The sequence below is a fragment of the Argentina silus genome (genome assembly GCF_951799395.1).
Source record: "Argentina silus genome assembly, chromosome: X".
Taxonomy (NCBI): domain Eukaryota; kingdom Metazoa; phylum Chordata; class Actinopteri; order Argentiniformes; family Argentinidae; genus Argentina; species Argentina silus.
This window is the reverse complement of record NC_139653.1, coordinates 6,803,532-6,875,620: the sequence shown is the minus strand read 5'-3', so window position 1 is coordinate 6,875,620 and position 72,089 is coordinate 6,803,532. Positions and strand designations below refer to the sequence as shown.

Sequence of the window (72,089 nt, the reverse complement as noted above, 5' to 3'; positions counted from 1 at the left end):
ATGTCCCTTCCTTTTTGATATGATTATGTTTTCTATTGATAAAGGCAGCTTTTCCAGGGATGTTAACACTGCCCTAATATCCTTGCCTTTAAAAAAAAGATAAGGACCCGACTGAATGCTCTTGTTACCGCCCTCTCAGTCGTTTTAATTTGGATTTAAAGATTTTTGCAAAGTTTCTTGCCCGTCGTATCAAGTCCCACATGCCAACCTTAGTCAATGCTGATCAGACAGGCTTCATTAAATCTAGGCTGGCTACTGATAATGTTAGACTGTGACAGACAGTAAAACGCCTATGTCCCTACTTCCCTTGATGCCATGAAAGCCTTTGACCATTTGGAGTGGTCATTTTTGTGGTCGGCTTTGGAGGCTATGGGCTTTGGTACCATTTTTATTGGGATGATCAAAGTCCTTTATTCTAACCCCTCGGCACGGGTATTAACTGGTCAAACCTTTTCCTCTCTCTTTTCAGTTTCAAGATCCTTACGCCAGGGCTGTCCGTTAAGTCCCACCAACAAGAACGGTAAAGATCTACCCCAACCAGAAACCCTGGGTCGACAGTTCCATCCACGCCGCTCTGAGAGCCCGCACTGCTGCTTACAACTCCAGCCTGGCATCCGGCAGCATGGAGGAGTATAAAGCGGAGTCCTACAAACTGCAGGGGCGGAGAAAGCCACCAAGAGGAGATATGCAGACAGAATGCAGGCGCAGATGGAGAACAACGACACCAGGGGCCTATGGCGAGGACTACGGTCTATTACGGACTACCGGAACCCCCCCCCCCCCCCAACCGGAAGTGCAGATGCCTCCCTAGCTGAAGAACTCTTTTTATGCACGGTTTGAGGCTGGCAACACCACCGCTAGCGCGCCGGCTAACAACAACAATGTCAGAGTGCTGGCTAGCGCGGCTGATGGGAGTTCACACACTGGGGCAGAGCAAGCACTCTCCGTGACGGAACAGAACGTGAGGAGGGCTCTGCTGAAGGTGAATACTAGGAAAGCTGCTGGCCCGGATGGCATACCTGGGAGAGTACTTAAGACCTGTGCTAACCAGCTAGCTCCTGTGTTCACTACCATATTTAACCTATCATTGGCTAATTCAGTAGTTCCCACCTGTTTTAAAAGATCCTCCATCGTCCCTGTGCCCAAGATTACCTCCCCAGCCTGCTTGAATGACTACAGACCCGTGGCTCTAACCTCAGTGGTCATGAAGTGCTTTGAGAGGCTGATTAAGGAATACATCTGCTCCTCCCTCCCTCCGACCTTGGACCCACTGCAGTTCGCATACAGACCAAACAGATCCACGGACAATGCAGTCTCCCAGGTCCTCCACACCACTCTCTCTCACCTTGACAGTCAGAAGGGGGGCTATGTGAGAATGCTGTTCAATACCATAGTCCCCACCAGACAGGCTGAAAAGATGATTGGTTTAGGACTGAACATTCCCCTGTGTGCCTGGATCCTGGACTTCCTGACGGCCAGGCCACAGGTGGTCAGGGTGGGTAGACACACCTGCAGCATACTCATCCTGAGCACAGGGTCCCCCCAGGGCTGCATCCTTAGCCCCCTCCTCTACTCCTTGTACACCCACGACTGTGTGGCTAAGTCTAGCGACATCTCCATCATCAAGTTTGCGGACGACACAGTCGTGGTGGGGCTGATCTCAGATAACAATGAGGAAGCCTACCTGGACGAGGTGGCGGACCTGTCACTCTGGTGTCAGCAGAATAGCCTCATCCTGAATGTCTCCAAGACAAAGGAGCTGATTGTGGACTTCAGGAGAGCACAACATCCAAGGACCTACACGCCGCTGGACATCGGTGGGACTGCTGTGGACAGGGTGAGCAGTTTTAAATACCTGGGAGTCCACAGAATCACAGAAGACCTGACCTGGACTACCCACATCAATACACTGGTGGGAAAGGCAAGGCAACGCCTGTTCCATCTCAGGCAGCTGAGGAAATTCAAAGTCTCCCGGAGGATCCTTCAGTCCTTCTACTCTGGAGCATCCTGGCTGGCAACATCACCGTCTGGTACGGTAACAGCACAGCCCAGGACAGGCAAGCTCTGCAAAGAGTGGTACGCCTGGCAGAAAAGACCATGGGAGCTCCAACCCCCCCTCTCCATGTCCTGTACACCAGGAGGTGTAGGACCAGAGCCTACAGGATAATGAAGGACCCTCATCACCCGAAAAACGGACTGTTCCAGCTGCTGCGGTCAGGCAAACGCCTTCGCTGTCATGCAGCAAGAACAGAGAGACTAAGACTGAGTTTCTTCCCCCATGCCATCAGGATCATCAACGATGACTGTTAGAAATTATTTTTATAAAAACAGTTTATTATTGCTATAAGAAAAATACATTACTGCAGTGTGCTAAATTTACTAATGTGATGGCCTGTTGATAAATGAGAGATGAATCAAGCATTAGTCTCGTGGTACGTTGGATTAATACATGGAGAGGTTGGGTCAGGTCATCAAGATGGATGTTGCAACACACGCAACACAAGAATGATGTAATGGAAAAATACTAGACTAGGAAAGGACAAATCAGAGTAGGTATATGTTTTCTTCAGCAGGGCAACATCCCTTGATGGAACGGATCGGCGATATCTCTACCTGGGACGGATCGGGTGTCAGGGGGGTGTGACCAGCCCGTGAATCAACAAGGGAAGAGCCAAGTCTAAACCACGGCTCCTCCCCAACCAAATAGCCAATTGCAATCACTTTGTTTACTGTAAATGCTTTGTGTGACTTTTTGAATGTATCCATTTTTGGAAGGTTGGTTACAGATTAACAGCTTGCTGACTGTGATTTTCTTCGCCAAAAGTGGTCCTTGTACAAGCCTGGAATTCTGACATATAAATAAATAGCTAAAAGTAAGAAGTAGTTTGTCTTCTCCTTCAAATAAAGAACACGTTTTCACATGACCCCACCAGTGCCCCCCTCAAGTCACTCACACACTCATTGACATCATAACACATATGCACACACATAATCATCCATTGCAGACTCATACTCCACTGTAATTATCTGTACTGTCAACCTGTCATTGCCATTGTATATTGCCATTCCATTGTGTACATTGCTTCACCGCTGTTTATACTGCTTATACTGTTTATACTGTTTATATTGTTTATACTGTTCATACTGTTTATATTTTTTTAGTACTTCTATTTTATTTTATTTTATTCTATTTTAAAACTTATTGTTGCACTACTCTGTGGCACTGTCACTTTTGCATTTCACTGTATACTTGTATGCACGTGACAAATAAAGAATCTTGAATCTTGAATCTCTATTTGTGCTTTCTCTAGAACCACTCACCCAATCTATATGCCAATCCAACTTGGTCTCACCTATTTGTATTCGTAATACGCATCATCAACTTGCCCATTTTGCAGATGATGTGCTGGTGTTCTTGGAAAACCTTTCCCAGTCTGTACCTCACCTTTTATCCATTTGTGAAGAATTTGGAAGTATGTCTGGTTTTAGAATTAATTGGTCTAAGTCTACTCTCCTACATTTAAACAACAGTGCTAAAGTATTAGTCCTACCTATCAGTATTCCTGTCGTCCAACACTTTAAATATTTAGGAATAAAAGTATTTCCCTCCTCAAACCAGATTGTTAAGCATAACTATTCAGCAGCGCTGACCAATGTATTGAAGGATATGGACAAATGGGTTAGTCTCCCCATGTCCATTCAAGCCCGTATTTCTATTATAAAGATGAATATTCTGCCCAGGATAAATTTCATTAGATCCATGGTTCCTCTCCCTCCTCCACCTGATTACTGGGGCAAGCTTCAATCTGCGGTTTCAAAATTCATTTGGAAAAGAAAGCAGCCTCGCCTGAAAATGTCCATCTTACAGAGGAAGGATGATGGTGGCCTCGCTGTTCCAAATTTTAAATTGTATTTTTGGTCATTTGTCCTGCGGCCCTTGCCCCCCTGGTTTGACCCACACTCATCTGTTTCCTGGTATACGTTAGACTAGAGAGTAGTATAATAGATCCCTGGACTCTCCAAGATATTCTTTTTGTCAACATCTCTAACAAACAATGTCAATTGCGCTTTGGTCCTATTATCTCTCACATTATATGGACGTGGAGACTAGTTGAATCACATTGTCATCTTTCCTGTACTTCCTGTATGCATACTTTCCCCCCAATATTCAATAATAGAGCTCTTCTTATTGGTGGGAGACCTATTTCGGCTCCTCAGTGGGAACAGAGAGGTGTTCACTATCTGAAAGATATCTTTAATGACCAAGGGCTACTATCTTTTACTGACATCAAAGATGCATTCAATCTACCGGGTTCCCCTTTTTTCTTTTACTTACAGTTGAGATCTGCACTCAAGGCGTATGGTGTTCCTTGACAAAGTCCGTTACCCACTCATCCAGTCCATAAATTACTACTTACTAAACAGATTAAAACTAAATGTTTGGTGTCCAGGCTCTACCAATTTTTGTTGGTGTCAGACCGTAGTGGACTTTCTGTGGAGGTGGGTTAAGCTATTAATAACACTTCTAAAAGTGTTGAATTTTGTCTGCACCAGGAAAAGCGAGTAAAGCTTGCACAAAAAAAATATTAGACTGTGGCCCAGCTAAGGATAGCGGGGAAGCTAATGCTAACGCGATGGCGGGAGAGACTGTTGAAACCACCCAAAAAGGGGAAAAATACAGAGCGATTCTCGAAGCTATCAAAGATCTGAAGGCTGGAGATTGGACGGAATATTGGTCGCAATTGAAAGGCTGAGAAAGGATATGGGAGAGTGTACGGAGCGTATCACATGCGCAGAGGTCCATATGTCCAATACCGAAGATGAGGTGATTAGCCTACAGGCTAAAGTCCAGTCTCTTGAAGGTAAAAATAAAGAACTAGTAGACAAAGTTATAGATCTCGAGGCAAGGTCTAGGCGTTCCAACGCCTAGGCCTTGAGTCTATTAAAACACTTAATTTTTAATACTTAAAAACAAGTGTATGGGACCAAGTGCTCCAACCTCAGTCTACCCTGAAGTCTTCCATGTCTGAGGCGCACAATAGCTAAAAGTTTTCCCCAATTCAGTAGACACCCGTGGGACATTAAAAAGTAACAAGCTCTGAGAGTGTCAAGGCTAGGTCGCCATAAAAGCAAACATGTGAGGGAAAATGGGAGTTTTAAAAGAACTGCTTTATATACAAATAATCCAATGATAAGCCCTCCTCAAATTCAAAGAATCCCAACCCACAGACTGACACAAAAGACAATAGTGGGTGCAGAAACTATCCTTAAAAATGAACCGCAGACCAGTGAAAAACTGAGTCTTGTGGTTTAAGAACGGAGGCTGCCGCATGTGTGTAAATTGTGTCACCATAGTCAAGGACAGGGAGAATGTGAATGTAAATGTAAATGGAGGAGCATTGCCTGGACAATGTTCTTCCTGTTTTCGAAGATGAAGCAGGACTTCACTCAAATTATTGATTGATTTGTCATCATGTGTTTTAATGGACAGTTTATCATCAATCCAAATGCCCAGGTACTTGCCCAGAGTGGGGGATTTGTTATGTGTAGGCTCCCTTTAATACATTAATATATAATATTAGGGTGAGGGATGGAAAGGATGGATGATTACAGAGTTGGACCGGGTCTGGCCAGAGCTAATTGGGAAATTGGACGAATGAACGGTGAGTCCATCATCCTTCACAGCTGCCCCTGAATTTCCATTGGAAATTTGTACTTGACGGATCATGAATTTGAGGGCTTAAAATATTTTCTGACTTTTTGGCAATACACAATATATATATCGTGATATTCCTTAATTTTGCTTGATAAAATAATAAAATGCACAAAAACGCTATACAGCACATAGCCATTTTGTGCATACCAATACAACAAGTATATTGTTGAAACTCGATATACAGTGTCTTTGGAAAGTATTCAGACCCCTTCACTTTTTCCACATTTTGTTGTGTTATAGACTTCATTTAAAATAGATTAAATTAAAAGAATTTGCCATCAATCCTCTCACAATACCCCAGAATGGCAAAGCGAAAACAGGCTTTTAGAAATTTCAGTAAATTTATTAAAATTGAAATACAGAAATACCTCATGTACCTCATGTCAGACCCTTTGCTATGAGACTCTAAAATGCAAAAATGTCATCAACAAATCACTCAATAAGTTGAATTGAGTCCATCTTAATGCAAGGATAATAGTTCATGTAATTTTGGAATTAATATCTTTGTTTTTATAGGGTCTCTGATTTGCATAGGAATCAATTACATACTGTGTAGATTAGGATGTCACTACCAACTCAGCAAATTTCATAGCTTCTCTTGATCCTAACAAACTCCCCAGTCCCTGCCGGTGACAAACATACCCATAACAGGATGCAGCTACCACTATTCTTCACACATTGCATGTGCTGGATTTGCTCCAAACTTAATGCTTTATAGTAAAACCAAATAAACACATTTCCAGCCACCTTCTTTGCTGTATCACTTGAATTCATTGTTGCAAACACAATTATTGGGTAGACATAATAATTACATTATTTGCCATTAAGGGATTCTTTTTGGCCACTTTTTGGCCACCTGGACTTTTTCAAACATCCTTTTGCTCTGTTTGTAAGCAAACAGGACAAGCAGTTCTATTGACTAAAAGGACTAAATGTTGTAAACACTATTAAACAGAACAAAGACCATAAAGGCACTAACCTATATTACCACAAAATATAACATAAATTACCAAATAGGTTTATCAAATCAAATCAAAGTTTATTTATCAGATACACAGAATGGAGAGTGACGAACAGTGAGTCCATAAATCCTTCACAACAAATGGAGTAAGACAAGCTTCTATTTTGGGTTCTGACTGGGTAAGACAGTTGAACTAGTTCAACTTAATTTAAAAGTAAAACAATGGATGTACCAATCCCAGATTGCCCCTTTAAACACATCACTAATTAATTTATAAATAAGTCATGCTGCCTATGTATTGAAATAACCTGCTCACTATTTTCAGCTCAGCTTCCAGGAAAGCTGTTGTTCCTGAGACCTGATCATTCTGTTTGTCTCTGCACAGTCAATGATGAAAGAGTGACAATGTCAGTGGCCTCAGATTTAGTGAATCAACAGGACCTCCACTCCAAAGAGACCCTGTTAATCATTAATATTGTTTGCAACAGAACCAAGAGAGCAAGCACTTTTTTCAGCACCTGAAAATGTGACAGCACTAACCAGACTTTGCCTCAAATAAACTTATTAGTTAATCTGTATCAATGTCAATATTTTACATAAAAACACCTTCAGCATGTGTACAATGACCAAATATAATGTGAATGGTTGCTGTCTATCACAAACAAAATCATATTTTAGTCAAAGAGTGAAAATATACTGTATAAAATGCATCCTTATTGGCCCTAGTGGCCCCTAGTGGACACTTTCACACTAAACACATTAGTACTGAACTTATGAGGAGGACTTGAGCTGTAAGGGCACTCCACAGTGACAGTGATGCTCGGCTCAGGAAGATACACTCACTGAACATTTTATTAGGAACACTATACTCATACTGGCTAGGGCCTCCGTTTGCTCTCAAAACAGCCTCAATTCTTTGTGGCATTGATTCCACAAGATGTTGGAAACATTCCTTTGAGATTCTGGTCCATGATGACATGATTGCATAACGCAATTCTTGCAGATTTTTCAGGTGCACTTTCTAGTTGTGAATCTCCTGTTCTACCACATTCCAAAGGTGTTCTATTGGATTCAGATCCGGTGACTGGGAAGGCCACTGAAGAACACTGAACTCATTGTCATGTTCATGAAACCAGTTTGAGATGACTTTTGCTTTGTGACATGGTGCATTATCATGCTGGAAGTAGCCATTAGAAGATGGGTAAATTGTGGCCATGAAGGGATGCACATAGTCAGCAACAATAGTCAAATAGGCTGTGGCATTCAAGCCATGATTGATTGGTATTAACAGGCCCAAAGTGTGCCAAGAAAACATTCCCCACACCATTACACCACCTCCACCATGAGAAGGCGTACAGGTGTTCCTAATAAAGTGTTCGGTGAGTGTATATGATGACTGGGGATAACATCCTATTCTTTTTTCAGTACATCTTGTCTGTTGACCGAGCCAGCCTTAACAAAGAGCTGCTAACAGGTAGGATAATAAAGAAACACTACTTCTATGTTGTCATCTGGGCAGCCAGACAGTATTACTATATTAGATGGTTGGTGTTCTAGTTAAGATACTGTATACGTATGCTTACCCATTCCTCTTGAATGGCCTGTACAATACATGTTTTACATTAACCATATCGATCTTATAGATCTATCTGCTATACAAATACATATCCACTTCTTATAAAACAGTACAGCTTTAACTTTGTTAATGTTAAGGTTACAATAGAGACATAGAGTGTCTCTATCCATTTGGCTAATTGGAGAGTTTAGCCGAGCCTTGGATCCAACAGATGATTTCCCCTGTGTTTTACAGATCTTGCTATAGTTCATGGCATTAGGGGATGTGGAAGGCTTTTTTGAGCTTAAAAGATTTTACCTATTATTTTATAAAGCACTATGGGTTAGAGATAATAGGTGAGAGCATGGTTCTGACTTTAATTAGACACAGGTGCTTCTGTTGTTTTCACACTTTCTCTAGTTTTGTGACTGTTTGTGGCAAAACAACAAAAATGTTTATGTCAACAGGCAGTTGACATGTCAGTTAACATGTCAACAGGCAGTCCAATAGCTAGAAGGTCTGTTATCAATGCTAGGGGGGAGACATGTGACACACGGGGCATTTACACATGTGACACTACTGTACTATCACCATATTGTGCAATGTTTTAATTAGTTACATATTTTTTCAGATGTACTTATCCTGAAGGTGTTTTTACATGTAATGTTTACCGTCAGACATTCTTTTTTTTCTTCATTATTTTTTATATATGTTTTTAGGGCATTTCTCCTTTATTGGGATAGAGGCAGTAGAGATTGACAGGAAGGATGGGAGAGAGGAGGGATGATATGCAAGATATGTCGAGGGTCGGAATCGATATGATATATTTGCAATGTCGTTTACAATTTGTTAATGATCTGGCATTGTTGTATCATGATATGAGATTCGTTTGTAATGCGCCATTTTTTTACGCCATTTATACTGTTCATATTGTTTATACTGTTTATACTGTTCATACTGTATATTTTTTAGTACTTCTATTTTATTTTATTGTATTCTATTTTAAAACTTATTGTATTGTTGCACTACTCTGTGGCACTGTCACTTTTGCATTTCACTGTATACTTGTATGCACGTGACAAATAAAGAATCTTGAATCTTTAAACACATCACTGATTAATTTATAAATAACCTTGAGACGGGCTGAAAAGCCAGAGATTTAATGACTGTGCTAATAAACGGGACCAAATCCCTCACTAAGATACTGCGTCTGCCTCTGTGTGAAAAGAACCTTGCTACAGTCATACACACTCAAAGACAAACAGGAAAGATTTCAAGGTATTTGGGGTCCATTCATAAATTATCTGAGGGACAAGGATATATCTCATTTGTTGGACGAATCTGGGGAAGATTAATCATAGCCTCTGTGGTGGGTCATTGAGGCTACTGCTGTAGATTAAGTAAGTTGAATATTAAAATATTGTAAATGCATCTGTTGTAATGTACCCTCTATGGTGTTTTTTATTTATTTATTTTATTATTATTATTTCATTTTTTAAATGTATTATTTCACCATTGCAGTATTGGGAGGTAAGTCAATTTACTTATTGTGAAACATTTCAATATTGTTTGCTCATTGATAGGCAAGTATCCATGTATATATCATTGTAACAATGTCCGTTCTTACACAGAGGCAGACGCAGTCTATCGTTAAGGGATGGTTCCCGTTTATTCATAAAGTTCAGGGTAATATTGTTTGTTTGGCTTTCCAGTCTCCTCCCAAGTCACTCTCCACGCTCTCTCGTGTTGCCGTTCCCAGCTCACCTACTGAAATGACAAAGGCACACACATCTTAAGCACTAGCCAACGAGACTTCATTCGCAACAGGTGTGCAACGAAGCCTCGCCGACACAACCCTGGCCACGGTCCTGTAGCTCCCTCTCCCTGCATGTCCCCCCACAATCATATATACTGTAGCGAACGGCGGGGCAGAGCAGCTTGCCTCAAGCAGGTATCGAACTCGCAACCTTCCGCTTACAAACCGGCCGCGCTAGCCACAACACCAAGAGAGTTAACTCACTTGGCGGAGCTGCTAACGGGCCTTACACAGGGTCGTTACACTATCCCCTCCGTTCGGGAGAGCGTGCCCTCACGCTTCACTATACGAGTCTCTCACGTGGACACGCCTCTCCGATGGCCTCACGGGCGCCATCCCACTTCTGACACCAATGTAGCGAACGGCGGGGCAGAGCAGCTTGCCTTAAGCGGGTATCGAACTCGCAACCTTCCGCTTACAAACCGGCCGCGCTAGCCACAACACCAAGAGAGTTAACTCACTTGGCGGAGCTGCTAACGGGCCTTACACAGGGTCGTTACACTATCCCCTCCGTTCGGGAGAGCGTGCCCTCACGCCTCACTATACAAGTCTCTCACGTGGACACGCCTCTCCGATGGCCTCACGGGCGCCATCCCACTTCTGACACCAATGTAGCGAACGGCGGGGCAGAGCAGCTTGCCTTAAGCGGGTATCGAACTCGCAACCTTCCGCTTACAAACCGGCCGCGCTAGCCACAACACCAAGAGAGTTAACTCCCTTGGCGGAGCTGCTAACAGTTAACTCTCTTGGTGTTGTGGCTAGCGCGGCCGGTTTGTACGGTTTATAATACTGGTGATTTGTAAATCTGCATACATTTTTGTATTTTAGGTGTGATTGTATTTTTTATATTAGTTTTGATAACTTTCCTAAAATGTAAAAACTCAATAAACATATTGTTGAAAGAACGGCGGGGCAGAGCAGCTTGCCTTAAGCGGGTATCGAACTCGCAACCTTCCGCTTACAAACCGGCCGCGCTAGCCACAACACCAAGAGAGTTAACTGTTAGCAGCTCCGCCAAGGGAGTTAACTCTCTTGGTGTTGTGGCTAGCGCGGCCGGTTTGTAAGCGGAAGGTTGCGAGTTCGATACCCGCTTAAGGCAAGCTGCTCTGCCCCGCCGTTCGCTACATTGGTGTCAGAAGTGGGATGGCGCCCGTGAGGCCATCGGAGAGGCGTGTCCACGTGAGAGACTTGTATAGTGAGGCGTGAGGGCACGCTCTCCCGAACGGAGGGGATAGTGTAACGACCCTGTGTAAGGCCCGTTAGCAGCTCCGCCAAGTGAGTTAACTCTCTTGGTGTTGTGGCTAGCGCGGCCGGTTTGTAAGCGGAAGGTTGCGAGTTCGATACCCGCTTAAGGCAAGCTGCTCTGCCCCGCCGTTCGCTACAATACATTCATATTATTATAATACTGGTGATTTGTAAATCTGCATACATTTTTGTATTTTAGGTGTGATTGTATTTTTTATATTAGTTTTGATAACTTTCCTAAAATGTAAAAACTCAATAAACATATTGTTGAAAGAAAAAAAAGCGTAACATTTTTGCCGGGCTGTATTTTGCCGCGCAATATTGCTGAATCTTTGAAAGACATGTTATAAGGTTAAGTGTTGCATCTAGCCCCATCACTGACGAGATGCTTAGTCCCTCCACTTGGTTGTTGTCTTTCTGTATGTTGTTATGTGTTTTATGTGTGCACAGGTATTATTGTTATTTTTATTTTATTTTTTGTATTTTACCTTTTTACTTTTATTTGTGTGTGTGTGTGTCCCTGCCCCATTCTTAATAACATAACCTTGTGTTCTTCTATAGCCTGGGACACGTTCTTATGTCTTAGGTGTGTTGTATGTATGTTTGAGGAAAGAATGCCAATGTTTTATATTTTGTATCATCATAGTGTATTCTATATTTTGTACGGCTTTCTTGTGTTACAATAAAAGAAACATTTGATCACAAAAAAAAGAAAAGAAAAGTATGCCTAAATTCATCTTCTTTAAGGCCTCTTTTGCTCAGGCCTTCTTGATAAATTATTCTGTCCTTTATCTCTCTGTTCTGTTTGCATTTGTGAGGAAGAGAACCAACCAATGAACTACAGTCACTCCACTGAGGTCGACCTTTATGACATACTTAAGACACACATGCTCCTCCCTCACAACTCTAACTGCAGGCACAGAAAAACTGTCTAGCAGTATATATGTATTAACAGTAACATGAGGTAGATGCAGAATAAATATAAATATGGAATGCCGTATAAACAGTATAAACAAGTATGTACAGTAGTATTAAAGAAAATATAGGATATGTGCATTATGTGCATTATGAACAGTATGGACAGGTATGTACAGAAGAGCAGTGGTATTGAGTAAGAGAAGGGGAGGGGAGTATAGTGCAATAGTGCAATTGTCCGGGTGGGGGGGGGGGGGGGGGGGGGGGGGTTGCGGGGGTAGTAGGTTGTCAGGTAGGTGTAGTGTTCGAGTTTAACCATTTGGACTCTGACTTTAGTGATATAAAGGCCTACTGTTGACACACCAAAATGGTACAACTCACTCAAGAGAGATGTCTTGCTTGGAAATTGCGTTGCATCGTTTCATGTTTTTTATTACTTGTTGTTTTGTATGCCACAGATTAATCCAAACCAGCAAGCTTTTAACATACTTCATTCAACCATCTAATAGGTTGGTGCTTTGAATGCCTGCTACTTTGCAAAAAGAGGTTTTGAAGTAGAGGTCTTTGAATCTCGAGAAGGTAAGTGTGTTTTCCCTTTTTATAACTACAAAGTAGCCTGCATATATGTCCTTAAGTAACCTATGCTCTTCTTATGTACTGTAACCCTAACTCTTAACCACAATGTCTCATGCCCTGAGAGCTATCAAAAGACGCCAAAAGCAAAATACATTTTGTAAAATAAATTTAAAAAACCATAAACATTATGCAGATAATTGATACGTTGTTTATGTGTATTATGACAGATATCCGTCAAGCCAAAATAGTGAAGGGACGAAGCATCAACCTTGCTTTGTCTCACAGGGGCCGTCAGGCTCTGAAGCATGTGGGGATGGAAGAGACGGTATGTTGACTTGTGTTATCTTCCCTTCCTACCACTTTGGGAAAATCAGTTCCCTAAAGGAAATGCACCCATTTTTAACATGCTCCATTTTCATCTGTAAATGTGGTAAGAGCATGTTGCATGTTGTGAATAAACTTAAAAAATCCAACACTCTTGCAATGAATTTGCAGTTAACTAAAGAATGACTGAAGTGTTTGAATTGTAACAGAATGCTAATACATCAAATGCATTTACAACACCATGTCAGCAAGTTAGCTATCTATGCAATGCTATTTTTTGCCAATGTGTTAATCTTGTGGGAAATTTCCAGTAGGGTTTAAATCCCAGTCTCAAGCATGTTAGAGCTCAAAAAGGATCCTACCAGGCAGCAGTTCTTGTTTTGTTTAGCTATATTTCTAATGATGAAATATTTAAAGTGTGCCATAGCCCCTTGAGTACATCCACGATGCCCTGCCTACCCACAGCTCTCTGAAAGGTTTTATTCTGGCATCTGAAGTCAGTAATTACTCTTTTTGTGGACACACATTTAGTGCACTGAGCACATTATGGATGCTTCGGCAGTCACTACGTCAGAACGTTGTTTTACACTTCCATGACTTTTCAGCTTGACAGAGCCAGTGAGAGAGGTGTGTACGTTGACATACAGTCCTCCAGAGAGGTTAAGACACATAGACACATACAGTGTGGTGGAAGTCTAGGATTTACCACTCTGTACTTTAGCTCTTCGGAGGTAAGAATCAAGAAACAAGTCCTGAGTAGCCACAATATGAGTCCGGTATTTATTGCTTGCAAACAAGAGACAATATCGTAACAGCAGCCCAGCATAGATCTGGGGTTTCGTTCAGCGCAAGTCTGAAGAGACAATGATCAGGGTTGTCTTTTATACAGTTTAAACACTTTAGAGGTGTGGCAAGAGAAAATATAATCACAGTAGTTACACAAGTTGTATCAGTCATATGAAAGTGTATAACCTGAAAATAGTTCTATGAATGTATTTTCCATAACAACAGTCCTCCAGGGAGGTTAAGGCACACAGACACATTTCCCAAATTTGCAGTTGTTCCCCTTTAAAGGGCAGCCATTATGAGAAACAAAATGAAATTAGCCAAAAAGATCCATTCCTGTGAACTCAACTCAGAATAAATGTTACGTGTGGTAACACAGATCATGTTTAAACATACATTGAAGTCTAACACATTGACTACAGTACCTTGTAGCACTCATGTTAAGATAATGTATCAATTTTGCAAATCTGACCAGCTGATAAAAGGCTTTGGATTTCTTCTCCAGGTTGTCTCCAAGGGAATACCCATGCATTCCAGAATGATACACTCTCTGAGTGGGAAACAATCTCCCATCCCTTATGGCAAGAAGGGCCAGGTAATTCTGCCGTGAATGCAGCAGCCTACACACATCTTATTTTAACTTCTATTACATTGAGCTCATGCCACAAACAAGACTAGGCATGGCCATCATACTGTAGCACAGTCTGACAGTTTTGTTTTCTGCTGCGATATACTTTTGCTTATAGGGGTAACTACTCGCAATTTCAAAGACAGAACTATGGATGCAAGGACTGACCATGCATGAGATCAACATTAGTGTTTGAACCATGTTTTGAAGCTATAGAGTGTTGGTTCACAATTGCATTGTTTACAAACATTGCATGAAAAGAAGATTGTCTGAGGGGGGGACAAAGAGAAACAGTTAATACACGGGACAAGGCAAATATGACAAGCAGTGCCATAAAAGGCCTGAATGTTGTAAACACAATCAAACAAAGAAAAGAACAAAGACCACAAAGGCACGAACTTATATTACTACAAAATACTGTGCAACATACATTTCCAATTAGGTCTCTAAAACAAAGGCACTTACTTGATACATCACACACAACACAAAGGAAAAGGGATTGCCACTCCATGCACATACAAACACACACTGGGAAAATGTGTGAAAATATTTGTTTTATTTAACCAGAGAGACACTGAGACCAAGGTCTCTTTTGTTACAATACAAAACATAAAACATAATAAAACTATCAAATACACACATTTATGAATCAAAACAAGAGCATGTCACTGTGAGTTGGTCCCTAACCAAGGACTTAAAAACAAGTGTATGGGACCAAGTGCTCCAACCTCAGTCTACCCTCAAGTCTTCCATGTCTGAGGCGCACAATAGCTAAAAGCAGTTTTCCCCAATTCAGTAGACACCCGTGGGACATTAAAAAGTAACAAGCTCTGAGAGTGTCAAGGCTAGGTCGCCATAAAAGCAAACATGTGAGGGAAAATGGGAGTTTTAAAAGAACTGCTTTATATACAAATAATCCAATGATAAGCCCTCCTCAAATTCAAAGAATCCCAACCCACAGACTGACACAAAAGACAATAGTGGGTGCAGAAACTATCCTTAAAAATGAACCGCAGACCAGTGAAAAACTGACAGTTGTGGTTTAAGAACGGAGGCTGCCGCATGTGTGTAAATTGTGTCACCATAGTCAAGGACAGGGAGAATGTGAATGTAAATGTAAATGGAGGAGCATTGTCTGGACAATGTTCTTCCTGTTTTCGAAGATGAAGCAGGACTTCACTCAAATTATTGATTGATTTGTCATCATGTGTTTTAATGGACAGTTTATCATCAATCCAAATGCCCAGGTACTTGCCCAGAGTGGGGGATTTGTTATGTGTAGGCTCCCTTTAATACATTAATATATAATATTAGGGTGAGGGATGGAAAGGATGGATGATTACAGAGTTGGACCGGGTCTGGCCAGAGCTAATTGGGAAATTGGACGAATGAACGGTGAGTCCATCATCCTTCACAGCTGCCCCTGAATTTCCATTGGAAATTTGTACTTGACGGATCATGAATTTGAGGGCTTAAAATATTTTCTGACTTTTTGGCAATACACAATATATATATCGTGATATTCCTTAATTTTGCTTGATAAAATAATAAAATGCACAAAAACGCTATACAGCACATAGCCATTTTGTGCATACCAATACAACAAGTATATTGTTGAAACTCGATATACAGTGTCTTTGGAAAGTATTCAGACCCCTTCACTTTTTCCACATTTTGTTGTGTTATAGACTTCATTTAAAATAGATTAAATTAAAAGAATTTGCCATCAATCCTCTCACAATACCCCAGAATGGCAAAGCGAAAACAGGCTTTTAGAAATTTCAGTAAATTTATTAAAATTGAAATACAGAAATACCTCATGTACCTCATGTCAGACCCTTTGCTATGAGACTCTAAAATGCAAAAATGTCATCAACAAATCACTCAATAAGTTGAATTGAGTCCATCTTAATGCAAGGATAATAGTTCATGTAATTTTGGAATTAATATCTTTGTTTTTATAGGGTCTCTGATTTGCATAGGAATCAATTACATACTGTGTAGATTAGGATGTCACTACCAACTCAGCAAATTTCATAGCTTCTCTTGATCCTAACAAACTCCCCAGTCCCTGCCGGTGACAAACATACCCATAACAGGATGCAGCTACCACTATTCTTCACACATTGCATGTGCTGGATTTGCTCCAAACTTAATGCTTTATAGTAAAACCAAATAAACACATTTCCAGCCACCTTCTTTGCTGTATCACTTGAATTCATTGTTGCAAACACAATTATTGGGTAGACATAATAATTACATTATTTGCCATTAAGGGATTCTTTTTGGCCACTTTTTGGCCACCTGGACTTTTTCAAACATCCTTTTGCTCTGTTTGTAAGCAAACAGGACAAGCAGTTCTATTGACTAAAAGGACTAAATGTTGTAAACACTATTAAACAGAACAAAGACCATAAAGGCACTAACCTATATTACCACAAAATATAACATAAATTACCAAATAGGTTTATCAAATCAAATCAAAGTTTATTTATCAGATACACAGAATGGAGAGTGACGAACAGTGAGTCCATAAATCCTTCACAACAAATGGAGTAAGACAAGCTTCTATTTTGGGTTCTGACTGGGTAAGACAGTTGAACTAGTTCAACTTAATTTAAAAGTAAAACAATGGATGTACCAATCCCAGATTGCCCCTTTAAACACATCACTAATTAATTTATAAATAAGTCATGCTGCCTATGTATTGAAATAACCTGCTCACTATTTTCAGCTCAGCTTCCAGGAAAGCTGTTGTTCCTGAGACCTGATCATTCTGTTTGTCTCTGCACAGTCAATGATGAAAGAGTGACAATGTCAGTGGCCTCAGATTTAGTGAATCAACAGGACCTCCACTCCAAAGAGACCCTGTTAATCATTAATATTGTTTGCAACAGAACCAAGAGAGCAAGCACTTTTTTCAGCACCTGAAAATGTGACAGCACTAACCAGACTTTGCCTCAAATAAACTTATTAGTTAATCTGTATCAATGTCAATATTTTACATAAAAACACCTTCAGCATGTGTACAATGACCAAATATAATGTGAATGGTTGCTGTCTATCACAAACAAAATCATATTTTAGTCAAAGAGTGAAAATATACTGTATAAAATGCATCCTTATTGGCCCTAGTGGCCCCTAGTGGACACTTTCACACTAAACACATTAGTACTGAACTTATGAGGAGGACTTGAGCTGTAAGGGCACTCCACAGTGACAGTGATGCTCGGCTCAGGAAGATACACTCACTGAACATTTTATTAGGAACACTATACTCATACTGGCTAGGGCCTCCGTTTGCTCTCAAAACAGCCTCAATTCTTTGTGGCATTGATTCCACAAGATGTTGGAAACATTCCTTTGAGATTCTGGTCCATGATGACATGATTGCATAACGCAATTCTTGCAGATTTTTCAGGTGCACTTTCTAGTTGTGAATCTCCTGTTCTACCACATTCCAAAGGTGTTCTATTGGATTCAGATCCGGTGACTGGGAAGGCCACTGAAGAACACTGAACTCATTGTCATGTTCATGAAACCAGTTTGAGATGACTTTTGCTTTGTGACATGGTGCATTATCATGCTGGAAGTAGCCATTAGAAGATGGGTAAATTGTGGCCATGAAGGGATGCACATAGTCAGCAACAATAGTCAAATAGGCTGTGGCATTCAAGCCATGATTGATTGGTATTAACAGGCCCAAAGTGTGCCAAGAAAACATTCCCCACACCATTACACCACCTCCACCATGAGAAGGCGTACAGGTGTTCCTAATAAAGTGTTCGGTGAGTGTATATGATGACTGGGGATAACATCCTATTCTTTTTTCAGTACATCTTGTCTGTTGACCGAGCCAGCCTTAACAAAGAGCTGCTAACAGGTAGGATAATAAAGAAACACTACTTCTATGTTGTCATCTGGGCAGCCAGACAGTATTACTATATTAGATGGTTGGTGTTCTAGTTAAGATACTGTATACGTATGCTTACCCATTCCTCTTGAATGGCCTGTACAATACATGTTTTACATTAACCATATCGATCTTATAGATCTATCTGCTATACAAATACATATCCACTTCTTATAAAACAGTACAGCTTTAACTTTGTTAATGTTAAGGTTACAATAGAGACATAGAGTGTCTCTATCCATTTGGCTAATTGGAGAGTTTAGCCGAGCCTTGGATCCAACAGATGATTTCCCCTGTGTTTTACAGATCTTGCTATAGTTCATGGCATTAGGGGATGTGGAAGGCTTTTTTGAGCTTAAAAGATTTTACCTATTATTTTATAAAGCACTATGGGTTAGAGATAATAGGTGAGAGCATGGTTCTGACTTTAATTAGACACAGGTGCTTCTGTTGTTTTCACACTTTCTCTAGTTTTGTGACTGTTTGTGGCAAAACAACAAAAATGTTTATGTCAACAGGCAGTTGACATGTCAGTTAACATGTCAACAGGCAGTCCAATAGCTAGAAGGTCTGTTATCAATGCTAGGGGGGAGACATGTGACACACGGGGCATTTACACATGTGACACTACTGTACTATCACCATATTGTGCAATGTTTTAATTAGTTACATATTTTTTCAGATGTACTTATCCTGAAGGTGTTTTTACATGTAATGTTTACCGTCAGACATTCTTTTTTTTCTTCATTATTTTTTATATATGTTTTTAGGGCATTTCTCCTTTATTGGGATAGAGGCAGTAGAGATTGACAGGAAGGATGGGAGAGAGGAGGGATGATATGCAAGATATGTCGAGGGTCGGAATCGATATGATATATTTGCAATGTCGTTTACAATTTGTTAATGATCTGGCATTGTTGTATCATGATATGAGATTCGTTTGTAATGCGCCATTTTTTTACGCCATTTATACTGTTCATATTGTTTATACTGTTTATACTGTTCATACTGTATATTTTTTAGTACTTCTATTTTATTTTATTGTATTCTATTTTAAAACTTATTGTATTGTTGCACTACTCTGTGGCACTGTCACTTTTGCATTTCACTGTATACTTGTATGCACGTGACAAATAAAGAATCTTGAATCTTTAAACACATCACTGATTAATTTATAAATAACCTTGAGACGGGCTGAAAAGCCAGAGATTTAATGACTGTGCTAATAAACGGGACCAAATCCCTCACTAAGATACTGCGTCTGCCTCTGTGTGAAAAGAACCTTGCTACAGTCATACACACTCAAAGACAAACAGGAAAGATTTCAAGGTATTTGGGGTCCATTCATAAATTATCTGAGGGACAAGGATATATCTCATTTGTTGGACGAATCTGGGGAAGATTAATCATAGCCTCTGTGGTGGGTCATTGAGGCTACTGCTGTAGATTAAGTAAGTTGAATATTAAAATATTGTAAATGCATCTGTTGTAATGTACCCTCTATGGTGTTTTTTATTTATTTATTTTATTATTATTATTTCATTTTTTAAATGTATTATTTCACCATTGCAGTATTGGGAGGTAAGTCAATTTACTTATTGTGAAACATTTCAATATTGTTTGCTCATTGATAGGCAAGTATCCATGTATATATCATTGTAACAATGTCCGTTCTTACACAGAGGCAGACGCAGTCTATCGTTAAGGGATGGTTCCCGTTTATTCATAAAGTTCAGGGTAATATTGTTTGTTTGGCTTTCCAGTCTCCTCCCAAGTCACTCTCCACGCTCTCTCGTGTTGCCGTTCCCAGCTCACCTACTGAAATGACAAAGGCACACACATCTTAAGCACTAGCCAACGAGACTTCATTCGCAACAGGTGTGCAACGAAGCCTCGCCGACACAACCCTGGCCACGGTCCTGTAGCTCCCTCTCCCTGCATGTCCCCCCACAATCATATATACTGTAGCGAACGGCGGGGCAGAGCAGCTTGCCTCAAGCAGGTATCGAACTCGCAACCTTCCGCTTACAAACCGGCCGCGCTAGCCACAACACCAAGAGAGTTAACTCACTTGGCGGAGCTGCTAACGGGCCTTACACAGGGTCGTTACACTATCCCCTCCGTTCGGGAGAGCGTGCCCTCACGCTTCACTATACGAGTCTCTCACGTGGACACGCCTCTCCGATGGCCTCACGGGCGCCATCCCACTTCTGACACCAATGTAGCGAACGGCGGGGCAGAGCAGCTTGCCTTAAGCGGGTATCGAACTCGCAACCTTCCGCTTACAAACCGGCCGCGCTAGCCACAACACCAAGAGAGTTAACTCACTTGGCGGAGCTGCTAACGGGCCTTACACAGGGTCGTTACACTATCCCCTCCGTTCGGGAGAGCGTGCCCTCACGCCTCACTATACAAGTCTCTCACGTGGACACGCCTCTCCGATGGCCTCACGGGCGCCATCCCACTTCTGACACCAATGTAGCGAACGGCGGGGCAGAGCAGCTTGCCTTAAGCGGGTATCGAACTCGCAACCTTCCGCTTACAAACCGGCCGCGCTAGCCACAACACCAAGAGAGTTAACTCCCTTGGCGGAGCTGCTAACAGTTAACTCTCTTGGTGTTGTGGCTAGCGCGGCCGGTTTGTACGGTTTATAATACTGGTGATTTGTAAATCTGCATACATTTTTGTATTTTAGGTGTGATTGTATTTTTTATATTAGTTTTGATAACTTTCCTAAAATGTAAAAACTCAATAAACATATTGTTGAAAGAACGGCGGGGCAGAGCAGCTTGCCTTAAGCGGGTATCGAACTCGCAACCTTCCGCTTACAAACCGGCCGCGCTAGCCACAACACCAAGAGAGTTAACTGTTAGCAGCTCCGCCAAGGGAGTTAACTCTCTTGGTGTTGTGGCTAGCGCGGCCGGTTTGTAAGCGGAAGGTTGCGAGTTCGATACCCGCTTAAGGCAAGCTGCTCTGCCCCGCCGTTCGCTACATTGGTGTCAGAAGTGGGATGGCGCCCGTGAGGCCATCGGAGAGGCGTGTCCACGTGAGAGACTTGTATAGTGAGGCGTGAGGGCACGCTCTCCCGAACGGAGGGGATAGTGTAACGACCCTGTGTAAGGCCCGTTAGCAGCTCCGCCAAGTGAGTTAACTCTCTTGGTGTTGTGGCTAGCGCGGCCGGTTTGTAAGCGGAAGGTTGCGAGTTCGATACCCGCTTAAGGCAAGCTGCTCTGCCCCGCCGTTCGCTACAATACATTCATATTATTATAATACTGGTGATTTGTAAATCTGCATACATTTTTGTATTTTAGGTGTGATTGTATTTTTTATATTAGTTTTGATAACTTTCCTAAAATGTAAAAACTCAATAAACATATTGTTGAAAGAAAAAAAAGCGTAACATTTTTGCCGGGCTGTATTTTGCCGCGCAATATTGCTGAATCTTTGAAAGACATGTTATAAGGTTAAGTGTTGCATCTAGCCCCATCACTGACGAGATGCTTAGTCCCTCCACTTGGTTGTTGTCTTTCTGTATGTTGTTATGTGTTTTATGTGTGCACAGGTATTATTGTTATTTTTATTTTATTTTTTGTATTTTACCTTTTTACTTTTATTTGTGTGTGTGTGTGTCCCTGCCCCATTCTTAATAACATAACCTTGTGTTCTTCTATAGCCTGGGACACGTTCTTATGTCTTAGGTGTGTTGTATGTATGTTTGAGGAAAGAATGCCAATGTTTTATATTTTGTATCATCATAGTGTATTCTATATTTTGTACGGCTTTCTTGTGTTACAATAAAAGAAACATTTGATCACAAAAAAAAGAAAAGAAAAGTATGCCTAAATTCATCTTCTTTAAGGCCTCTTTTGCTCAGGCCTTCTTGATAAATTATTCTGTCCTTTATCTCTCTGTTCTGTTTGCATTTGTGAGGAAGAGAACCAACCAATGAACTACAGTCACTCCACTGAGGTCGACCTTTATGACATACTTAAGACACACATGCTCCTCCCTCACAACTCTAACTGCAGGCACAGAAAAACACTGAATTCAACTGCTCTACCGGATTGATTCTAGTGTTCCAAAGCACTCATGGACTGTGGACAGGATAGTAGCTCCGGTGCAACGACAAAAACGACAATGGAATATCTGACCAATGACAGAAAATCAACCAACAGGAAGGTGGTGGCTGTAGTAGGAGGTGGTTTGGTAAGAAGGAAAACCAATAACTCTTTACCTTTGCTACTCTTATCCATACATTACAGGTAGATTGATTTAGCTTTCTGTGCTCTAGTATGGTACTGAGGGCTATTGCAACTGGTCCCATTGACTGATAGTTTGGTTTATAGGGGGTGACCCTACATGATAGCCAGATAGAGGTAGTGGTAAAAAAAAACATGGGTAAACCCCGAACACCATGGACTGAATAGGTCCAACACAAATAACATTGACCTAGCAGAGAAGGTGGGTAAACCCTATTCACCAAAAGGTGTGTAAACGGAGTTTACTTGGGTTTACCCTCCACTACATCACCGGTGATAGCCACTGCAACAAAGTTAGACTTTTAAATAGATTAGATTAGATTAGATTAGATTCAACTTTATTGTCATTGTGCAGAGTACAAGTACAGAGACAACGAAATGCAGTTAGCGTCTAACCAGAAGTGCAAAATAGCAGAAAGTGCAATGAACAGTATTTACAGGTAGTGCAATAAATGATCAGTAGTAGTGCAGTATAATATAGTAATATAAGCAGTATAATATAGCAGTGCAGTATAGCAGTATGTGAGTAGCAGTAGCATTATAGCAGAATAAATAGTTACAGTATGAGCAGTGTAGCAGCATATGAGCTGTATGGGTAATGCAGTCTAGCAGTATATATGTATTAACAGTAACATGAGGTAGATGCAGAATAAATATAAATATGGAATGCCGTATAAACAGTATAAACAAGTATGTACAGTAGTATTAAAGAAAATATAGGATATGTGCATTATGTGCATTATGAACAGTATGGACAGGTATGTACAGAAGAGCAGTGGTATTGAGTAAGAGAAGGGGAGGGGAGTATAGTGCAATAGTGCAATTGTCCGGGTGGGGGGGGGGGGGGGGGGGGGGGTTGCGGGGGTAGTAGGTTGTCAGGTAGGTGTAGTGTTCGAGTTTAACCATTTGGACTCTGACTTTAGTGATATAAAGGCCTACTGTTGACACACCAAAATGGTACAACTCACTCAAGAGAGATGTCTTGCTTGGAAATTGCGTTGCATCGTTTCATGTTTTTTATTACTTGTTGTTTTGTATGCCACAGATTAATCCAAACCAGCAAGCTTTTAACATACTTCATTCAACCATCTAATAGGTTGGTGCTTTGAATGCCTGCTACTTTGCAAAAAGAGGTTTTGAAGTAGAGGTCTTTGAATCTCGAGAAGGTAAGTGTGTTTTCCCTTTTTATAACTACAAAGTAGCCTGCATATATGTCCTTAAGTAACCTATGCTCTTCTTATGTACTGTAACCCTAACTCTTAACCACAATGTCTCATGCCCTGAGAGCTATCAAAAGACGCCAAAAGCAAAATACATTTTGTAAAATAAATTTAAAAAACCATAAACATTATGCAGATAATTGATACGTTGTTTATGTGTATTATGACAGATATCCGTCAAGCCAAAATAGTGAAGGGACGAAGCATCAACCTTGCTTTGTCTCACAGGGGCCGTCAGGCTCTGAAGCATGTGGGGATGGAAGAGACGGTATGTTGACTTGTGTTATCTTCCCTTCCTACCACTTTGGGAAAATCAGTTCCCTAAAGGAAATGCACCCATTTTTAACATGCTCCATTTTCATCTGTAAATGTGGTAAGAGCATGTTGCATGTTGTGAATAAACTTAAAAAATCCAACACTCTTGCAATGAATTTGCAGTTAACTAAAGAATGACTGAAGTGTTTGAATTGTAACAGAATGCTAATACATCAAATGCATTTACAACACCATGTCAGCAAGTTAGCTATCTATGCAATGCTATTTTTTGCCAATGTGTTAATCTTGTGGGAAATTTCCAGTAGGGTTTAAATCCCAGTCTCAAGCATGTTAGAGCTCAAAAAGGATCCTACCAGGCAGCAGTTCTTGTTTTGTTTAGCTATATTTCTAATGATGAAATATTTAAAGTGTGCCATAGCCCCTTGAGTACATCCACGATGCCCTGCCTACCCACAGCTCTCTGAAAGGTTTTATTCTGGCATCTGAAGTCAGTAATTACTCTTTTTGTGGACACACATTTAGTGCACTGAGCACATTATGGATGCTTCGGCAGTCACTACGTCAGAACGTTGTTTTACACTTCCATGACTTTTCAGCTTGACAGAGCCAGTGAGAGAGGTGTGTACGTTGACATACAGTCCTCCAGAGAGGTTAAGACACATAGACACATACAGTGTGGTGGAAGTCTAGGATTTACCACTCTGTACTTTAGCTCTTCGGAGGTAAGAATCAAGAAACAAGTCCTGAGTAGCCACAATATGAGTCCGGTATTTATTGCTTGCAAACAAGAGACAATATCGTAACAGCAGCCCAGCATAGATCTGGGGTTTCGTTCAGCGCAAGTCTGAAGAGACAATGATCAGGGTTGTCTTTTATACAGTTTAAACACTTTAGAGGTGTGGCAAGAGAAAATATAATCACAGTAGTTACACAAGTTGTATCAGTCATATGAAAGTGTATAACCTGAAAATAGTTCTATGAATGTATTTTCCATAACAACAGTCCTCCAGGGAGGTTAAGGCACACAGACACATTTCCCAAATTTGCAGTTGTTCCCCTTTAAAGGGCAGCCATTATGAGAAACAAAATGAAATTAGCCAAAAAGATCCATTCCTGTGAACTCAACTCAGAATAAATGTTACGTGTGGTAACACAGATCATGTTTAAACATACATTGAAGTCTAACACATTGACTACAGTACCTTGTAGCACTCATGTTAAGATAATGTATCAATTTTGCAAATCTGACCAGCTGATAAAAGGCTTTGGATTTCTTCTCCAGGTTGTCTCCAAGGGAATACCCATGCATTCCAGAATGATACACTCTCTGAGTGGGAAACAATCTCCCATCCCTTATGGCAAGAAGGGCCAGGTAATTCTGCCGTGAATGCAGCAGCCTACACACATCTTATTTTAACTTCTATTACATTGAGCTCATGCCACAAACAAGACTAGGCATGGCCATCATACTGTAGCACAGTCTGACAGTTTTGTTTTCTGCTGCGATATACTTTTGCTTATAGGGGTAACTACTCGCAATTTCAAAGACAGAACTATGGATGCAAGGACTGACCATGCATGAGATCAACATTAGTGTTTGAACCATGTTTTGAAGCTATAGAGTGTTGGTTCACAATTGCATTGTTTACAAACATTGCATGAAAAGAAGATTGTCTGAGGGGGGGACAAAGAGAAACAGTTAATACACGGGACAAGGCAAATATGACAAGCAGTGCCATAAAAGGCCTGAATGTTGTAAACACAATCAAACAAAGAAAAGAACAAAGACCACAAAGGCACGAACTTATATTACTACAAAATACTGTGCAACATACATTTCCAATTAGGTCTCTAAAACAAAGGCACTTACTTGATACATCACACACAACACAAAGGAAAAGGGATTGCCACTCCATGCACATACAAACACACACTGGGAAAATGTGTGAAAATATTTGTTTTATTTAACCAGAGAGACACTGAGACCAAGGTCTCTTTTGTTACAATACAAAACATAAAACATAATAAAACTATCAAATACACACATTTATGAATCAAAACAAGAGCATGTCACTGTGAGTTGGTCCCTAACCAAGGACTTAAAAACAAGTGTATGGGACCAAGTGCTCCAACCTCAGTCTACCCTCAAGTCTTCCATGTCTGAGGCGCACAATAGCTAAAAGCAGTTTTCCCCAATTCAGTAGACACCCGTGGGACATTAAAAAGTAACAAGCTCTGAGAGTGTCAAGGCTAGGTCGCCATAAAAGCAAACATGTGAGGGAAAATGGGAGTTTTAAAAGAACTGCTTTATATACAAATAATCCAATGATAAGCCCTCCTCAAATTCAAAGAATCCCAACCCACAGACTGACACAAAAGACAATAGTGGGTGCAGAAACTATCCTTAAAAATGAACCGCAGACCAGTGAAAAACTGACAGTTGTGGTTTAAGAACGGAGGCTGCCGCATGTGTGTAAATTGTGTCACCATAGTCAAGGACAGGGAGAATGTGAATGTAAATGTAAATGGAGGAGCATTGTCTGGACAATGTTCTTCCTGTTTTCGAAGATGAAGCAGGACTTCACTCAAATTATTGATTGATTTGTCATCATGTGTTTTAATGGACAGTTTATCATCAATCCAAATGCCCAGGTACTTGCCCAGAGTGGGGGATTTGTTATGTGTAGGCTCCCTTTAATACATTAATATATAATATTAGGGTGAGGGATGGAAAGGATGGATGATTACAGAGTTGGACCGGGTCTGGCCAGAGCTAATTGGGAAATTGGACGAATGAACGGTGAGTCCATCATCCTTCACAGCTGCCCCTGAATTTCCATTGGAAATTTGTACTTGACGGATCATGAATTTGAGGGCTTAAAATATTTTCTGACTTTTTGGCAATACACAATATATATATCGTGATATTCCTTAATTTTGCTTGATAAAATAATAAAATGCACAAAAACGCTATACAGCACATAGCCATTTTGTGCATACCAATACAACAAGTATATTGTTGAAACTCGATATACAGTGTCTTTGGAAAGTATTCAGACCCCTTCACTTTTTCCACATTTTGTTGTGTTATAGACTTCATTTAAAATAGATTAAATTAAAAGAATTTGCCATCAATCCTCTCACAATACCCCAGAATGGCAAAGCGAAAACAGGCTTTTAGAAATTTCAGTAAATTTATTAAAATTGAAATACAGAAATACCTCATGTACCTCATGTCAGACCCTTTGCTATGAGACTCTAAAATGCAAAAATGTCATCAACAAATCACTCAATAAGTTGAATTGAGTCCATCTTAATGCAAGGATAATAGTTCATGTAATTTTGGAATTAATATCTTTGTTTTTATAGGGTCTCTGATTTGCATAGGAATCAATTACATACTGTGTAGATTAGGATGTCACTACCAACTCAGCAAATTTCATAGCTTCTCTTGATCCTAACAAACTCCCCAGTCCCTGCCGGTGACAAACATACCCATAACAGGATGCAGCTACCACTATTCTTCACACATTGCATGTGCTGGATTTGCTCCAAACTTAATGCTTTATAGTAAAACCAAATAAACACATTTCCAGCCACCTTCTTTGCTGTATCACTTGAATTCATTGTTGCAAACACAATTATTGGGTAGACATAATAATTACATTATTTGCCATTAAGGGATTCTTTTTGGCCACTTTTTGGCCACCTGGACTTTTTCAAACATCCTTTTGCTCTGTTTGTAAGCAAACAGGACAAGCAGTTCTATTGACTAAAAGGACTAAATGTTGTAAACACTATTAAACAGAACAAAGACCATAAAGGCACTAACCTATATTACCACAAAATATAACATAAATTACCAAATAGGTTTATCAAATCAAATCAAAGTTTATTTATCAGATACACAGAATGGAGAGTGACGAACAGTGAGTCCATAAATCCTTCACAACAAATGGAGTAAGACAAGCTTCTATTTTGGGTTCTGACTGGGTAAGACAGTTGAACTAGTTCAACTTAATTTAAAAGTAAAACAATGGATGTACCAATCCCAGATTGCCCCTTTAAACACATCACTAATTAATTTATAAATAAGTCATGCTGCCTATGTATTGAAATAACCTGCTCACTATTTTCAGCTCAGCTTCCAGGAAAGCTGTTGTTCCTGAGACCTGATCATTCTGTTTGTCTCTGCACAGTCAATGATGAAAGAGTGACAATGTCAGTGGCCTCAGATTTAGTGAATCAACAGGACCTCCACTCCAAAGAGACCCTGTTAATCATTAATATTGTTTGCAACAGAACCAAGAGAGCAAGCACTTTTTTCAGCACCTGAAAATGTGACAGCACTAACCAGACTTTGCCTCAAATAAACGTATTAGTTAATCTGTATCAATGTCAATATTTTACATAAAAACACCTTCAGCATGTGTACAATGACCAAATATAATGTGAATGGTTGCTGTCTATCACAAACAAAATCATATTTTAGTCAAAGAGTGAAAATATACTGTATAAAATGCATCCTTATTGGCCCTAGTGGCCCCTAGTGGACACTTTCACACTAAACACATTAGTACTGAACTTATGAGGAGGACTTGAGCTGTAAGGGCACTCCACAGTGACAGTGATGCTCGGCTCAGGAAGATACACTCACTGAACATTTTATTAGGAACACTATACTCATACTGGCTAGGGCCTCCGTTTGCTCTCAAAACAGCCTCAATTCTTTGTGGCATTGATTCCACAAGATGTTGGAAACATTCCTTTGAGATTCTGGTCCATGATGACATGATTGCATAACGCAATTCTTGCAGATTTTTCAGGTGCACTTTCTAGTTGTGAATCTCCTGTTCTACCACATTCCAAAGGTGTTCTATTGGATTCAGATCCGGTGACTGGGAAGGCCACTGAAGAACACTGAACTCATTGTCATGTTCATGAAACCAGTTTGAGATGACTTTTGCTTTGTGACATGGTGCATTATCATGCTGGAAGTAGCCATTAGAAGATGGGTAAATTGTGGCCATGAAGGGATGCACATAGTCAGCAACAATAGTCAAATAGGCTGTGGCATTCAAGCCATGATTGATTGGTATTAACAGGCCCAAAGTGTGCCAAGAAAACATTCCCCACACCATTACACCACCTCCACCATGAGAAGGTGTACAGGTGTTCCTAATAAAGTGTTCGGTGAGTGTATATGATGACTGGGGATAACATCCTATTCTTTTTTCAGTACATCTTGTCTGTTGACCGAGCCAGCCTTAACAAAGAGCTGCTAACAGGTAGGATAATAAAGAAACACTACTTCTATGTTGTCATCTGGGCAGCCAGACAGTATTACTATATTAGATGGTTGGTGTTCTAGTTAAGATACTGTATACGTATGCTTACCCATTCCTCTTGAATGGCCTGTACAATACATGTTTTACATTAACCATATCGATCTTATAGATCTATCTGCTATACAAATACATATCCACTTCTTATAAAACAGTACAGCTTTAACTTTGTTAATGTTAAGGTTACAATAGAGACATAGAGTGTCTCTATCCATTTGGCTAATTGGAGAGTTTAGCCGAGCCTTGGATCCAACAGATGATTTCCCCTGTGTTTTACAGATCTTGCTATAGTTCATGGCATTAGGGGATGTGGAAGGCTTTTTTGAGCTTAAAAGATTTTACCTATTATTTTATAAAGCACTATGGGTTAGAGATAATAGGTGAGAGCATGGTTCTGACTTTAATTAGACACAGGTGCTTCTGTTGTTTTCACACTTTCTCTAGTTTTGTGACTGTTTGTGGCAAAACAACAAAAATGTTTATGTCAACAGGCAGTTGACATGTCAGTTAACATGTCAACAGGCAGTCCAATAGCTAGAAGGTCTGTTATCAATGCTAGGGGGGAGACATGTGACACACGGGGCATTTACACATGTGACACTACTGTACTATCACCATATTGTGCAATGTTTTAATTAGTTACATATTTTTTCAGATGTACTTATCCTGAAGGTGTTTTTACATGTAATGTTTACCGTCAGACATTCTTTTTTTTCTTCATTATTTTTTATATATGTTTTTAGGGCATTTCTCCTTTATTGGGATAGAGGCAGTAGAGATTGACAGGAAGGATGGGAGAGAGGAGGGATGATATGCAAGATATGTCGAGGGTCGGAATCGATATGATATACTTGCAATGTCGTTTACAATTTGTTAATGATCTGGCATTGTTGTATCATGATATGAGATTCGTTTGTAATGCTTTGTTCTTTAACTGAAGCTGCTGAGATGTATCCCAACACAAAGCTGAACTTTACCCACAAACTACTGGACTGGAATACTGAGACAGGGGCAATGGTTTTTGCAAGGTAAATAGTTACTCAACACAAACACGCAGGCACACACACACAGTCACACACGCACAAACACACATACACATGCACTCACATACACACACACATATATATGTGAATTATTAAGTTGCACAGTATGCCAAACAGATGACTAACCGATGTAAATGAATTGTTAACTTGCACAGAATGCTAAAACGAAAGTCTTATTTTATTGGACTATAAACTTGATTGATGCTTATCTAAACATGTAAAACTATTTCAGTTTTTACTAACACACTTATTCATTAAGACTATATTGTATATATAATATAGATGTAATATACCATAATACCATAATTACAACTAAATCAACTGATATAATGAAGACAGTAATGTGTATATATATACACACATTACTGTCTTCATTATATCAGTTGATTTAGTTGTAATTATGGTATCCTATGATGTTGTGCATTCTAGTACATTAGCATCACTGGTGTGTAATATGTTTCTGGTTTGGGGTATTTTAGGCCTAATGGTGCTCAGGAAGAGATCCAGGCAGATCTGATAGTGGGGTGTGATGGGGCCTTCTCTGCCATCCGTAAACAGTTCCTCCGCTGCAGCCGTTTCAACTACAGCCAGACCTACATCCCCCATGGATACCTGGAGCTCACCATGCCCCCCATCAATGGGAAGGTGAGTCCTCTGGTACTGAGTACCTAACACCTGGCACAGGGGGTCTTATGGGGGTCTGGTTAGGTGGCATGTCTTATGTTTTTCTCTGTTTGGTCGATGCAAAGCTACTGTGTTGTTATACACATAATGTTTTTCACACTGAAGTAATGCCCTTGTTTCTGCATCTATACTCTGTCCCAGTTTGCCATGGAGCCCAATTATCTGCACATTTGGCCACGAAATACGTTCATGATGATTGCTTTGCCTAACCAGGTGAGTGATGTCATGTTTGTTTATCCCTTGTCTGCTAAATGTATCTATCCTAGGTACTAAATTAAACAGAGTGGATGAATCATGTTGGAGAGTTGCATTTGTTTTACAGGAGAAGATGGCAATTCTGAGATTCATGTTACTCACCTACATGAGGTCACTGTGTGCAATTTTTACCCTTCTCTACAAACTATAATCTTGGACTGGAGATAGATATTCACTTTACCTAAAATAAACTCTTCAGCTACTAAAAGCTTAATCATCAAACACCTTTATTCCAGGTCCAGACCCACTTCTGACAAAGCTCATAAAGCAATAAAGCGTTAGCCAACCTATATGTCTAATGCAGGGAGTTAGTGATGGTCTTTTAATCTCACCGCTTCCGAGTCCCACTACCACTGCTGTTAATGCCATAATAATATTTCTGCCTGGCTGATTCAGAAGAACACCCGCTCTTTGTAGTGTTGCAAGGTTAGAGCAGCTGCATTAAGACTGTCCATCACCACACAGACGCAGGGTACAGCCCTGCTGCCTGGGCAACACCAATGTTACTATGACACACCTAAAGGGCCCATTGGGAAAGCTTACTGATGCTGAGATTGCTGCACACCCACCACCTCTCTGCCCCCATCCATCACTCTAAGTGGAGTGGCCATTCATTATTTTGTCCAGTGCTGATAACATGACCATGGTGGACGTCATCCATGGTGGACTAGAAAATATGTATTCTTATAAAATATTATCTGTTACATTCATGGTGTATACCAGGGGAGGCTGGTGCAGGACTGGCTCATTGTGATGTATAGAATGGAATGAGGAATGTGTTTCATTCCATTCCATGCATTACAATGAGCTTGTCCTCCGATTTCTACCTCCACAGCCTCCCCTGTGTATACTGCACTAGTGTAGCCTATAGAGTAGGTTTTGTTTTTTCAAACTGTATGTGTTGGGATACATTGAGAAAGAAAAGAAAAGCTTTGTTTGTGAATGAGATCACGATGTTCACTGTGTGTGTTGTCTTACTGTTGGTTCTCAGGACAAGACATTCACCTGCACACTCTTCATGCCCTTTGATGAGTTTGAAAAGGTCACCACTGACGACCAGGTCATCGAGTTCTTCCAGAAGTACTTTCATGACACCATCCCACTAATAGGAGTGTGAGTAGCACTTACCTCTCTCCCTCCTTCCCTCCCTCCCTCCCTCCCTCCCTCCCTCTCTCTGTCCTTCCTTCCTCCCTTCTCCTGCTTTCATTTTCCAGCATCATGGCAGCTCAAACCACATCCACAGCTGTGGCCTGTGAAGTGTGAAATTAGAGACTCAAAGATACATGACTTGGAGCAATCTGTTTTTTTTAATTTGAGGCAAACAGTACAGTATGTTGCAGGTTATAGGAAGATATGAGAGGGACAGAGGTAGAAATGGTTACGGTGAGTTGACTGCATTTGAAATGCGGAGGGGGAAATGGTTGAATTGCTGTTTACTTTTTGGCATCACACTACATTTAATGAATACATATTTAATGTAATAATCAAATTAGTTTGTTTCTATTGATTCACCTAGCTCAGTGTGTTGTTGTGCAAATACCTTGGCCACTCTTCATCTAGTGCAAGCCTAGATTTTCTCCTTTTAAGAAAAACTGCTGTTTGCATCAATTCATAGTATAGCATGTGACAAATTAACACACAATTATCAAAATCTAGTATGTGAGCATATACCATACACTATGCATACATGTTTAATCAATGTCTTATTGTAGTTGTGTGTCCCCCTTCACAGTGATGCTTTGAAGAGGGATTATTTCTACCTGCCAGCCCAGCCCATGGTGTCCGTGAAGTGCTCCCCATATCACCTTGGTGACAAGTGTGTCCTATTGGGCGATGCAGCCCACGCTGTTGTGCCATTCTATGGACAGGGAATGAACGCAGTAAGTATAAGGATGAGATGGAGAGGGAGGGATGGAGGGAGAGAGGGAAATATCAAGATCTATCCCTATTTTGTAGGGCTTTGAAGACTGTCTCGTCTTCAACGAAATTATGGACCAGCTCAACGAGGACTTCAGTGAGTATATGTGTTACAGGAAATTATAGAATGCACAGGAAATGTACACAGCAGGAAATGTGCCAGTGCACCAGACCATTAACAATGTCCACCCTGACCTGACATCAAAGTACTCCAACCTGCTAAACTAGTTTACTTGTTACCTTCCACCTGGGCCCTTTAATAACTACCTTCCACCTGAGCCCTTTAATAACTACCTTCCACCTGGGCCCTTTAATAACTACCTTCCACCTGGGCCCTTTAATAACTACCTTCCACCTGGGCCCTTTCAGGTGCTGTTCTGCCCGAGTACACCCGAGTCCGCGTGCCAGACGACCACGCCATTGCAGACCTGGCCATGTACAACTATGTTGAGGTAATGGGTGGACCATGTATTTATTATATTTTATTAGTACTTGTTGTAACATCCATGCCCAATGTTTTGCCTTTCTTGTACTGTACAATACAGCAGTGTTATGCTAGAGCACATTCATCTGTATATCCAGATCGAAGTGATACTGCCATTGTACCATTGCAAACTCCATTGACATAATTCAGTACTGTATTTTGTACACATATGGTCTTGATGAAGAGACCATCAGTCAGTTTTTCTCCATAATCTATGAAAGAACAAATATGGGCAGGACATCATATGTATAATGTAATAGGTTCTTAGTTTAGTCTCTGTCTGTCACGTATTTCTCAATTATTGCCAAGAGCCATGATTTAAATAAATGATCAGGGGTATATCTGCAATCCCTTTTGTCAATTATCATCAACTAATTATCACCCACGATAACTGTCATTTTTGTTTTTATTGGTCTCTGTCTATCAAAGAGAGATTTGCACAGAAGTGTGGAGTCTTGTTGATTTTTGAGCTCAGAGTAATCAACATCACATCATGTTTGACAGGAAGCTCACACACAAGTAATTGGTCAAACATGTAACACTCCAGCAAGGCTTCCTTAGAACACCTGATTATGAAGCTACATTTAGCCCTCCCTCTGTAGATATTGTGGTGGAAGTCTAGGATTTACCACTCTGTACTTCAGCTCTTCGGAGGTAAGAATCAAGAAACAAGTCCTGAGTAGCCACAATATCCGGTATTTATTGCTTGCAAACAAGAGACAAGAGCGTAACAGCAGCCCAGCGTAGATCCGGGGGTCCGTTCAGCACAAGTCTTAAGAGACGATTATCAGGGTTGTCTTTTATACAGTTTAAACATAATGGTAGGCGCCGCCAAGGCTATCGGCTGATGGGCTTGTGTTTATGTGAGAGAGGGCGGGAGAGAATTAACAATGGGGAGACTTTCTTACTGATCAATCGTCGTTCAACATTTCACACCTATCGGCAGGATGCGCCTATCCCCCCATTATTGCTCTCTCTCACCACTCCCTCAGAGATCACCGCTGTTCATATGGTAAATCATACAGTGCTTCTCAGAACAATGGCTAAAGAACTTTAGAGGTGTGGCAAGAGAAAATGTAATCACAGTAGTTACACAAGTTGTATCAGTCATATGAAAGTGTATAACCTGAAAATGTATTTTCCATAACAATATGCATAGGGAAAAGTGGCACATCTTGCTTTCAGAAACTCAAATGTTGAGGTGAAAAGTTGAAATACACAAAAAGCACAATATTCATTATGAGGTAGTGTTTGTCCAAATGTGGATATTTTCTCACAATGTCATTTGGTATTTACGATTTAGAATGATTACCATAGAAATAAAACGTGCTGTAATTCTATGTTAATTTCAGGAGATGTGTTTTTTAGTGTTGAGTAGATTCATGTTATTGGTGTAAATTTGTGGCACAGATGGCTCAATTTGCTAACAGATGTTTTTTTATATCTTTTAGATGCGGTCACATGTCAATTCCAGATGGTTCCTTTTTCGAAGATATGTTGACAACTTCCTCCACATCATCATGCCAAAGACAATAATTCCCTTATACACAATGGTAAGTCCCCCCCCCCCCAATAATCTTAAAAAGTACTGGATAATTAGTTTTACATTGTTGAATGTGTTCCATTAATGTGTGTGTGTGTTTCTGTATTTGTCTCCATTTTCCACCTAGGTCACATTCACTAGGACAAGATACCATGAGGCAATAAAACACTGGCATTGGCAAGACAAAGTAAGACAGAATATTTCTCCTAGATGTAGCCGTGTATCCAAGCATTTGTATGCATGTATTTTTGTCTGTGTCAATAACAAGTATAAAAAGGGAACTTATTCTTAATTAAGGTCTTATTTCAACTACAAATAAAGTTCCCTCACTGCCCTCGCCCTGTCAAGCTAAAACATATATAGATATGTTTTAGCCATTATTTGAGGATAATATAGTGGAGACCATTATCCCTGGTAGTGTTTTAAGTAGTCTGATCTACCCTGCCCCTTTCTGATGGGACCTCAATGCTTCCTTGAATTGCTCAAACACAAAGCAACAAGTGTGGGAGATGTGGTAACAGAAAAAACACACACTGAGACATTAGAAGCAGGTGAGACATTACCAGCTCTATCACAGACAATGAAATGTGATCAGGTACAGCGCAGTAGCGAAATGGTACTTTGAAGATGATGAAAGGCATAAATGAATGAAATGCATTGGGAGATGGAAACGTAATGCCATTTGTTCCCCTCAGGTGATCAATCAAGGCCTGTCGTTCTGTGCCACAGTGTCTGTTTTGGGGGGCTCTTACTTGCTCATCAAACACAGGCCCAACATGCCCAGCATCCCCATTGAGCAGCTGTGGACCTGGCTACAGGCCCTCAAGACCTTCTGAGGTTCTGTGGGTCAGAACCTCTACAACCAAGCGAGACGGACAGAAACAGAGCTACAAACAGCACAGCTAAACTTGACCTACAGTGCTGTGACCCATTTGTTATTAATTACAGTTTAATGTACTTAAAAAACTTTGATTCAGAGTACGCGAAGGCCTGCGGGTTAGACTGTTAATTTATGTTGACCAAATGTCCAACTTGTCCCAGTTAAACCATAATCATGTCATATGATTTGTGACATCTTGTTCCATTTCATGTCCGGTTGTCTTCTCACAGTCCTTGTCCAGTCCATTCTGAGTTCTGTCTATGAATTTGAAAGTGGTTACTTTTCTATAAGAACATGCCTCAGCTTTACGTGGCAGGGCTGAAGTTTTTTTAATTTATTTATTTTATTATGGATTGTGGCTTTAAGTAATGGTCTTGATTCTGTGAAATGCTGATTAAAATGTTACTGCTAACCAAGATAATTGTTTTGCTTGTATTTATTTCAATTATGTCATGTTACATCGTCCATGCCGCCAAATAATTATTTATCATTAAATAAAATGAACATAATTTGCCTTGACACATGTTAGTTAAATGAATAAATTTGCATGTGCATGTGGGGTTTAGAACTCAGCACTTGCGTAGTGAATAAAATGAAGCTACAATATTGCATCACGATTTTGTTTTAGCTCTGCAGTTACTTTCAGTATAAATTCAGTGGATGCATTGAAGAGTTAGGGTTAGGGTCAATACACTTCAATAAGGCACACATGCCATGCTCTCAACAATCAGCTGCCTCTGTGGACACAGGCTCAGCCAACCCCAAGCTACCCCACAAATGAGGGTGGAGAGCAGGAGTTAATGTATCAAAGTCCATTGCCACCAGGAGGTCTCTGAGGGTTAGGTCATCACTATTACTATGTGACATAATTCTACTATGACACAAGGTCATTCTGTAGCTGAATACAGTTTTTTATCAGCTCCAGAAATCTATTCATTAACCGTATTCATAGCAGATTACCCAGGTTTAGGGGAGACCGGGGGCAATTGTAAACATTTTTTTCAATTAACTTTATTACTCAGAGACCACCCAACCTAGACTAGTATTTTTTAATATCAGAAACATACATCTGTCTACTAGATCATTCATAAACCTATAGGTCTCTATAGTGGACTCTTGGATCACAGATTTGAATCCAACAATTACATATTCCCCTGGTTGTAATATTAGATTGGGTCAATTGTAAGACAAACAAAATACACAACAGCTCCACTGGCATGTGCCATCACTGCTGCCTGCTCTCTGCTGCCATCTCTCCTCTTTAATTACACTCCCACAGTACATTCCACATAAAGGTATTTCCAACAGTGTCACAGTGTCACTGCACATGTCACTGCACATGTCACTGCACATGTCACTGCACATGTCACACAAGAAATGTCAAATTGAATACCGTCGTATATAATCACACTTAATCACATAGGATCTCTGTATTGTATTGTATCTGGACAGAACAAGAAGAGAATGTTCGAATGCTAAAATGCGATAGGGCTGCCTATCAGGGAAATGACTGTCGCGTCCCCAGCCTTGCCCAGGTCCATTAACATTGCAGTCCATTAACTGTGTGACTTGGGAAATCCTGCTCAGAAAACACTCAGCTCAGCATGGGTGACTGTCAGAGGTAGATAGAAATGACAGGACTGGAATCAAAACAATGGTGTATTAGCTAAGAGGAATATGTCACAATTACAGTAACTAGCTACGTACTGTATATCAACACAACTGATTGACAACCAGCACACATTGAATTCTTTCAGCAGAGGGGTCTGTTCCAGATTCCTAACATCACTGTAGAAAGTGCCTCTCTGGGAATATGAGTGGGAATAAGTCTGGATGATGGATCTTTACAACTGTAAAAGGCAAAAAAGAGCCAGTCTTGAGGTCATACGGGTATTTAGGCTTTCAGTGTTCCACAAGAGGAAGTCCTGAAGGCATAAAGAGGGACAGACGAGGGAGGAGGTGATCGGTCCTCTGGCAGCCTGGGGTCACAGCGGCCGCACCTGGATGACATTGACCTCTGACGCGTTGTCGTACTTAGAGGTCATGTCCAGGTGGTGGATGTCATTGCTGGCGATGATGAAGACAATGGAGGAGGAACTGAAGGTCACCCTCTTTTTCGGTCTGTCCTCGCCCCCTCGCTCGGACATGACAATTGGGCGGATTGGGCGCTCAACACGGGTCAGGGGGCGGTCATTGATGCTGTGCTGCAGCCAAGAGTGCCGGGAGCACAGCAACTGCAGCAAGCAGCGACGGAACTGTCAGAGATGAAGTAAGGAAGAAGAAGAGTGGTTTTACACAAAGGGAAGTACTGTCAAACAGGGAAGCCGTCAGACTAAGTCTGTATAAGGCTAAATAAGTAGCTAGCAAGTCCAGCACATACCAGAGCTTGTTTTGTTGTGCATTGTGCCGACACATGCTGCACTGCCACAAAAGTTTAATTCAGAGCTTCAACACAGACAAGATCAACCATTTGATTGTTTTATTTAGTTTAGCAATGCAGTCTAAAGCATTCGTAGATGTTCCCATTTTTCAATAACATTTTCAAAAACGGGTTGTTCATAAAGATTTTGACTTAGCATTAGCATGGCAGAGGATCTGACCTTTCTGCTCATGAATATGTAGATGAGAGGATTATATGTCGAGCTGGACTTGGCGAAAAAGGAAGGGATGATGGCGATGGTGGGGGAGACCATGCTCTTCCTGCCAAAGGCCTCCAGCATAGACACCACAGCGTAGGGCGTCCAGCACACCAGGAAGCAGGAGATCATCAACAGGAACATGCCCGCCACCTTCTTCTCATAGCGCAGGATCTTAATGATCTGCACCGTCTGGAGGTCCTGGATAGACCGTAGCTGTTACAATGACAAAAGCAAAGAGTCTTCTTCATTCAAGATTCAGTTATAATATAATAAAAAACATTCTCTTTGAATACCCAATCCCTCCTTCTGACCTTTTGAGAGGAGAAGATCCTTTGTAAAACGGTTATTTAACTGACTACCCGTTGTAACTGATACAAAATCAAAGAATGGTATGGAGGCTAATCTCTGGATGTTAATGTGAGAGAGAAAAGTCTCAATCTTTTTTCTGCTTGAACTGATGAAGCTATAGCAGTGGTGGCCCATGAGACCTTGTTCCATGACATCACGTGGGAGAGTCTCAGATGGGCAAACAACAGACCTTTGACCTTGGGTCTACACATGAGACCGTGTGTTGTGAGCACAGAATCTGTGTTGTGATAGGGCAGAGAATCTGTGCTGTGATAGGGCAAGACCATTCAGTAAAGATAGGGAGAACAGGGATTACTGGGTCACCACTAGGGGTCAGAATGGTGATGGCCAGAAAAATGTGGTGAGTTCAATACGCCATTTCCAGTATCATTTGTCTCAAGCAAAACTGCTCTGTTGACAACATACAAAAACACACAAAATTCACTGGACTTATGATTATCTATTTTGTGTGCACAACATAAAGATAATTCACCTTATCACACACACACACACACACACACGCACACACAATTATTGACCGTTCACTCACTTTGCCCCACTTAATGGCATTGTCATTGCACAGTCATTGGGAACTTCTATTGGGGCATAATTTGAGTTTTCAATTATTTTCAAGCTTGCTGGTAAGTCAAAGGTATAAGCTGAGTATGGGCAGTGGTGTGGCTGGGCTCTCTTGCGATTAGGGGATACATTACATACCTGAGTAGATGTAATGACTTGCTTCCTAAAGGTTGTAAACACATAAACAAACTAAAGTGGTGTCAGGTGCGGCTCAACACAGGTAAACATCAACATCTAGGTGATTGCATAGCATAGTGTTCACTCCAATTACAGATTGTCACCCGTGCGCGCACACACACACACGCACGCACGCACGCACGCACGCACGCACACACACACACACACACCTCAAAAATAGTACCACTGACTGTGGTCCACTGTTGTGTGAGCAGTGATCATTCTCACAGGCAGCCATGGTTTATTATCAGGCTGGGTTATGCAGCTGGTGAGATGAGATCAGTGTCACATGGCTACACATTGAGACTGCTCAGACAGACACAGTCCATAACCACCACCGGTTTATGTCAAGTACTGCAGATTGGTCTCCACTGCACTGTGAACTGCAGATTGGTCTCCACTGCACTGTGAACTGCAGATTGGTATAGTGGCAGTGTGGCACAGTAGAATCATATAAAGCAAAAGGGAAGGAGGACAAAGAAAGAGTGAAGAACATGAAATCAAGATGAATTAGGTAATAAGGATCAGGGACCCATATCTGTGAAATTTATAACAAAGAAATGTTCTTATCAGGTTGTTTATGCTATTTCACAATTGCGTATAAAGGATTATCGAGAGATAATTGATTCAAGTGGGGATATTTTTCGAATTGTGGAAAGAAGAAATCTTGGACAAAATGTGAAAGGAGGTCATGAAAAAAGGAGCTACAGTAATTCACCCGTGGCCTGTTTTGTCCTTACCATTCGCACTGTGTAGAGGATATTCCCATAGCAGTAGATCATAACGCCCACAGGTACAAAGAAACAAGCCAAGAGAAATAAAAGGATGAAGGAGGCATCGTTGGGGTCCTTGGAGGTCCAGTCCAGAGAGCAGCCCAGTTGGTGGATCTCCAGAGTGTAGCGGTTCCAGCCCAGGAGAGGGGCCCCTGTCCAGGCCAGTGAGTAGAGCCAAATGTGGGTGATGGCCCTCCAGGCCCAGGGGAAGTCAACGACCTGCGCATGGACCACCCGGATGTAACGCTCGTAGGCCAGGGCTGAGAGAGTCATGATAGACACAATGCCTACAATGTAGTGAGACAAGAAGTAATGTTGAGCAACAGATGACTCTTGAAGATTCTAAATGAATCAACATAACAGTAATCAATGAATGATCAATAGGATATTCAAATTAAAGTATTTTCTTATGTGAACTATCCAGGATCATGGGGTCCTCATCACAAGTACAATAAAAACAGAGACTTTCTATTGTTTGTGCATTGGGTAACTGTCAAAACACACACCAGCAACAAAAACTCTTTCTATCGTACATATTCTACCCTTAACACTCTCATAGACACATTTGATTAGATCCAGTTTTTCCGTTACTGTACTGACCTAAAAACATTAGCCCTGTATCACTGAACCAATGCTCAAGATAAGCCTACACCTAGAGTGATTACTTGACATTTGTCCAAAGGACACAGTAGCCTTTTCTCAATTGTTAGGAACCTGACTCCTCACGTTCCCTCCTCTGTCCTCCAATGGAGTCATCCTCAAAAAGCATTGGAGGAGAAGATCTAAGAGGAGGAAACTAGATCTTCTCCTCCAATGTGTTTTCAGTAGGACACAAGTGGAGGACCGAGGAGAGGACGGGAGGAGTCATGTTCCTAACAATTGAGAAAAGGCTCAAGTGTTTCAGCACTCAGGTGTTGCATAGGAATACCTGCTCAGGCACAGAGTGTTATTGACACACTCCAGCATCAACTTGTTTGTGCAAGCCACACATAAAGGATGTGAAAACTGTAGCATGTCTTGACTCAGATTCTATTAAATTGTTTCGATTGTGGAAGTAATGTCAGCTGTTTCACATAAGTGTGTGGATGAATACTGTATGACATCAATTATTTCTATTACCCTTGCTCTCTGGAAAATGTTATTTTTGTTTATGTGGCTGTGACTAGTTGTGAGGGGGGAATAGATGAGTCTTCTGTACATACTGCAGAGACAGAATCTCTCCACACCCTAATGACATATTGGAAAGGATAGCTCATTTGCATACTATTGATTGCACTGCTCTCGTGAAGACCTTATCAGAAGATTTGGCTAATTATGAGGTGCAATGCAGATATCAAGGTCAGTTCTGAATATCACATCACCTGTGTTATCCCCTGTGCCAAAGTTGCATCCCATCCGAAAAAAATGGCAACTCATATGGTTGAGGCAGCTCATATGGTTATATGTAAATAACACATCTTTTCAATGTAATAAGTAGACAACAGGTGAAATGAAAACATGGATAGATAAGAGAAGTAACCCAGGCATGTGATACATAGGTGAAGGGAAGGTGCGTGCAGAGCGTGAAGGACGCACTAATAAACTCATTATCACACCTCTTTATTAATAAGTTATTCATGGCACGAAGAAATAATCTGCAAAAGGACTATACTATTTCGGCAGTATACGTCATACATTATATCAAAAATGCGATCAGTAAGTGACGTTGGCCTCTATTCTGCACACAGAAGTGATGTACATGTTACTATGTGATAGTTGAAGGTAATTGGCACCACTGATACGCCAATTACCGTAAAAACGGGCGCCAGAGGTTGATGTCTTGTTCGTCATGGTGGAATGTAGTTGATGAATATGAAATACTCAAAAAGTATAGTGAAAGTTATTTAGATTAGGAAACAAATGTAAGATATTTGAGATGCATTCATTCCACTAATATTTAAGTATGACTCGGATTCTTGTTAATATATTGAATTTCTGACATAAAATGTATGGATCAGGATGTAAAACTCTACAAAAATAGTTAATCCTTACCAAATAAACTGTTGCTGAATCCATCCCAGACGCATGTTGCAGAGTTCCAGCTCCATCCGCCTCTGATGCACGAAACAAACGTGAAATTTATTCCAATGAGAGACACTAATAAGTCACTTATACTTATGTTTACTAATAACAGATTTGTGGGCGTCCGGAGTCTCTTGAATTTGTAGTACAGCACGATAATAATAACATTGTTGCAAAACCCAAAGACTCCGATTGTTCCGATGGTGAAGGCGAGCAGTTTGTATGTTCCAACTGCAAAAAGGTATTCTTCTGTATTTCTTTCGGTCCTAGTTTCATTCGCAGGATTCATTGCGTGAACGTTCCCAACATTGTGTTGTGCGCTGTGAGCATGTCGACCGGGATGTCAAGGAGGGAAAGTCGTGTGATCTTGGGGTCGCTCTTTCGCTTCTGTAATCCAATTAATCCTGCGACTGTGGTTTCGAAATTCAGAGCAATTTTCCGAGGATGGAACGATGATTTCGGATTAATGTAAAAACACCGTTATATCAAACGCAGGCGGTGCTTCACGTGTTCAGCCATTAAAGAAAGTTGTGCTATCTACACACACTAGTCTCTACTAACTACAGTTACTGACTGCTTGCAATGTTGCCACAACAGCATCTCATAAAATGATGCCGTTTCTCTCACACGGATATTTTTAGAGGCTATATGGTATTTTGCCACATTTGCCTTTGATGGATAGGCTTGTTGTGCCTATAAAAGCTACCAATGCATCCTATGATAGTTGCACTTGGAATCTATATTTTAAACAGAAGTCAATTTTTTAAGATGTCCACTCCACACTAGAGTTTAAGGTCACTGGCAAATGACCTCAGAGATCGTCATATTATATTGTTACTGTATAGGATTCTTATTACTGTACCCATATGGTCTTTCAGTTGATGTTTAGCATTAAGGTATCAATGACAGTCCATGGTTGATGAAAGTCTCTTCCATTGAATGTCTGAGTGTGTTTGCCATATAGGCTACCTTGTGAATTATTTAATCTAGAACACAACCATTAGACAATAGACACATGAACTATACAGTAGGCTATGTGCCATATGTATATATGTCATTGTCCTCAGAGAGGAAAATCAGGGTCACAGCAGGGTCACAGCCCATTGTTACAAACATCAACATATACATAATATCACAACACAGCAACGTAACACCAGATTATATGACTGGGTGTATTGCTGCTTGTGTTCCAGTCATACCAGTCACAAAATCCATGAACACTTGATGGAGCAATATCCATCCTTCCATTTGTTTACAACAATGGAGCAATTATGTTATAAACAATTGAGCAAATGGTATCTGCACTGCTCATCATCACTCCATCCCTCTTCTTATCAAAATGTCTTCTTCTAGAGTAGAGTTGAGTAGTATTTAATTAATCCCCAAGGGGGAATTCATTTTCAGCAGCAGGTATTCTGTGGACCTGGTGGGATATTACTGATTTATAGAAACAGTTGCCGTACCAGCCCTATTGTACTTCTGAGATTCAATTATGATCCTGTCTATGGGGAAACATATACACGCAAAGAGAAAGGAGTTTGACAGCACATTTAGCCTACAACTTTAGGTTAGTGGAGCTGTCTATCTTAGTGGGAAATGATAGGGGTAGGGGGAAGAGAGGAGAGCAAGTATGGAATTGAGTATTATACAGTAGGTTGCCAGTGTAGCGGAGGTGATTTGGAATCACCTTGTGATGAAGTAGACACGGCCTAATGGTAGACACTTGTGTCTTCTATGTGGGAGACCCAGGTTCAAGCCTGGCTCGTCAGACCAGTTTGCCAAATAAATACTTGAATTGCAAAAGTGTAGTGGCTGAATTGAGCAGCTTTTTTTTAAATTTATTTTTAAATTTGAGGAGCATTTTCCTAAAACACTGCTTCCTTTTTTGTCTTGGGGGAGAAATGTCATGTTTTTTTTTATTGCTGAAGACTTGTACAAAGATGTTGTGTCTGACCTATTTTTTCAGTGCCTAGAGGTTGATTCGAAATACCAGATGTCTCTTGAATGATACAACATAAAACATATGTATGTACATCTTAAAATGTGCCAGAAAACAGAGTGTTGTTGGTTGGTTGTCCATCATTTGGTTGTTTAATTTATAGATAATTTTGTTCAGTCATAGTTTCATTTAATTCATATTTCATAATTTTAGAGAAGATTTCTCTAGTGTATTCATATCACTATGTAATGAGCACTAGCCATCATCATACTATTTAAATTACCATTTTGCTCCATGGGCCCTTGTCCTGTGTTTAAGTGCTGTGAATCCAAGAGGTCATTGGTTGTACTCACAGAGGTGATTCTGTCACATACTTTCTTGTAATCATTTGCCTTGTAAATGTGGGGGAAACAATGAACAATAAACATTGTTTGACTAGACATTGCACTTAAAACTCACTAACAATAATTGAGAGGTTGTGTGGTGTAGGACCCAGGAGCAGAGCGGAGACCAGATGAGGGAATACAGTTGAAAGGCAATAGGCCATTTTACTGAATAATCCACAGGGTAGACAGGTAAGGACTTTAGAAAACAATAAAGACTATGTCTAAACCTAAGAAACCAGGACACTAGAAAATCTACTAAGACATGACTTGGAGGACTGCTAGGGAGAACGGAACATCTGAAGTGTCAAGCTACGACACTAAAAGGTCCTTAATTATCGATGGGATGCACCTGAGCGCTAATAAGTCTATGAAATGTTCTCTGCCATCCCCTAGTGTCCAGATGGAATCATGACAGTATCCCCTCCCCTACGTGGCTCCAGCCGAGTAGCCAGGAAGACCACCACGCAGTTGATTGATGCCTCGAATGAGACTTGGACCCAGGACATCCTGGGCAGGCACCAAGAACGCACCTCGGACTGTAACCCTCCCAATCCACCAGGTACTGAAGGCCCACGGTCAGACACAACATCCTGAGGTAGCCTGTGTAACCGAAATATTGGATCCTGAGGCCGTCTCCTGGGCCGAGGGCAACTTGGGCAGAGCAATGAAGTAGCCTGCCTTGGAGAAACGGTCAATGACCACCAGGATAGTGGTCAGCCCCTTGGAAGGAGGCAGCCCTGTAATGAAATCCAGGGACAGGTGGGACCAGGGCCAGTTGCGAATGGGCAAGGGATGGAGCAAAATGTGCAGAACGCACATCCTCCACCATGGAGGGCCACCAAAACCTGCATTGCAGGAAACAGTGTAGGATTCACCCCAGGATGTTTGGTTATGTTGGAGGAGTGTCCCCACTGCAGTACGCAGTGTCTGGGTCTGGGCTTGTCTGATCATGATCTCTATACTGCATGACACCACAGGAACTAGGGATGATAGGCTCAGGTACATTTACTTTGTTACTTTGAGACACCGTGGAGACGAGACAGGGCATCCGCCTTCTGGTTCTTAGATCCCGGGTGGTAGGCCAGGGTGAAATCAAATCGGTTAAAGAACAGGGCCCACCTAGCCTGGTGAGTCTTCAATCACTTGGCTTCCTGGATGGAGATGAGGTTCTTGTGGTCCATCCATTTCAAGAAGGGATGCCAATGTCTCCATTCTTCAAGGGCCCACTTGACCGCCAAGAGCTCCCGGTTGCCCACATCGTAATTGCACTCATCTGGCTTCCACTTGGAGAGGAAAGCACATGGGTGGAGTTTCTCATCCCTCCTGGTTTCACTGGGAACGGATCGCAACCATTCCTGCATCAGAAGCATCCACCTCCACCACGAACGGACGAGCAGGATCAGGGTGGATGAGGATAGGCCTGGATGTGAAGCAGTCCTAGAGTTCCTTGAATGCCCTTTCAGCCTCTGGAGTCCAGTGGAAGCAGGTCAGTGTGCGCCGGGTCAGAGCCGTGAGAGGCGTCGCCAACGAGCCAAAGTTGCGTATAAAGTGCCTGTAGAAATTGGCGAACCCCGGGAAACATTGGACCTGCATGAGAAAGAAGGGACAGGGCCAGTCAGAGACTGCCTTGACCTTCACATGGTCCATTTGCGTGCCTGTTGTGGAGATGATGTGGCCCAGGAAGGAGACTCGGGACATGTGGAACTCACACTTCTCTAGTTTAATGAACAGCTGACTCTGCAGGAGGTGCCTAAGAACCTGGCGGACGTGCAGGATGTGTTCCGGGAGGGTCTTGGAGAAGATCAGGATGCCATGGAGGTACACGAAGGCAAAACGATTTAACATGTCCCTCAGTGTGTCGTTAACCAATGCCTGCACTGCGGGCCGAGTTCGACAACCTGAATGGAATGACCAAATATTCGTAGTATCCACTAGGGGTGTTAAAGGCTGTTTTCCACTCATCCCCCTCCTGGATCCTCACCAGGTTGTAGGCATTGCAGAGGTCCAGCTTGGTGAAGAACTGGGCCCCCTGAGTTAGCTCCAAGACAGAGGATATCAGAGGCAGGGGGTAGCGGTTCTTGACAGTGATTTTATTCTGTCCACAGTAGTCAATATAAGGCCGCAGGCCCCTATAGTTTTTTCCCACAAAGTAGAAGTCTGCGCCAGCTGGGGAGGTTGAGAGAATGAAGCCAGCCTCCAGAGAGTCGCGCATGTAGTCCTCCATGGCCACTGCTTCAGGGCCTGAGAGAGAATACAGGCGGCCCCGGGAAGGTGTGGAACCAGCCAGGAGGTCTATGGTGCAGTCGTGCCATAGGTGATGAGGAAAAAAGGGTGGTGGCCCTCCTCTTACTGAAGGCTTTGCGGAGGACGAGGTATTTGGGAGGGAGTGTGGAGAGGTCTTGAGCCTCCCTGAAAACAGGAGGACATGGCCAGGATCTTGCCGGGGGTCTTAGGTAATTCCGGCAGGCCTCTCCCCAGTCCAGTAAGTGGCCCGTGGCCCAGGAGAATTGCGGGTTATGCTGCGCTAACCAAGGGTACCCTAGGATAAGGGGGTTCTCGGGGGAAGTGATCAGCAGAAAATGTATTGTCTCAGAGTGGTTCTCCCCGACCTGTAGTGAATGGGTCTGGTCTGGGAGTCTACCTGGCTGGAACCGATGGGAGGTACGTCGAGGGGTAGTATTTGCAGAGGGATGGGGCAGTCCATGCAGGGGATCTGTAGCTCCTTGATGAGGTCCTGGTCGATGAAGTTGTCAGCGGCCCTGGAGTCCATGCAAGCTCGGAGTTGGTGATGGTGGTTGTTCCAAAGCAGGGTCATGGGTAGCAGTAGACAGTGACCAGGTGAGCCAGTGCACAGCTTGTCAGGGCCTCCCCTTGTCCAGGCGAGCTTTGCCATTTCCCGTCAGCTCCGGGCATGTAGAGTGGAAATGGCAGAGGTCTCCACAGTAGTGGCAGAAAACTTCACTCCTGTGCTGATCACATTCTCAAGGACTCAGGCACGCACAGCCCAGCTGCATGGGCTCCTCAGGACTAGGTTCGGGCGGCTTGGATTGAACGGGAAACCAAAAGACTGGGGTGGCGTCAAGGTGCCGTTGTCTCACTTGCTCACGGATGTGGTTGTCAATCCTGATAGCCATTGTAATTATTCACTTTACTGAATAATCTACACAGTAGACAGGTAAGGACTTTAGAAAACAATAAAGACATGACTTGGAGGACCACAAGAGAGAACGGACCATCTGACAAGTGTCAAGCTACGACACTGAGGCTAAAGCAAACACACAACTTAAATAGACTTGATTATCAATGGGATGCACCTGAGCGCTTGTCTCACTTGCTCACGGATGTGGTTGTCAATCCTGATAGCCATTGTAATTATTCACTTTACTGAATAATCTACACAGTAGACAGGTAAGGACTTTAGAAAACAATAAAGACATGACTTGGAGGACCGCAAGAGAGAACGGACCATCTGACAAGTGTCAAGCTACAACACTGAGGCTAAAGCAAACACACAACTTAAATAGACTTGATTATCAATGGGATGCACCTGAGCGCTAATAAGTCCATGAGGCTTTCTCTGCTGCCCCCTAGTGCCCAGATGGAACTATGACAATAATAGTTCATCTTGAAAAGGTTAGCTTCTTCATCTTCATCAGGAAATTGCCAGAAACATTGCCACCACAAGAATCGAATAGTAAATAGATGTATACTGATTAATTCATCAATTGTATCAATTGTTACATGTCAATTGGATTTAGCCATTTTAGCCATTTGGAGTCTTTGTTCAATTCAACTTCAGTTGTAGCCTGATGAGGGGTATGCTATCGCTATCGCTATCGCTATCGCTATCGCTATCGCTATCGCTATCGCTATCGCTATCGCTATCGCTATCGCTATCGCTATCGCTATCGCTATCGCTGGTGCCGTGAGGTTTGTCAAAACCAAGCAAATTCACAAAAAGTGAAGTGTCTTCTTGACACAGCGTTGCCATTTACATTAAAAATAGAAATTTGGTTCCAAAAATATGAGTTTTTCCCCTGGAACTAGGTCAAACTTCCAACTGATCATTTATCTCTCCCTCCCTCCCTCCCTCCTTCCCTCTCCTTTTAATAAGAGGTGCAGTTTAGGCTGTGCACATCATTGACTGTGCCGAATGGAATCTGATTATGGAGCCTTTCTGATTGAATGAGTTTTTCACTAGCAGCAATGCATCACATTGGCCCACATGTGTCTTATGAATATCATCGATACGCGCATTCTGAACTGATATTATACATGAAAAATCCCCATGTTCCCTGTTTATGAATTCTGAGTTCAACTACACAAATACTTTACTTTTCCATTATCATTTGTGCTGCAACTGGCCACCCGGATACATTGACTGTTCATATCCATTTCTCATGTCCCTCACTTGAGCAGCCAGGCTTTTGTAAGCTTCTTTGTCCACATCAAAAAAATGTATTTCTGAGAATTCATCATAGCAAATCAAATCAAAGCAGAGTCCTAAGATGGACAGACAAGCTCTTTTGTGTCTAATCAATTTTCTCCCTCATCACACTCAGCTCTTAGCAGGGCCTGAAATATTGATCCATTAGTATTTCTATGAATGACACAAAAGCTTTAGCTTTGGCAAGTAAAAGTCAAAAGGCACATCCTTTTCCCCTTTGTTTCATTGGCCTTCTGCCTCCATTCACCTCAGCATTAGGTGTGACAAATAAACCTTGATAACTGTGCACAAACCAATCTTATTGCACACACTACTACACTTTTCAGCTGGACTTTTCACTTTATAGCTTAAACTGACATCAAACCTTGGACTTAAGGCTGGGATACACTAAACATTTTCTGCCTGGTCTCCGGGCTATAAACATCAAAGAACCTCTCACATTTTATAGTCAAGCCAAATTGTACTGAACTGGTAATCACTATAGATTGGGCTAAAAATGTGTAGTGTCCCTCCCTTTAGGGGAGATTCCGACATTGGACACCAGGTGAATGGACTTGGCCAGAGGGCCAATCAATGACAGTAATCAATCAATTAACAACCAGTAAAAAAAGAAAGCCAGCAATACTGTGGACCTGGAATATGTGGTGCATCTGGGTGGTTTGCACAAAGACCATCCTTTTTTGTTCCTAATCTTTTTGTGTTTTTCTCAAACAATTAAATTCCAGTCTGGGCTAACAGGGTGCTGAGAAAAACTAAATTCAACATGTGTGATAACAAAGGCTCTCATCACACAGTGACTTGCAGGGCATGGACCTGATTCTTCCCTTTAAAGCCACTTAAATATGCAAGGCAATAATATATGTCAGCTAAATGCAAGAAGTAATCTTTGAAAGGGATTTATGAGAGCTAGGACTAAATGAAAACCTTAACTTTTATGGTGCGTTTTAGAACAGAGGGAATTATGAATTATTCATCATGGTATACCTTATCTTGGTCTTGCAATAAGTGTGTGTGTGTGTGTGTGTGTGTGTGTGTGTGTGTGTGTGTGTGTGTGTGTGTGTGTGTGTGTGTGTGTGTGTGTGTGTGTTAAAGAGAGAGAGAAAGCGATGTAAACTCATGTGAGAGACTGTATACAAGATGGGATGGGTTTATTTATTGAGGGAAGGTAAGGGAAGGTTTACTCAAAATACAAATTCACATGATTTGCAATGTAACTTGATTGTGGTTGATTCCCTAAGAAAGGTTTAAGGTAATTAGTTCACTTATATATATTACTTACATATATTAATGATATATTTTATTCAGTAGTATTATCACTGAAAATACTACATACATGGATTGTATGTCTACTCTAGATTTTTCACTTTATTGCAATGTAATCTACTTTTAGATGTTTATGTTGTGATGACTTTGTTCAGAGGGAGCACTGAAATATCAGTGAATGAGGAGAAAGGGTATTTTAGAATGGTACACAGGAGAAGAGGTATTTTAGAATGGTTCATACAGGAGAAGAGGTATTTTAGAATGGTTCATACAGGAGAAGAGGTATTTTAGAATGGTTCATACAGGAGAAGAGGTATTTTAGAATGGTTCATACAGGAGAAGAGGTATTCTAGAATGGTTCATACAGGAGAAGAGGTATTTTAGAATGGTTCATACAGGAGAAGAGGTATTTTAGAATGGTTCATACAGGAGAAGAGGTATTTTAGAATGGTTCATACAGGAGAAGAGGTATTCTAGAATGGTTCATACAGGAGAAGAGGTATTTTAGAATGGTTCATACAGGAGAAGAGGTATTTTAGAATGGTTCATACAGGAGAAGAGGTATTCTAGAATGGTTCATACAGGAGAAGAGGTATTTTAGAATGGTTCATACAGGAGAAGAGGTATTCTAGAATGGTTCATACAGGAGAAGAGGTATTCTAGAATGGTTCCTACAGGAGAAGAGGTATTCTAGAATGGTTCATACAGGAGAAGAGGTATTTTAGAATGGTACACAGGAGAAGAGGTATTTTAGAATGGTTCATACAGGAGAAGAGGTATTCTAGAATGGTTCATACAGGAGAAGAGGTATTTTAGAATGGTTCATACAGGAGAAGAGGTATTTTAGAATGGTTCATACAGGAGAAGAGGTATTTTAGAATGGTTCATACAGGAGAAGAGGTATTCTAGAATGGTTCATACAGGAGAAGAGGTATTTTAGAATGGTTCATACAGGAGAAGAGGTATTCTAGAATGGTTCATACAGGAGAAGAGGTATTCTAGAATGGTTCCTACAGGAGAAGAGGTATTCTAGAATGGTTCATACAGGAGAAGAGGTATTCTAGAATGGTTCCTACAGGAGAAGAGGTATTCTAGAATGGTTCATACAGGATCTGATTTCTGTCCCCTGGCAGTTCTCTTTTGCACTTGAGGCAGGTGTCCAAAATGTTCTGAAAGGCTTTATAAATAGGCTGGTGTCTGGTTTCTCACAGAGTTTTAAGTTTGGCCTGTTGAGGGTTGGTGGAAGAACGTGAAGCAGACTAACATATAGGCAAGGCAACATAAAAGCTTGGATATAAAGTATACCTGTAAGTTAACTAAAAGACCCATTTACACACATATCGGATACGATTATGAATCATGTTTTTCTCAAATCTGAGAAGCAGCGGGATAAAGACGAATGGTCTCCCAGTCCCTAGTGAATTGTTGGTAGGATGATCAAATACAGTATCCAACCTTTTTTACCATTGTGTCAACAAAAGTTGAAAAAGAATGTTTAACCTTAAATTCTTTCTTTTTTTTTATTTGACGATGATCATAGTTTGTACCAAATTCAATATTGCTCTTTAGTTTGATGTGTAACACAATTGTGTGAGAAACACAGAGGTTGAGTAATATGGGAAATGGTAACATGGCCCTGTGAAAACCAGACCCTGTCTCATTTGTTGTAAATGTTTTCACAAAAGGTGGATTTTATATGCAGTCATAGACTAGACTATAACCTTGAGGGGAACAGCATGAATGGTTGTTTTTCAGTTTCTCCAGACACATTGTTGTGTGTGCCAGTCTCCTTCCCTTCTCACCCCTGCTGAGCTGTAGCTCTCTCTCACCCACACTAGAATAACATCACAGAGTTTACCTGCTTCCCAAAAGGCTTGACTCCACAGCAGTGTCTATATCCCCCTCCCTCCCACATACCCAATTATCAATCAAGTGAGCAAGATAACAAGACAGAAGTAACTTACAGTACAGACCACTCCCTCAAAGCAGTCAATAGGACAAGGTTGTGGCCGATCGGTCCGACCCACTCCACAGCTCCTTTGAGCTCCTACCTTCAGGCCACAGGTTCAAGGTCCCGTTGGCAAAAAAAAAGCAGCTACAAAGAAATGTATCCCGAGCGCAATAGCTATTTTAAACTCATCAACAAACTATGCCCACTGTAGTTTTTGGCAATTCTGCACTTGTGTGTGATGTATGTTGTTGTGTCTGTTGTAAGCCATGGAAGCTGAATACAAATTAAAATGTTTACCATAAAAATGGACAACAATGTTTTTGAAAACTTGAACTTGAACACCCCAAACAGCAAGCTTCTCTTTGTCACTTTTGTCCCAGCAGACGCACACATACATGGGTTATGTAACGCTGTGCCCACCCCTTTCACCCATGGACATGGAAAGCCTTTATCACATCAGAACCCGGAGGAGCTCGTCAACCTGAACTGTCCATTTCTCTGCTCCTGTACTCAGTCAGTATGTCCCCTTGCCTTAGCCTCTGATGATGTCACAGTGCTAAAGTGCTGACTGTTATCTTTCTGCTTTCTACAAGGCTGGTGGCCGAGATAGCCATGACAAAACCTGCTAGCAAAAAGTGCTAGCAAGACACAAAAACATTGACACGTCAATGTTTAGCCAATACAACAGTGACCCCTGTTACATTTGTCCCTGGTCTCCCCTAACAGTGGTCCCAAATATGTCCTGTCACCTCTGTCATATACACTCCCAGTACTCACTGTGCAGTCTTTAATGGAAAGGTTAATGTACTCTATATATTCTTGCATTGGAACGATGAACTAGTATAGTCTGTTACATGAATTGTTTCTATCTTCCCTCCAGATTATTTTTTTCTCTCTCTTGCTTCCACACATTGACACGAGCAAACAAACACATATTTAGAATGAGGGAAATTAGCATTCTATCAGAATCATCCCAGAGCCGACTGTGAGAGCTCGCTGTTTCCTCCTTAAGGTCCCTACGGCTGCTCAGTCTCTTGCTGTGTGACAGACAGGATTAGTCTGTCCTCAGAAGAGACACCACCACCATGTGTTCACCATCCCTCTTGACATGACATACCTCTTATCTACAGGCTCCACACTTGCTTGATTGGGGTTGCATCCTCCATAATCCCACACCTATGATATTTTATCATCACGTCTCATGTTCTCATGTAAATCTTCATGTAAGTGTTCTCTCATGTTCTTATGTAACGTGTTTAACGTGTCAGACAGTATGGGATGGTTTGCACATAATTGAATCTGATATTTCAGTGCCCTCCATAAGTATTAGAAATAGGAAGCATTTTGTCTTCTTTTAGCTCTATACTCCAACAGTTTGGATTAGAAATCAAACCATTACTATGGGATCAAAGTAAAGATCTCAGCTTTAATTCAATGTTGTTGTTTTTTCAAATTGGTTTCACCATTTAGAAAGTACAACATTTTTACACTGCAGATCCACACAGCCACACAGAGCACCAGTTCTTCCTAACCACCACCAGGTATGAGACCCAGGGTGATGCATCCACTGGCTTAATGATACCAGCTTCCAGCAGCTGCTGTAGCTCGGCAGAGACCCCATCTGTGGCTGGATGATGGGGGTGATGGAGGGGTCGAGGAGAGGTTGGTGGCTGAAGGCAGAGACGCAGCCTATCCCTTCAAACAGTGTCGGCCATTTTTGCTGCCGTGGTATGGCGACAGTCAGGATCGCAGACCCATCCGTGTCCAAGAGGGAGAACCCTAGAGCAGTGAAGCGGTCCAGGCCCATCAGGTTGGCCCCACGGTGGACGACATGAAAACCCAAAGTTGGACAGAACCTTGGTTCCCTAGCGAACAGTCACTTGGAGTGAACAGACCAGATCAATTTGGGAGTCACCATAGAAGTGGCAGTGAGCTGAAAAATTGCCTGTAAGTGTCAGACACTCAGGAGAAACACACTGGAACCTGTGTCCAACAGCAGAGGAATGCACACATCACTGAGATGAACTGTGCATGATTTGAATGCCACTGGCCCTGAGTTCACATTGTGAATAATGGTGGGTGCAGAATGAGAGGTGTGGCCTTCAGAGCAGCACAGGCAGAATGGCAGACATTGGCAAAGTGGTTTTGGTTACCACAGCATGTCTGGCCACGTGCTGCACAATTCTGGGCTCTGGTGGCATGAAACTGAGATCTGCAGTTGCTGCAGGACCGCTGTGGGCATGGCTGGGTGCTGCTGCTGCACCAGCTGCGCTGTAGAGGTGTCGGGGTCCAGCACACCACTTTCACTGGGAGGCAGCCTGGGGTAGAGCGAGAGGTCGGAGGAAAGTGTGTGGCTGGATGTGGGCACTTGTTGCTTAGTTAGTGTCGCAGCAGACTCAGCTGCACTCCACTTGAGAAGCAATGGTAATTACCCTGGACAGCAATACATCATCTGGCTCAAGTAAGAGTTAACACACTTTAGTGTTGTTTGTGTGTTCAATCAACTGGTCACAGATCATATCACAACTTTATCACAAAAAACTAATGACATTTTCATTGTTAAATTTGATCTGGCAAACATTAGCCATATATGTTATCTATATTGTAGCTATATTATATATTATATAGACAATATATGTTTACGTATTTTTACATAAATTCTTATTTCTGTATTGCTTTAAAATCCCAATAATGTCCTGGGTCATTTTTACCAAAGGGTCCAAAAAGTGAACATAACAGCTTGGGCAAGGGCGGGATATTCTTATCAACAAAGTGATTTAGTTGGCTAGCGAACTTGGTGGGTGGCAAACATAAGCCTAGTTAGCTCGCTGTAACACAATAAACATTTATTTGAATAGCTTTTTTTTTTACAAATAAAATTGCTTAAGTTACCAGAACCTGTTGGGAAAGCGAATGATTTGAAATGTTTTGCTAGTATCTCAGAGTTTGCCACCTTACAAGCTGCAGAACTTAAACAAATTATACTACAGGCAGGACTAGAAAGCCCAGCTGTGGAAAATCAAATGGGCTTGTTCACTAGGCTTGAAGTACTGGGCTTTGAGCACTAGCTGGCCGCTAGTAAGTCTTGGCATGTACTGGCACCGCTGTCGAAAAGTGGCTATTGATATATCAACCCCACTCTTCAATCTGATCTAAAGGGTAGGGTGGTGACAGTTGATGAAATGTATATGGGCATCAGTGTTTGCACCCACATCACACAGACCCCACTGGTCCCCATAGTTTAGCAGGCAGTGGGGGTGGAAGGAGAGAAGGTTGTTAGATGATGATGGCTATGTAGAGGTAAATCTATCCTCTCAAACCCTTCTGTCCAGCTAACCTCTAGTGTGAATGGGCCTGCGGTCACACCCCGGCCACAGGTGTAAGGTGGACTGCAGTTGAGTGGGAACTGTTGATGTGTGAGCTCCCACGCAATGATATCCCTTACCTCCCTGAGACTCAACTGACTGTTGTTCAGTGTGGTTGTGACGTGGCTGTCTGCACCCTCTCCCTCTAAAAGCCTGCAGGCAAAAAGGAATAGGTGGCCTAGCCTACCTGACTAGATTGCTGCAAGCTAGCTACTGTATGTGCTTCAAATGTTACCTAAGCAATAACACAGACAGGCATAGCCGTTGTAACCATCAAATAGGTTCGCTGCACTGGTGCAGTTCACAAATCACGAGCATGCTGTAGCAAGAAAAGTAAAATCAGTCCATCTTTATTTACTGAAGTGCACTTTGTGAGAGAAGCCTGGGAAGCCTGTGAAGGGAGACCTTTTTCTTGTCACATTGTTCGCAGTGATAATTCAAATAGAACAGTAAAGAGATTTTGACGTTGTTTATCGTTATTTGAGCACGGCTGGAATGCACCTTTTAGCCAATCAGGTTGTGACAATCTGAGTTGCCGAATCTACCCGTATAAAATATAATATTCAACAAAATATTGAATTCACGCTCGGATTCTCACGGCAGTGCTACTCTGGGATGCAGCGCAGTAATTTAACCTACTACACCAAAAACGTGAAAAGTTGCATGTGAGGATGCAGAATAAATATCCCTCACAGTCCATTTCTGCAAGGAACTGCAAATGTATCAATTCCTGATGTTGAACTGTTGTTTTATGTTGTTTTATGCTGAGAGTCCTGTCAAATCTGAATATCTTCCGAGTTGTTAGGTGTGAATTGGAATTCAGAGCAGAGACGTCAGGAGAGTCACATAGTGTCCAAGCCTTTTGTCTCTGACATTGTGTGAGCAGAACACAAAACACAGAACACAGAACACAGAACACAGAACACTTTGATTTCTTCCAAATATGAATTTGATTGCCTTAGAGCACAGTTATTTCCCCACTGAGCTGATGCACTTTACTCTTTACTCATGGTCATGTTGGAGAATGAGAGACAGTATTTTGTCAGATCAATTTAACCATAAAATCCCTTGACTTGAAGAGGAGACATTGTTTCCTAATCCTACTGACTTGATGGTGGGTTTCCAGGGGAGCAAGGAGGATCATAACTCACATCATGTCTGGAGTTTAAGCATACACAATGAGTGTGGTGACCAAGACTGAGAGGACCAATCACACCACTTATGTTTGCTAGTGAAAGGTTTAAATGAGAAGCTTTGGATTAGCGGTGGCTTTCTACAGGAGGACAGAGGCAGGTACGGTGGTGTTCTCATGTTTAATGCATTTCCCAGCCTTTGTCGGAGCTGGGCTGACTCTGAGCTCCTTTTGAAGTCTCGTAACCTCATTAGGCAGCAGTTTGATGATGGGGAACGAATACGGTGTCCTCCGCACACCTCTCATCCTCAGCATATCGAGCAGGGGAACGGAAGAGTGAGAAGAGTATTGGTGGCTTTTTTATGTGTGTCACTTTGCAAAGGATTGTCTATTTCCTATGGCTCTTTAAGTCTGTGCACCACACACACACACACACACACACACACACACACACACACACACACACACACACACACACAGAGGATCTGTTTCATCAACAAACTAAGAAATAAGTTCTCGGATCCATTTTATGGTCAGGGGAGTTTTTACCCTTCAAGACAGTCAGATAGCCCCCCCCCCCCTTCAAACACACACACACACACACCCCACCCCCCATTCCAGCCCCCTGGTGTAATCTCACCATGGCCACTCACTCATTAATATAAGAGGGGATCCTTTCATCTCTCTATCCACAGCTAATGAAAGCATTCTGCTGACTGCCTGACATTTCACCAAGCAGCATCAGCTTAGGGACAGCCCATTTGTGTCAACAAGCAATCAAGAGCAAGTGGCCTGTCAGGACTACCCATGCTGTTTGTTTCCCAGTGATTATTGTGGCAAGTGATTTACCAATCCTCTTAAAACAACCTATGCAAAGGTATTATACAATGGCTGATTTATTTTTAGACTGTTAGTGTTATAAATTCTTGACAATTATGAGCTTTACTTAACCGTACACACAGTGTTTTTGGTATAGTAACATTCTCGTGGGAGAATCTAAGGTGAGGAAACCAGGAGTAGGTGATAAAAGGGATCAAGGACGTGGTGGGACCTGTGATACAACACAGCACTGAGAAGAGTCTGTCTCTACCCTTTAACGTGCTGCTCAGAGATCCTTCTCATCATTCTGTCCGTAATTTCAACTCCAACTCGGTTTCTATGGAGAGGATTACTCTTAGTATAATTACTGAGGGGACTGCCACAGAGCCGACTGCTATTCAGAATCAATTTCAACATGTTAATCTGTTCACTCTAGCACCCTTGAAGCTAAGGTACATGCTTCTTAAAATGATCACCTTCAGTGCTGACATTTTGCCTGATTATTTGATGTATTACCTCTGCAAGCAGCACATCCATTCAGTAGATGACCTCCCCTACTGACAAAAGGTGACTGCGTGCAGTGCTTATGGGCAGATTATCCAATAACGTATGTTCAAAGTGTTTTTGCTTTATGTATAGATAATAGGCATATTTTTAATGCATTGATTATTTGTGTGTCAGCTCCAGATGAATCCCACCAAGGGAGCTCTACAATCAATCTCCCCACCATGGTTTCATTGAACAACATCCAGAGGTGTAGCATACTGAATAATGTTTTCCAGCGAAGGGCATTTCTCGAGTGCAGACCCATCCAAAGAACTCTGTATCTCTTTGGTACAGACCTGTCCAAAGGTCTGTGCACGGCCCTGATACTAATTCTGACAGAAAGAGAGAATCCTTCACTTGGACTCTGCAGGGCCTTCAGCCATGTAGGTATACTCCCAGAGTAGAAGGAACAGAGCCAGGATAAAAAGGCAGTTTTGGAGAGTTAAGCTCTTTTGCAATTATACACATCAGTGATTAGTACAGTCAAAGTGGCAGTGGAGAAGGTGAATGAAAATATCATGTGTCCAAGTATCAGGGCACCATCAACCTATGGTGACAAATCGGCACAAAATTGACAATAAGTTAGTTATGGTTAAGGTGACAAGATGATCATGGAAGCAGGGACAGATCAGTTGAAACTGATGATTTTATTCATTCCACTTGTAAATAAACTGTGCGGTGCCTTAACCTCTCTGTAACACAGGTGTGTAGGTCAAACAAGACAGACATTCCTCTAGGCTGTATCATTGTCACTACTCATGTCGTTGAGGGCCATTTGTTGTGAAATGAGTCACTAATTCACAGGTTGTGTGAATTCACAGGTTGTGTGAATTCTGATTGTGTGTGTACACGTATGTTTTGTCTGATTTATGGCATGTGCAAGATATATGTGGTGAGGGTGTCTGTTTCTGTATTATTCATGCATGTGTAAGGTATTACTCCTACATGTGTGTGGACACTGGACAGCATACCATTAGCATGGAATGTATACTAAGACATAAAAGGAACGACCACAGAGTTAATCACATAAACTTGTGATTGATATAAATGGATTAGATAGGAGAGGTCTTCTCATTATAGTGTTTTGAAGGTGACGTGTGTAGTTTCTCCACAGTGACTTGTTTCTATAAGCCTATGTAGCCACAAACACGGAGGAGGTGGGCAGCCAGCGCCAATTCAGTATCCTGAGAATACTGTATGTCACACAAGATGTGTTGGGAAGGAGAGGGTAATGTGGTGCAAAGACATGCTCTATATCCTGGATGAGATATGGTGTTTGTGTCCTTGAGGAGGGTTTTCTTTTCTTTTCCTGCATGGCTTTTAGAATGAATCTGCGTTAATGATGGTGTGATTCTGTAATGTGCATTATGTTTTCTGTTTTTTTTAATTCTGGTCACTTAGTTTTTATTTTTATTTTGTGTTTTTCTCCCACCCCTGTTCTTTATTGTTTAACCTTGTATGCTCAACTATAATTGTGACATTATCCCCTTGTTAATTAACAAAAAACATAAAGACATAAAGATTGTGTTCAACAGCAATCGGGCCTGAGAGTGTGTCATCTGTTAAAGAGAGTGAGTGTGAGTGTGAGAGAGTGAGAGTGTGTCATCTGTTAAACATGGTTCTGAGAGTGTGTCATCTATTAAACATGGTTTTGAGAGTGTGTCATCTATTAAACATGGTTTTGAGAGTGTGTCATCTGTTAAACATGGTTCTGAGAGTGTGTCATCTGTTAAACATGGTTTTGAGAGTGTGTCATCTGTTAAACATGGTTTTCTATTCTCAACCAACATGGCTCCCCGGCCATCGTATCGCCAAGGCTCACCTCAGACATAGAACTGGGAGGCTTGTACTATACTGTACTATACTGTACTATACTGTACAAAGGCACTCTCCAGTATCTAGGGACAATTTGGGACATCATTAAACAACCAGTTAACGACTAGCCTTGTTAACAAAGTAGTTAATTAGTTAACAAAGTTGCAGTCCCTCCCACAGTACTTGACAGTGATTGGCTTCAAAGACTATTAGTCTTTACTAGTCTATTCTCAACAGAAACTAGCACCCTAGGCTTCTGGCAGGACAACTTCACCAAAACACGGAGTCCAAACAAGATTAATTTTACTTACTAGTGTAGATGCAGAAGTTCACCACTAAAGTCAAAATGTACTTTGTTGTACTATGAGGAGTTGTAGCTTTGAATTATAGTGAAATTTAATACCAGGCATAGTAAAAACTCTGTATGTGAGAGGATCGATGTATCATGTATTATATTATTTTGAGGATGACCGTTGTCTTATGAACAGTCAATATCAGTCACTGTTGATCTTCAGTCTGATTACTCCTCTGTGTGGGTTTGCCATCAACCGACACAGTATTGATTAGACACAATCCATTAGCTTGATTTATCACTCCAAATCAATTTTCATCCCATTGTAACTGGTATGTATCCATTGCTCATGTGGACTAAACAGCACTAACACACTGTACTGAAATGTCAACTATCGGATTGTCTTTAGATACTGTATGAGGTCTATTCTGGTACTGTATCAGCAACACACGCACGCACACACGCACACACGCACACACACATGCACACACAAACCCACACACCTACACAAAGGCATCTGTTCTTTGCATAAGCTTTCAGCCATTCAATTGTCAGCCAATTAAGCTAGACTCCTAATGAGATAGTTGGAGAGAGGAAATGCAAGAGAGGGAGAGCAAGAGACCTGCTCAAAGCATCGTTAACTGTTACAAAACCGCTGGAGATACTGGGCCTCTTTCAGCAACTGTATGTAACATTTGACCATACTGTATATAGTTTGTAAGACTGATTTAAGAACATTTTGGCACTTATAAAAATTAGTTTTCTTATTTCAAATTTGTTTTTAGGACTGCACAAAATGTTACAACAGCTTCAGACCACTCGTACGCACATTTTCCTTGTCGAAACAGTTATTAAACATGGATGTATAATACTCTACATGTCTTCATATAGACTACATGTCTATATGAAGTCTCCGTCAACTGTCTCCTACAGAACATTATTGGGATACCAGTCAAAATGGCAATAGGATTCTTCTCTGGGTCAAGAAATGACGAGTGGTGGTGGAACAGTGATAAGGGGAGGAGATCTTTTTTTTTCCTCCAGTATTGAGACACCGGGATTGAAGAATGAGGCCCTGACAAAATGCATTAATTTGTTTTTCCAAATTACACCCACACCCATTCACTGACCACATAGAGCCTAATGCCATTTGTCACATTGGTGTTGTGCAGCAGCTCTCAACACGGAGGGGGTGAGGGTTGGGGTGGTTCTATCTAAAAAAAAAACTGCCTCAGCAGGGAGCAGGCGTGACAAAACTGACAAGGACAAGGTCAGAGAGAGAGAGAGATGTCGTGGCTTGAGGCCCTTGACTCTCCCTGCATTAGATTAAGTTATTCTTGGCTAGGGCACCTATGATTAACAGCTTATGAAAGAGCTGAGGGTACTGTAAGTTGGCAATATTGCAGTAGAAAACCTGCTGGCTGCATCCAGAGGATTGTAGATGCTGTCATAGTATGCACGACAGTGCTGTCATGTCGTAAAGCAGTTTGTTAGGTTGTATAGTAGTTGCTTATACCTGTCGTAAGGTGGATATTCATGTGGGAAGTTCATTAAAATACTTTTAAAAAGTTACTCCTCTGACTGGATGTTTAAGCAGTTTAGGCATGCCTTAAGGTGAAGGTTAAGCCTGAGGTGGTGTCAGTTGAGCAGTCTTGTGGCCTGTGGGTAGAAGCTGATCCGGAACCTGATATGGATATACTGGTACCATTTGCCATGGTAACAGAGAGAACAGGGCGTGGTCCCTGAAGATCTTACCGGCCTTCATCTTGCATCTCCTGGAGTAGATGTCCTGTAGAAGTTAGGGATGTGTCCTGTGTTAAGTTAGAGATGTGGTTAAGGAATAGGACTGTAACAAAGTCCGTTGTACACAGAGGCAGACGCAGTATTGTAGTGAGGGATTTGGTCCCGTTTATTTGCACAATCATTCACTCTCTTGGCTTTTCAGCCCGTCTCAAAGTTTCCGCGACTTTCCAGTCGTCTTGTCTCAGGAAACTGCTCTAGTTCCCAGCTCCCCTGCTCAAAATGGCGGAAGCACACACATCTTAAACATTCGCCGGCAAGACTTCATTTGCAGCAGGTGTGCAACAAAGTCTCGCCGACACAACCCCGGCCACGGTCCTGTAGCTCCCTCTACAGGCCGAACGCTGCATGTCCCCCCACATACCCCCACCGCCCGACACAGGCCGGGGACCCGACGGCCGACGACCTACTCCCCCCCCCCTGCACGGGAGAGGAAGTCTGCCACGACCATCTGTGCCCCCGGTCTGTGCACGACGGAAAAGTTGAAGGGCTGCAACGCGAGGTACCACCGGGTGATCCTCGCGTTTAGATCCTTCATGCGGTGGAGCCACTGGAGGGGGGCATGGTCGGAATAGAGGGTGAAGGCGCGACCCAGCAGGTAGTAGCGGAGGGTGCCGACCGCCCACTTGATGGCCAGGCACTCCTTCTCCACGGTGCTGTACCGGCCCTCCCTCTCCAACAGCTTGCGGCTCAGGTACAGCACCGGTCGGTCGGCCCCCTCCACGCGCTGGGTCAGTACTGCTCCCAGCCCTCTATCCGACGCGTCCGTCTGTAGGGAGAAAGGGAGGTTAAAATCAGGCGCATACAGGACCGTTTCTCCACAAAGAGCCCCCTTAAGGGCCTCGAACGACCCCTGGCACTGGCCCGACCATTGGACCGGATCCGGGGCACCCTTCCGGGTGAGGTCCGTCAAGGGACTGGCCAGCTCGGAAAACCCTGGTACGAACTGTCGGTAATATCCCGCCAGCCCCAGGAAGGCCCTCACCTCCTTCTTTGTCTTGGGCCGGGGAGAGGCGGCGACGGCCGCAGTCTTTTCAATCTGCGGTCGCACCTCCCCCCGTCCCAAGTGGTACCCCAGATACCGGATCTCCCTCCGCCCGATCACGCACTTTTTCGGGTTGGCCGTCAGCCCCGCCTGCCTCAGGGACCGCAGAACAGCAGCCACACTCCGCACATGCTGCGGCCAGGTGTCACTGTGAATGACGATGTCATCTAGGTAGGCCGCAGCATAGGCAGCGTGCGGCCGCAGAATACGGTCCATGAGGCGCTGAAAAGTGGCTGGGGCTCCGAACAACCCGAAAGGGAGCACAGTGAACTGGAATAACCCGAGCGGAGTGGAGAATGCCGTTTTCTCCCGGGACACCGGCGAGAGTGGAATCTGCCAGTATCCCTTCGTGCAATCCAATGTCGTGAAGTACCTGGCCGTACCAAGCCGGTCCAAGAGCTCGTCGACCCGGGGCATCGGATATGCATCGAATTTGGAGACCGCATTAACCCGTCTATAATCCACACAGAACCGTATAGCCCCATCTTGCTTGTTGACAAGCACGATGGGGCTACACCAATCACTGCGGGACTCCTCGACCACACCCAGCTCCAGCATGGCTTCCAACTCCCGGCACACAACGTCTCGTTTGTGCACCAGCAACCTATAGGGACGCGTGCGCACCGTTAAACCCGGCTGCGTTTCTATATGGTGGTCGATGAGCGTAGTCCGACCGGGCAGGGGAGAGAACACGTCGGCGAACTTAAGCTGCAAATCTGCAACGTCCGCGGCCTGGCTAGCAGAGAGATGGTTATCAATATCGACCGGAGTGCTACCTTTCGATTTTGGGACTTCCGGACCGAACTCCTCTCTCTCTGGAACTATCGTAGCCAGAGCAACAGTGACCACGTCGTTCCATTTTTTTAGGAGATTGACGTGATACACCTGCAAGCTATCCCCCCGGTCCGAGCGTATAACCTCATAATCCACGTCCCCCATGCGACGTGTGACCACAAACGGCCCTTGCCACTTCGCGAGTAATTTCGTGCTGGAGGTGGGTAACAGTACGAGCACCTTGTCTCCCGGTGTAAACTCTCGTAGGGTAGCCCCCCTGTCATACAGGCGTTTCTGACGCTCCTGGGCTTGCAGCAAATGCTCACGTGAGATAGCCCCTAGGGCGTGGAGCTTTGTGCGCAAGTCGAGGACGTACTGGATCTCACTCTTACTGTCGCTAGACCCTTCCTCCCAATTTTCTTTAAACAGGTCTAGGACACCCCGGGGCTTACGCCCGTAGAGTAATTCAAACGGGGAAAACCCGGTGGAAGCTTGGGGAACTTCCCGCACCGCAAACAGGGGATCTAGCCATTTATGCCAATTCCGACTATCCTTGTGGACAAACTTCCGGATCATTGACTTCAAAGTCCGATTGAACCGCTCACAAAGGCCGTCAGTGGCCGGGTGGTAAACACTGGTACACTCCTGGCAGAGATATTGCGCAGAGGTATTGCCTCGGGGTATCGGGTGGCGTAATCTATCAAGACCAACACAAATCGATAACCCTGTGTGCTCCGCTCAAATGGCCCGATAATATCCATCGCAATGCGGTCGAACGGGTTCTCGACCAATGGTAAGGGCCGCAAGGGGGCCCGTGGAATGGCCGGGGGATTTACTAACTGACATTCCCGGCAGGAAGCGCACCACCTACGCACCTCTGCCCGAATCCCCGGCCAATAAAATCGAGCCATTATACGGTGCAGTGTTTTGTCATACCCTAGATGGCCCGCCATGGGGTTGAAATGAGCCGCCTGGAAGACCATTTCGCGGCGGCTGTGGGGAACCAGCAACTGGGTTACTTCCTCCTGACTATGTGAGTCACGACTTACTCGATATAACCTGTCGCTGATAATCGCAAAATAGGGGTGGGCGCGCACTGTGTCTGGCCGTATCAAAGTACCATCAATTGCTATCACTTGGTCAAAGGCTGATCTGAGGGTCTCGTCACGAGACTGCTCGAGGGGGAAGTCGCCTAGCAGCGGATAGTTCGGCGGGGAAGTCTCGGGGTGAGGCGCCCCCGCCGGCTCCGGCTCCCCGGCAGTGTCACGAGGCGCCGCCTCGGCACAGAGCACATTACACGCCACACACCTCCCTAGCTGTCGTGCACGCATCCCGGTAGCCCTCTTTACCGCTTGAGGAAACCCCTCCCAATCCACACCTAGAATCAGGGGATGCGTGAGGCGTGGGCTAACCGCCGCCTGTACACTATGGTTTTTCCCCTCAAAATGAATTTCGATAGCGACCACCGGATATTCGTGAATGTCCCCATGCACACACCTCACCCGCACCCTCGATGCCTTCAACAATGCCCCCGGCCGAACCAGGCGCTCCTGGATCATGGACTGCATGCAGCCCGAATCCAAGAATGCCTGGTGCGTATCATGTTGTATCCTTACCGGAATACGATACGCCGCTCCTGGTCCGGGGGGAGGGCCCGGTATGTCGCCGATGCGGACGACCCGTCCCACGTCCATCGCCCGACACTTGGCCTGCACGTGGCCCGGCCGTCCGCACCGCCAACACACCCCCCCTGTCGCTCGAGGTGCTCCCCGTGGGGCCGGGGTCGGTTCCGGATAGGTGCGCCCCTGCCATCTCGTCCTCGGGGCGGGCGCCGGCCTCTCTCCTTCTGCTCCCCCGGCTCCTCCTGGGCGTTGCCCCCCCCCCCCTTGCCGCGGGGCCGGGGTTGGTCATTGTGGCCCCCGCGGTGGGAGGGAGAGATGGTCCTCGGCCTGTCCGACGGCGGTCTGGACATCCTGGGGGCGGTGGTACTGGACCTTGGGGGGACCTGGTGCCGCTCCGGTCCCCGGCGCCGGCCCGCCGACCCTGGTGAAGTCCTGAAGGAGGGCACTGTCCGTGATCCTCGCCGCCGTTAGTTCCTCCAGCGTCGTCTGCTGGGTCTGCTGCAGGGCCGTCTGCTGCTCGAGGACAAGCGCTATCCTCGACATCGCCGCTGCTAACGCCTCCATTCCGCCTTCCCTCTGTGTCCCAGGTTGGGCGCCAATGTAACAAAGTCCGTTGTACACAGAGGCAGACGCAGTATTGTAGTGAGGGATTTGGTCCCGTTTATTTGCACAATCATTCACTCTCTTGGCTTTTCAGCCCGTCTCAAAGTTTCCGCGACTTTCCAGTCGTCTTGTCTCAGGAAACTGCTCTCGTTCCCAGCTCCCCTGCTCAAAATGGCGGAAGCACACACATCTTAAACATTCGCCGGCGAGACTTCATTTGCAGCAGGTGTGCAACAAAGTCTCGCCGACACAACCCCGGCCACGGTCCTGTAGCTCCCTCTACAGGCCGAACGCTGCATGTTCCCCCACAAGGACGCACCTGTATTTTCAACTGCCTGTCAGTTTCTAGCAGAAACAAATTGGAGCCCTGAGAATAAAGAAAAAGAACAGCACAAAATGTTCATCCAGTTCTCTATGCAACAGCTTAAAGATGATGCTGCACTTGTATTGAGTGGAGACCTCTTGTGGTGAATACCCTTTCTCATTGCCTTGAATACATCCTACTGTTGAACCATACAGCACAGTGCATACAGCTGCAGCCATAGTCTCCAGCATAACCCTCCCTGCTACTGATTGGATCAAGTGGTGATGACCTGCAGTAGGAAACAACCTTGTGTTGCATAGAATTGTCTGTAGAAATGTCTGTAAATTCTGTATTCTCAAAACAGTGTGACAGATGGGACTTTCTCTCAGGCTACCTGACTTAATAACTTCCTGGCCTTTTCTCTCTACTGAATATTGCTCACATGTTTTACAGTCAGTTTGCCCATGTCACACTTGCTCCCCCCCCCCCCACACACACACACACTTTCTGTCTCATCTCCTCAATCGTGTTCTGCTCATTGACAGATGTGGCTGAGCCGTATGCGTGGGAGGCTGCTGCCCACTGTCCTGCTCTAATGAGGCCAGACACACACACACACACACACACACACACACACAAACACACACACACACACACACACACACACACACACACACACACACACACACACACACACACACACACAGTGGGTGAGAGAACTGTCTACTATGCTATGCAATCTGTTCTACTTCTGTTCTTACTCCAACCCCGCGGGTGCTGTTGCATCTGGAAGAAAGCACCATGCGCATGGTAACCCATGATTATAACTGACAACTGCTTGTATATCTCTCATGTATTGTACTAAATACTGTTTGGTTGGTATTTGGCTACACCTGTTAACTTCCTACTTCCTACTAATCCTACTTATGGTTTCATAATGTAATGTTTGTTATCTCTGTCAGAGCAGAGGGTGGACATTAGTTTGTGAATTAGGGATGACAGCCTCAATAATGATGTTCATGTGTGTGTGTATGTGTGTGTGTGTGTGTGTGTGTGTGTGTGTGTGTCTGTGTCTGTGTCTGTGTGTGTCCTTAGGCCTTACCCCCAATTCATCTCCTTTGTGCTCCACTGAGTCAGTAACTGGTGTGTGTGTGTGTGTGTGTGTGTGTGTGTGTGTGTGTGTGTGTGTGTGTGTGTGTGTGTGTGTGTGTGTGTGTGTGTGTGTGTGTGTGTGTGAGTACAAGGACAATTCACTGAACCTCCTCTGAAACAGATGCAAAATGAGAATGAAAAGAAGATATTCCTCTGATGACACATGAGGGGTTATGTTTTACGCCTCAGAGGAAATATGAACAGAAGAGGCACAGTTCAAAAGGCTACATTCCACAGTCAGAGCTGAAGCACATTTAACCAAACCAGCCAACTGCTGTGTGATTGACTTTGACTTAGGCTATGAATGGAAGCATACTCTGGTCTCTGAATCAATATTGTTGAAATTCCACAGTGAATATGTGCCATATTGATGTTGACAATAGAGGAGGGTGTATATTTAGATGTTGTGAGGTTTTGAGGAAGGTATATGTCATCTTTTCCTGTAGAAGTAGGACAACTCATATAGAAGTGGTTATTCTGAAGGCTATGAATGGAAGCATACTATACCTCTGAGACTGAGCGCGAGAGACAAGGTCCAGCTGTGCATCTTGCAGCCTGGGCCGGCAGGCTGTTAGCACATAGACACACAGGAGCACAGAGTAACAGAACTGGAAGGAAACATAGGCATGAGTAAGGAAATGTATATGTGTGCCTTTGGGGTCACTATATTATGGTTGTATATAATAAAGCCATAAAGCATGCAGGACACAGTGTGCACAATAGAAACGGGAAGCCTTGCTTCTTATTTCAACTCCGAACTATGGAAGGCCCAGAGGGACATTTCCCACCATACACAATACATGTGATACACAATAGATCCACAAGAGGGTTGTATAACACAAGGTGAGTCTAATTCTTTCATTGTTACACAAACAAGCAGTGTGTGCATGCACATGCTAAGTCAGATTTGTGTTTAATCTTCACTTCTATCTCTCTCACTCATTGTACTGAATAGTGTTTGGTTGTTAGTTTCATAGAAATAATGAATCTACTTATGATAAAGTTGTAGCCAAATGCTGGGATGTGAAGGTCAGGGATTCTGTGGTTGGCATCAGTGCAGCACTGGCCTTTGAAGAACAGAGAGGACTTTCTTCTCCTTCTTTCTACTCTCTGCCTCCCTTTGTTTTTGCTCCCAAAGGCAAAATATGTGAACGTTCTCCTCTCTAGAACCCCCAAACTGGCCTCTCTCAATTTTGGTTTCATAATTTAGTCTTTGTTATCTCTGTCAGAGCAGAGGGTAGACATTCATTTGTGAATGAGGGATGAGGGCCTCACTAGTTATGTGTGTATGTGTGTGTGTGTGTGTGTGTGTGTGTGTGTGTGTGTGTGTGTGTGTGTGTGTGTGTGTGTGTGTGTGTGTGTGTGTGTGTGTGTGTGTGTGTGCCTTGCGTGAGCCAGAACAGTCCATACAGGGCTTGTTTCTGTAGCGTGAGTCAGCTTGACTTGTACAAGTATGCCTACACCCAAACCCATCTCTTTTGTGCTGAATGCCAAGCAGAGAGGCATTGGGTACCATGTTTAAGTCTCTGGTATATACTGGACATCTGGTATGACTTAGAAAGGGATCAAACCCCCAACCTTCTGATATCATTGTAGACACTCTAACCACAAGGCCACTGAGTCAGTAACTGGTATATGTGTGAGTGCAAAGACAATTCACTAAACCTCCTCTGCAACAGATGCAAAATGAGAATGAAGAGGTGTGTGTGTGTGTCTGATGACATATGAGGGGTTATGTTTTACGCCCCAGAGGAAATATGAACAGAAGAGGTATTTGTGGTAGATTCACCACAGAGCACAGTTCAAAAAGGCTACATTCCACAGTCAGAGCTGAAGCACATTTAACAAAACCAGCCAGCTAACTGCTCAGTAATTGACTTTGATTGGGCTCTGAGTGTCCTCAAACCTGCACACACACACACACACACACACACACACACACACACACACACACACACACACACACACACACACACACACACAGACAGACCCACTCACACACACACACAAACACAGAGAGGTAGGATTTTGGAGAGGCAGATTTGACATTGCACCTTGTCTTTTCTCTACAGAGTTTACCTGGGGGTTTGAGGGACGTGTGTGTTTGCTTGTTTGTTTCAAGGGCAGAGAGGAGTGTATAGTAATTGCATTAACCCCTCCCCCGCCCCCCATTCCCCCATCCCTCACAAAAATTAGCCCTGCCCTGCCCTTATAAATCTGTGGAGAAAGTGGATTGCTGGAAAGCGACTTTACCTAAAACATTGTGAAAGTTATGTTCATACTGTAGAGTGCTCTTTGGACATACATTTGGGGTGAAAAAAATCATCATTAGAGGAATCATCATGAGAGGACCAACAAGTGTCTCTTTCCTTGACAAAGTCACAAAAACTCCATGCCCTGGGATTGTAATGGTGTTTTGATACTAATACAGCCTTTTACTGGAAAACAAATGGCCTCTGCTCTGACAGGTGAAATCTAAAATAAGCTCTTTCTTTCTGCAGACATTCTTCTGTATCTCCATAGGGAGTCTCTCATTCCTTTCCCCACCGTACCCCTCTGATGGACATGTGTGCGTGTGTGTGTGTGTGTGTGTGTGTGTGTGTGTGTGTGTGTGTGTGTGCTTGCATATCTGTCTGTCTATCTGTCTGTGTGTGTCTACCTCTGTGGTTCACAAGTGTCACCCTCCTCTCCTCTCGGCTTTAGGGAAACTCACTGGGTGTGTGAGTGTGTGCATCAATCCTGCCTTAACCCAAAATTACCCTCCCGTGATGGTTTTGGATGTCCCACCTCTCTCTGGCTAAAGCGATCATCATCATCATCATCATCATCATCATCATCACCATCGTCGTCATCTTCGTCATCACCTGTGTAGCCACAGTAACAGGTGTGTTACATAACACTGCAGCACAGGGGATGTCTGTTTGCCCAGTGGTGTCCTGATGCTCAACACAAACTCTGCGAGACCGAATCCCCTGTGACTCACGCACACACACACACACACACACACACACACACACACACACACACACGCACCCACACACACACACACACACACACACACACACACACACACACGCACCCACACACACACACACACACACACACACACACACACACACACACACACGCACCCACACACACACACACACACACACACACACACACACACACACACACACACACACACACGCACCCACACACACACACACAGTCAGCCTTACTATGGCTCTGAAAGCAAAAGGTCTAGTAAGAGGACCGGAAGAACAGATGAAGTAGAAAGAGATGGAGTAGGAGGAAAGGGGGAAGAGGAGGAGGAAGAGGGGAAGTTTCTAAAAACAGATGCTCCCTGGACTGTCCCTGTCTCTTCACATTAGTGCAGCACACCTTATAGCCTTTCCCATCTCTCCTCATCCTTCTCTCCTCTCTCTTCTGTCCTCTCCTAGTCCCTCCCTCACCTCTCTCCCTTCTCTTCTCTCACAACTCTCAGCATGGGTGCTCTGTGTGTGTGTGTGTGGGGGGGGGGGTGTGTGTGTGGGGGGGGGGGGGTGTGTGTGTGTGGGGGGTGTTGTGTGTTGTGTGTGTGTTGTTTACCTTAGGGTTGAGGCTGGCACACAGGCATCCAGTGTAATTGAATTCTCTAACTGGTGATAATAGTAGTACACGGAAATGCCACTGAGCACACATGTACACACACACACACACACACACACACATGTACACACACACACACACACACACACACACACACACACACACACACACACACACACACACACCCACCCACACCCACGCACACACACCCGCACCCCCACACGCACACACACACACCCACACACACACACACACACACACTCGCACCCGCACCCGCACACGCACACGCACACGCACACGCACACGCACACGCACGCACGCACAC

General features: G+C 42.9%; 2 protein-coding genes across 2 annotated transcripts; one reads left to right on the top strand and one right to left on the bottom strand.

Annotated features, from left to right (window-relative positions):
• Positions 1 to 22,572: 22,572 nt before the first annotated feature.
• kmo (kynurenine 3-monooxygenase) lies at positions 22,573 to 36,297 on the top strand (the record flags this gene model as incomplete). The annotated part of the gene is made up of 15 exons (XM_083696201.1): positions 22,573 to 22,641; positions 23,791 to 23,860; positions 24,085 to 24,182; positions 25,473 to 25,562; positions 29,430 to 29,478; positions 30,476 to 30,563; positions 31,058 to 31,223; positions 31,404 to 31,475; positions 32,509 to 32,630; positions 33,250 to 33,397; positions 33,474 to 33,531; positions 33,804 to 33,886; positions 35,370 to 35,471; positions 35,589 to 35,648; positions 36,157 to 36,297. 15 exons carry the CDS (start codon positions 22,573 to 22,575, stop codon positions 36,295 to 36,297), a joined length of 1,416 nt encoding a protein of 471 aa, XP_083552327.1.
• Positions 36,298 to 38,326: 2,029 nt separating this feature from the next.
• Positions 38,327 to 43,207, bottom strand: opn3 (opsin 3; the record flags this gene model as incomplete). The annotated part of the gene is made up of 4 exons (XM_083695142.1): positions 38,327 to 38,596; positions 38,942 to 39,193; positions 40,825 to 41,144; positions 42,889 to 43,207. The coding sequence occupies 4 exons, from the start codon at positions 43,205 to 43,207 to the stop codon at positions 38,327 to 38,329; spliced, it is 1,161 nt and encodes a 386-aa protein (XP_083551268.1).
• Between the last annotated feature and the right edge of the window lie 28,882 nt (positions 43,208 to 72,089).